General features: G+C 33.5%; 1 protein-coding gene across 7 annotated transcripts; it reads left to right on the top strand.

Annotated features, from left to right (window-relative positions):
* Positions 1–30,373: 30,373 nt before the first annotated feature.
* On the top strand, positions 30,374–55,576 carry LOC123563779 (hemicentin-1-like). Of its 7 annotated transcripts, none has more exons than XM_053535950.1 (15): positions 30,375–31,206; positions 34,340–34,504; positions 35,393–35,472; positions 35,709–35,774; positions 36,523–36,652; positions 36,831–36,954; positions 37,219–37,389; positions 37,634–37,804; positions 40,693–40,863; positions 41,208–41,369; positions 42,101–42,231; positions 42,550–42,646; positions 47,783–47,944; positions 53,494–53,744; positions 54,295–55,576. In XM_053535950.1, the coding sequence occupies exons 5-14, from the start codon at positions 36,575–36,577 to the stop codon at positions 53,517–53,519; spliced, it is 1,293 nt and encodes a 430-aa protein (XP_053391925.1). In that variant the 5' UTR covers positions 30,375–31,206; positions 34,340–34,504; positions 35,393–35,472; positions 35,709–35,774; positions 36,523–36,574; the 3' UTR covers positions 53,520–53,744; positions 54,295–55,576. The 7 variants fall into 7 exon arrangements, with proteins under 7 accessions (XP_053391913.1, XP_053391925.1, XP_053391941.1 ...); XM_053535966.1 differs by having other exon boundaries at positions 30,376–31,206; positions 42,550–42,641; positions 47,800–47,944; XM_053535938.1 differs by lacking the exon at positions 53,494–53,744 and having other exon boundaries at positions 30,374–31,206.
* The last annotated feature ends 16,513 nt before the right edge of the window (positions 55,577–72,089 follow it).

Genomic DNA, 72,089 nt, shown 5'->3' with positions numbered 1-72,089 from the left:
ACTCGCAAAAGGTTCAATGAATTATTATGTTTTTTTTTTATCAGTTCAGTGCAAAAAATATATCGGATAAAATTTGAATTATGGGTGATGATGCAGTTTAACAAATTATTCCGTTGATTTCGAGGCAATATACTAAACAAATATTTACAATTCCTTTCCGTACAAATATACAAAATTGATATAAACTCTTGGGCTATCAAAAAGAAATGGCAAAAAAGTTTTAACGTTTTTCATGATAGGGGGAAGGGGCGGAGGGGTTGACATTATTTATGAGCAAGAAAAACCGAAGCACGTTATCAGTTTCCTATGAGTCAGATTGAAATAACTTCTGCTATTTAGATCAATCTTTACTGCTAAGAACACGTCATGTCATAAGTTTTCAGTGATGTTGTTATAAAGATATGTTTTCATGCTAACTGGTCCTCAAAACACATCCATTTCTTCGCGAACCTATCCCCAAAATTTAGCTAGATTTACAAATATTGATGATACGTTTCAAATTACAACATCCTATTATATCCCAGTGCTTCATATATGGCAATATCATTTCCAATACGATCCAATTTATTTACAGAACTTTGGGTCTGCATTTATTTTCTTTGTCAAGTTACAACCTTTGTAAGGTTTTACAGCTTTCTTATATTATATAATTTGTGATCATACTATTCGGTGGTAATCAATAATAAATTGTTTGAAAGTCTTGACATTTAGAATGATTTTACTAGAAATACAATTATTATGTCAAAGCAACAACACAATCGAACACCGATTATAGTGTACTACTTCGGTTATTAAAAAGTTGATCAAAAGAGGATACGATGCGAAAATCGTGAAGCACAGTGCATGTTTAGTGATTGACCCCTCTACAGTTAATCGCTACGCTTTCCTATTTGATGGTGCGATGACTAATACAGTTTAAGACTCCATGATGCTTTTCTCCTAAATCCTACATAAAACGGACGGAGGGAGTGGAATTTTGTTTTTCAGCTTTCTTAGTCATGCCCTTAAAAGTTAGTCTTTTGGTGCTCCGACTTCCGACAAGTTGTTGAGTACATTGGTGTAATTATACCTTATATTTACCATAATTTTTTGTTTTGCTTTATTTATGTTACTTTTGCACTAATGTTAGAGCCTTTCTCAGCGGGGATTTTATTTACATTGTATTGTTCAACTTGTTAAAGATAGGGTAAGTGCGAGGTTTGCATGCCCTAAACGCGTTTAAACCCCCAGTTTCCTTTATTTAGGTTACTGACCGTTCCAAGGCGGTGCCCCTATTTTCAACAGGTTGTTTTGTCTGTCTTGTATTGTATGTTGCGTATGTTTTCTTGTTTGTTGTAAGCGTTTTTTCTCCGCCCCACTCCCCCTTTTACCCTCTCCTTTCCCTTGCATTTACGCTACTTTTTGCAACCCATCCCCTTTACTTTTTGTAAGTTTTCGTGGCTCCTTTTTATTTTGGCAGCCGAATCCCAAGACGGTACTTGCCGAATCCCAAGACGGTACTTGATTGTTTTTTCTTACTTGTGTGAGTGCGTTTGTAAGCTTGTGAGTCTATAACGGTGCCCTACTGTTTTCTTATGTGTTGCTTGTTCGTTTTTCTGTGTTATTCAGTTGATCGTCGTTGTGTGTTTGTTTTTGGTACATGAGTGTCTGCGCTGTTGTGGTTTACTTTGTAGTGCGACTGTTTTAAAGAACATGGCGTTCCCTTGTGTGTTTGTCCTTGTTCAACTTTCCCCTTCGCATTCCTCCTTCACCCCCGACCCCATTTCGCCCCTTGCCATTTCCTTCCCCTTTATCAATATTTAGCTTTTATTAATATGTACTTGTTGGATGTTTGAAGCAACCCGTCTGAAATATTTTTCCATTACAGCTTCTTTTTGTTGTGGGCCTACTATGTAAATGCGTGGCTCTGGGGCTGTATTTTTGGTGCTCTGTGCTTCCGAGAAATCTACCCTTACCTACTACCTTTTGACGACTCTGGGCCAAATACGTTTTGAGATATGCGAGTTTCACATTAATTCCAACGGACAGATATACATACAAATAGACAATGGCAACTCTAAGTGACCCCCACCTACCAATAGAAGAAAAATAATATAAAAACAATTAAAATGGAAGCGAGATGGGCGACAAAAGACCGTACAAACCTGCATCATTTACAGTTAATGTTTGTTATTAACATTTTTATCTTCCGAATTAAATGAAGCATATATGGAATGACTTTGACCAGTTTTGAATGTGCTATATGAAAAAAGGATGCGTAATAATACTGAATAGTTTGAAACATGTACCGTAATTTTCCATACAAACTGTGCTAAGCCTTAACAATTTTTTTGAAAAAAAAAAAGGTTTAAAAGCGTATCAAGAATCCCCAATGACAGACAACAAAAAACTTAAAACAATCATCTGCAAGGATGAATCAGTTTAGTTATACTTGTTTTAAGTGTCTACATTTCATAAGAACAATTATAGGCTCTCGTCAGTGCAATTGTCTGGGTTTTTTTAACATAATGACTAATTGTGCGTTATGAACCGATCGGAACTTGTTAAGATCTGCTGAGATTTGAACCACGAACCCTTTTCAGGACAGCGTCTAGTGCTGGAAAATTGTGTAAGGCCAAGTGCTCTATCATATAACCCGCATTATAAAAGGGTGGCTTAACAACGGACGCAGTGCTCCAGTGGTAACACTCTCTGACTACGGATCCAGCAGTCGTAATTTCGCGTCCCTGCTCCTCGAATAAACGTAAATGACGCTGGGGTAAGATTCCTGTGTATGGTTGCTTTACACGTTGCACTCAAGAACTAGGGAAGCTATTACAATTGGAGCGTTTTATGTATCTTTTTTGCACAGGTCTAAGTTATCTTTAGGTATTTTCCATGAAAGAAGCATGTAGGCAAAAAAAATAAATAATTATAAAACCATGAAATAAAACCTTGATTTGATAAAAAGGTCCCGCCTTTTTACGGTTTCGTCCAAAGAAAGTGGAAATTCTCCTCATGCTATATGCAGACATCGTAAAAAAGTTTCTAACTTTAAATCAACTAAAATGTACTGAAGCTTTACATAGGGCAAACTCAGTGGTCGAGTGGTAAAACTTCTGGCTACGAAACCAACGATCGTGAGTCTGAGCTCCCGCTCTTCTGACTAAAAATTACTAACACTGGGATTAGATTCCAATGTATGGATGCTTGGTTACCGGTGGCGATTATAAATAGGCTTACTTACAAATAAACAGGAGCGCATACTTTATATAAACATAGTATTTACTTAATATGATCTGGTATTTTTTCGCTAATGTAAGAGTCTTTCTCAGCGAGGATTTTATTTACATTGTGTTGTCTAACTTATTGAAAATAGGGTAAGCGGGAGGTTGGCATGCCCTAAACGATTTTAAACCCCCGGCTTCCTTTATATATGTTACTGACCGTTCCCAGGCGATGCCCCGATTTTCAAATGGTTTTCTGTCTGTCTGTCTATCTTGTGTTTTGTGTTGCGTATGTTGGCTTGTTTGTTATTAGCGATTTTCTCCTCCTTCTCCCCACTCCCCTTTTTGTCCCCATCCTTTCCCCATGCAATTGCGCTCCGTTGTTTTTTGCATCTCCTCCTCTTTAACTATAAGTTTGTTTACGTGCCCATCCCCCACCCCTTTATTTTGATTGCCGGAATCCTAAGGCGGTACACGATTGTTTTTCCTGCATATGTCTGTGCGTTTTGTGTGCCTGTGTGTCTAAAGCGGATGCCCTACAGTGTTGTTGTATATTATTTGCCTGTGTATCTATGTTAGTTAATCGGGTGTGGTTGTGTGTATTTATCTTTGGTACATGAATGTCTGCGCTATTGTGGCTTACGTTGTAACTGTGATTAAGGAACGTAGCATTCCCTTTGTATATTAATCCTTGTTCTACTTTCCCCTTTAACCCCCCCCCCCCCCCCCCCCCCCCCTCCTTTACTACCCCTTACCCCTTCCCCCCCCCCCCTCTATCTATATTTTGCATAAACTTTAAATATACCTGTTGGATTTTTGAAGCAACCCGTCTGTAATATTTTTCAGTTACAGCTTTCTTGGGCCTACTTTGCAAATGCGTGGTTCTGAGGCTGTGTTTTAAGTACTCTGTGCTTCCGAGAAATCTACCCTAACCTATTATCTTTTGTTAGTGTACCTATAAAATGACATTTATTCGTTTGATATTGAATTTTCGTACGACATGACGCATATTTTTGTGATACCAAGCGGTCACAAGAAACGAATCTTATTCCTATCAAGTACGACCACAAATGTGTGTATCAAAATGAGTAAATTAGCAATACATAATGTATTACCTTCTTTTTAAAATCTGTACATGTTGAAATACCTTATACAAAAAAATTATTTTGGTCAGTTCCTGGACTGAAACACTAATGACATTTTAGTATAAATTGGATACATGTTGCGTGCCAATCTTTCCAGACATACCAAGATTCAAAATAGTATTGGACTTGTAGGCTAGTCATTCGTTGTAGATAAAAAATAGTCGTAATTCAAAACGGCAGACTAAGACAAAATCTATAAAAAATATCCTTTTGAAGCATAGAATGCTATCAAGAAAATAAATGACAGATTAAGTTTGATAGATACTGGATGAATGAGGATAAATCCTCACAGTCTCTAACACTGATCCAAAAATGAAGTAGAAATTATAACATCCTGAAGTAAAAAAAAATAACGAATAGAAATATCACTGTAACTGTTATTCATTATCTCGCCGACTTGTATACATTTCAATTTATCAGGTAAACGAAATTGTATAAATGACTTCTTATTTGCTTTAGCATTATTTATGCTATCATTTTAATATGTTTCCATGTACCTGACAGTTTTAGAAAGAAGAATTCGCTGATCAGCCAAACGATCATAACTTTCTATAAGATTTAGTCATAACAGGTGTTGTACTCACTGAATGGTCATAGGATAAACAGAATATTGTAATTCTATACCTATGACATAATGTGAATTAATATCCTGTTCAAAACTGGAGAGTACCTGTGGACTTCAAGTACTCATAATTTTCAATGTAACAATTTTTTGAAAATACCATTTACACTGTGTTATACTCTGAAACAAGTCATCCGAATTCAATACTGAATTTACTAGAGCTTGAAAAAGTCTAATATTTGTGCATTGATCAAGCTAGCGTTACGTTTGTATTAATTTCAAATGACTGATGCTTGCTGAGTTTTGTAATTTTTACTTCTGACAATGGCCTTTATGTTGATGAAGTACTACTCAGTGTCATTGCAAAATTTAAAGCAAAAACACACTGTTAAAATGACAGAATACAAAATTTTAACCCAGAAATCTGTTCAGCGCCAACATATTTAAGGCGTAAATACTAATCACAAATTTGATTTAAGACTTGGCAATATTTTTCACGATGATTGATGATCATTTTGCAGTCCTAGGAACGTTAGTAATTAAACTGTTTACAGATTCTCTAAAGGCCAGTAATCCAATGAATGCTAAAGGTTTCAAAAGATTTAATTAATGTATTGATATGAATGAAATGACTTGACATTTCGGAGTAAAAATCTACTTCCTGCGTGTCATCTTTGAGAAGTTTGTTTTCTTCTGCTTGAAATTTTGAAAGGGTTTGTCCGCTTCAGTAATGCTTATCAAATGTTATTGCCAAAACAAAAATTAAACATATTCAGCTCAGTCCAAAAGAAACCTACAATTCAAAAAAGTAACGAATAGTACAAAATGGAGGTCAGTCCCAAGTTGCACTCATTTTGTGACTTTATCTCTTATGGTAAATTTTGTGATTGTCACGGTTTAGTATATTTATGTACATGTACGAAGTTGGAGGTCAGTTTGTAGGAAATAATTTGGCACTTACTTTGTAATAGTCGTCTATCTATACTGAAACTAAAATTCAATAAAATCTGTAATAAGATCCTTTGGAAGCAACGAATGGAACCAGGCAGAATAATAGCAACTCTTTACACACTTTAAATACTTCAGTCATAAAGTACATCTGACAAACGCATAACCAAAAATATTACTGGGTATGATTTAACGGGTTATGTGCAGGTGCATATGACGCTCAGGAAAACCGGCTATCTAAAATGTAATACCCTCATCATGTATAGTATTTGCAATTAATATACGTATGAATGTTTCTGCTCTATCTCGTCTAGAATAACTGATGTCACGTGATTTGATAAGGTTTCTGTTTTGTGTAATAGTTATAATGGTTTAAGTTTCCCGCACTAGACCACCTCTGGTATTTCTTGACACATTCTTCTAATGTTTGTCTTCATTGGAACATTTGAAATATTATTATTGCCATACTTCTGTAACACCATTTAGTAACAAGTATTTGATTTATTTACATGTACAAACTTGTTCTCCTAGAGTAATTGACGACTTCTCAGTCTATATATTTCGAAAGTTTGAGGCGTGCTATTTTCAATCAACTCATTGCGGAAATCATGTTTTTACCTTTGGATTAAATGATTAAACTTCTCCTTCTGTTGTCTTGTCGATGCTGTTTCTAAAAAAACATTTTACCTTTTATACGATGATCCTTTGTTTAATTTTTGTCAAATACATGTATGTTTTAAACTCGTAATTCAGTCGTAAATATTTAAGTGCAGCAGATTGTACTAAATAGTAAGATACTCGAAGTTACATCGTATTTAGGAACAGAGGCTAAATCAGCACTATGGTTCTACGAATTTGCTTACATAATTTTGCTTACATAATGTGCGTCATAAGTGGCACTTTTATAGTAAAATACAAAAGATAAAACTCATATTGTTGAAACAATACAAAGCAAACATGCAACACGTGTACTCTGTTAAAAGATTAAATTACAGTAAGGGAAATAATGAAATTATAGATCATTCGTCTATTTTACAATAACATCCATTTTAGTTGATCTTCTAACAGATATTTAATCCGTTAAGTGCTTTGAAAGTTACCAAATGCAATATTCTTTGGGTTTCGCGTCTCCTTATTTGAAACTAAATATCAGAATTTGCATGTTATTATAATAAAATTGGTGATAGTACAATATTTAAGTACAGCAAGGCCGTGAACACGCCTGAAGTACATAACTAATTAAGTTAATACACACACTGGATATGTACGCTGGTTAAATTGCCTGTAAATATACATAATGTTGTATTCCGCTATAAGTGAGGAAACATGAAGACGAGAAGATTTTAGGATACCGTATTTAAAACGTAAATAAGTATTAAGAAAGCGAGAAAAATGAACAAGAAAAGAAATCAATTTAATGTGCTAAATTTGATTTTATCAAAAAACAGTTTACAAATGTCTTCCCTTGTAGTAAAATTCTAGAATTAGATTATCAAAATAATGCATCTTTCCAAATAGTGATTGAGGATATGTACATGTTTCATTGTTGTGTTTGTAAAAGCTTTTGCTTTGAAAATGCAAGGTAAAGTCATTACTTTAGAATTTCAATCATAGAGGAAAACACGGCAAATTAGTAACAGCTTAGAAATTGAATACGACGTTCTTAAAATTATTACTAAAAGTTATGTTGCAAACCTATATGTTTTGATAATTTTGTTTATGTTTATGATATTTTTTTAATTATTTTATTTCGTACAGTGATCGTAAAGAGCAACAACTCTTTTTTCAGTTTGGCAACTTACAATTGTAGCAGGTACTTTGGAGATACATCCATAATGCATCAGTCTTGAACTTCTAATTGTATTTCGATTATTTTGACCAAATATGTTTATTACTATACATACTAAACAGATATGTCAGGTAGGTACTCATACAACTATGTGCTGTAGCAAATGATCAACTCGTTTGTTGTTGTGAGTTCGAGTCTTAAAAAAGATGGTTTGCTGTTTTTGTTTTCTCAGATCAAGTTTTACTGATTTTTCTGTCTAATTTACTCTTCGTTTAGTTCTACTATCTTTTTTAGTTACAGAGATGTCTTTATTTAATATATTTTGAGTATTTACATACTAAGCGTAATTTTATGAAATTATATAAATTATACGATTGTAAATTTCAAATTTCTTGTCTGACCTGCAGAAATGGCTTGTAAAATGTCCGACTCATTCCTTCAGAAAGAAATTAATGTAAATATAATTTGATAACACTCTATCAAGATGAGATATGTATACAAAAAACATTCGGAACGAATTGTCGCCGCTAAGTTTCGAGCCTGTACATTAAAATATTTTTGGACGTCATCTGACCTATTTCGTTTAAAAAAAAATTGAATTCCCTAGGTTTCCATGTATAGTTGTTTGTGAATATATTATCTGTTATCCATTATCTTAACGAAATGTCACTTTCCCTTGCATGCAAAATCGGCACACATTACCGTAAACTACAATATATCGCATATATGAAATACGTCCTCGAATTTTTGATGGGATAAAGAACATGGTAAACTTGATCTCGGAGTATATTCAATCACGATCCCATGTTGCGCGCCAAATGTCACCGGGTGAGCAAAATATGCAGTCAGTCCGGTGCTCGAACCCGGAACCCCGCACTTACAGGGCAAGTGCTCTACCAACTGAGCTAACCGGCTGCCTGACACATATTTTTCCCTTAAGTGAACAAGTCCGTACCTTGCCATATGTAACTAGAATCCTTGTATCTGAAAACTTATTACGTGGTTCTCGCTAGATCCAGTCGGAGAATTCCTCAAATATATTTACACGGCCTGTTGTCTCTAATATAATTTTAATAAAGATGGATAAATAGGAAACTTAACAATTACAAACGATTACAGTAAAATATCAAACAGATAACCCTATTTCTATTATCATGATTATGTCTTTGATTTTTACTTAACATTTTTCTTCCAGAAACACTTTATACCCAATTCCCAAATCCTGATCAATGTGTCGATACCCTAAATTCGGATCTTCTTAGCATTATTTTGGAATTTTTGTAATACAATGTCCTCAAAAGCGTAAACATGCCAAACTTAAATGTTTATTTTAACTATACACTCATTAAGCCTTTTACAGATATTTTCCAATATATTCTCTGCCTCGCTATATACTCAAATCAAGTTTATGTGGCAGCCGAATCACCAGTCTGAGAATAAAATTCGAGTGCATTGTGCAATATGTGTTCAGGGCATACGTACCTAAATGATTTTTACATTTGATCTAATGAGACAAAGTCTTGTTTATTTAGATAACATGTCACTGTTGATACAATTAAGATTATTTTTAGATAGGAAAACAATTTGCTTTTTATGTATGGTTTTAAATTTTAATCGCTCGAAAGTAAAGACTTCTGATCACTAGAAGAAAATAATTTGTTTTCACAACTGATTGAGCTTTACGTCTGGCGTGACGTCAGTAATAACGCATTTTGTTATAAAATAAATGTTAAACAATGCACGTCTTGAAACTATACTAATGAAGTTATATAATAGTACATGAAATTACCATTCGTATACAGTCGACATCGTACTTGCGACCACCTCTATTAAGCGATTTTTGTATTAAACGACCGGTCAAAATCCCTCCCGAACGTTTTCAGTAAATAAATTCATTCCATTACACGACTTTTTTATTAAACGACTAGCGACCACATTAATGAAGTCCCGACAGGTAAAATATTCGACAAAAGTATCTACTAAGCGACCGGGTACCAAATTCTACCGGGCATTTCTGCATCTGTGTAATTAGCGAGTACGTTTTGCACGTGACTGAATGCAATTAACCTTTGTATCAGTCGAACTGACAAACAATCTAGCCATAATTTATACTGTTTGTGGACTTGGAAAAGTGTTCACGATGTTAAAATAAATTTTTAAACCATACATGTATGTTCATAATAAATACAGTTACATTAACAGTTAAAAATATCTTTTCTTTTCATCTAACTGAAATCCATTAAGAGACCATTCCATTAAGAGACCATTTGCAGTCCTTGCACTAGAGTTATTAATATAATGCAATGTATTGTTTGTTTTTTTTGTAGTAAACATAGAGTCGTATGAGTTACATAAACTTCAAAATTGCCACGTATTTCATTTAGGCCAACATCTTAACCAAAATCGATTGTTTAAGTATAATGCATTGTATATTGTATATCATTCCAGCCAAGTAGAGAAGTAAAAGGGAACTTATTTCCCGGGATTTTGAAGGCCCATAACTTCTACTATAGATAATGCACAGACCTGATAAACGGGATTCATCAGTCAGACATGTTACGGTGCCATTGTTTTCAAAGTTTTATTAATAAATATGTAAATAAACGGCAGTCAATCTGCAGACTTTAAACATTTTCTAACCAACAAATACTCGAAATATTGCCAAATGAACGCTAATAGTTTTATTAATGGCAGTCTTCTGTCATTTTTATGTAATATGCTATAAATTAATACACCTTCTTGATAGTATTCAAGCACAAAAGAATTAAGTTGAAGTTATTGTGTTAACAGGGCAAAGGTACTTAACAGTTTAATGAATGACAAATCGAAAAACGGAAGACCTTTGACATGCTTGTTAGAGTAAAGTGTGTTTCCATTCCTGTATGGAATTAAATATTCTTACAGCTTCCAGACCTGGGGTCAATTACTTTAAAATGTAATTAATTAAATTACAATTACATTTAGAAATGTCCAATTAAATTACAATTACCATTACATGAAATTTAGCGATGTAATTAATTAAATTACAATTACATTGGAAATTGTAATTAATTACATTCAATTACAATACCAAATGTGGTGCTTCTTACACGAACACTGTAGCAAAGTTCTTTACTTTGTACTACACAAACATGATAATCCACATGTAAACTGATTTCAGTTATTTCAAAATCGAATTTAAGCTCAAGGTAAAATCTGTGTTTGCGGGAGAACATTACTCTGTCTTCAATATTATTGCAAAAGGAGCTACAAGTCAGCCCTAATTAATAGTTAATACATCGTTTAGCAGAATTCGGTTAGAGAAGATGCATGTAAAGTCAGGTATTTCTCTGAGGTCTGAATTTCTCTGAAGTTTATTAGGATCATGGTTCTGCAATATATTTCAAATTTAACTAGTCTAGTTCAGTATTTAATCATTTACATTTTAAACATATATTTTAAGTTTTTATCCTTGACACTACAAGTTATCCAAAGGACCACATAGAAAATAAGTTGTAAAACATTCATGAGTCATCCTAGAATAACTATGTCACTAAAACTGTAGAATACTCATAATGTCTACAATAATAATTAAATTTTTTATCTTGTTAGAACTGTGAAATGCTATGTTGTTTATATCATTTAATACAACAAATTTTATCACAGATAAAAATGATTAAACTAAATGCTAAGCATTTCAATTTTTGCTCCGATAAAAATCTAAATAATAATTATGCAAATAACAATTTCAAATCCTAATTTGATCATTTTCTCCAAAAACATAGTGACAAACATCATCAAAGATTACCAGTTGGTTCTAATGAAACAAATATCAGAACAAAGGAGCTATGTAATTGGAAAGTAATTGAAATGTAATTGTCAATTACACCCTAGAACTGTTCTGTAATTAATTAAATTACAATTACATGTAATTGATAAATGACCCAATTACTAATTACATTCAATATCTTGGGAAATGTAATTTAATTGCAATTAATTACAATTACATTTTTAATTACCCCAGGTCTGACAGCTTCAAAGCAAATAATTGATCGAAAAGTACATACAACATGGGCATTTGATTGTCACAGGCAGGAAAGTAAAATAATTCTTAATCAAATCCTGTCTCCCAAGTGAGGAAACGAAAATACGAATCGTTTTGCGAATAAGCAGTGCTTCAAATAATCATATTTGTGGCTATCCTGAGAAAATAAATTAGATTTTGTTGGACTAAGAGCATTCTGATGTGACACATCCATTTCTTTTAACAAAATTTATGTAATTACCTATCTTTTAGAAGCTTTGTTATTTGTTCCATGAAATATGGAAATTCCCATATCTATTATTTACCAAAATAAGAACTACCACCTTATCAAATTGTCTTAAAATATAAGATAGTTCATTTATAAGACATAGTTGAAATCACTGGATATATAAAAAGCTAAGATGATTGCGTCATTGATTATTGTAATCTTTATTGATTTGACTGAATGCAACATGAAAATACATAAAAAGCATCAAGTTATATACTGCATGCAAACATGAATGGTAGCCTACCTACCGACTACATTAGTCTTTTCTATAATTCTGCTACTTCGCATTTACGACATCAGGAAGAAGAACAATTATACAAGTTTGAATGGCATCTGGAGTAATATTCTGTAAAAAAAAATCATACGGTATGACTAAGTGAATGAGCTTCCTTCTAGTACATATGCAAGGTAAACTGAAAGGTAGTCTAAACCATTTTAAGAATGTTCGTCAAACCTTTAATCAGTTTAATCACTTTACATGTTTTTGTTGTTTCACTTCTGTACAATACCAAGCAGTGGGAGAAATAAGTGATCTTTCGGTTATGTCGCATGACGGAAGCATTTAGAGGATTTTGAAAGCAATTCAAACGTATTTGTTCAATTAATTTGTCTTCCGCTTCATCATGCAAACATACACAATTATCACAAATTTGATTAAGCGTTTTGTAATAATGGTCAATCTTTACTTCCATCAAGTAATTGTAGAAATGTCTCAAGTTGTTGAAATTGTTGAAAAGATGAATATGCACATAAATCTTGAATTCTCTAAAAACAGTTTGTTATTCTACATGATCGTTTCATATTATAAACCTTTTCCATAATGCCAGTATCATTTTCAGACAACTTTAGTTTGCACTGATTTAAATTCAACTAAACTGATAACTTGTAGTGCCGCAAAAGATATGGCATAAGCTTTCACAGCTTAATAAACACTTCTGACAAAACGTCATCTTTGTACACAAATTAAGACTTTTAGATATTGCTTTAAAATTTGTTGTATTTGATATAAAACGCTTAAGTTGTAGCATATAGTTCTTCGGTGACAGTTTGGCTTCGTTTTTGACTTGGGTTCTTGACATTTGCGCTGTCGGTCTGGTCTTACAGTTGACGAATCGTCTTATATCGTGTGATAGTGATTTCAAAATATGACGGTTCACAAAAGGTTATCACCAAAACAATATCTTGCCCAGACACAATCACCCGCACGGACTCACCCACACATGGTGGAACGGAACTGTCTCTCCCCCATCCACCACACCCCCACGGACCATTAAAGTGGGCGTCAGAAGTTTCGTTAGTTTAATGTCTAACGAAGTCGATGTAACTGTCACGAGTTACTATATAAATGTGCATTTATACAATATTTGTGAAAATGTACCATATCGACACTCAGTAGAAAACTAATTTAATTTATTTGTCAAATGTAAAATACAATTACAATTACAATTACTTTACATTGTTATATAACACACACTGTAACCAGACATATGACTGATATTCTTTGCGGATTATTTCAGTAATCTTTTTTTTAGAAGTTGACTGTTTCACGTGGAAGTTCCGAAAATGTTAGCCTAGTGTATATATTTGATATATTTAAGAAACCAGGCAGTATAAATTAAAAATGGAATTAAAACAGATAACAATCACGTTCGTGTTACACTTTTAGAGAAAAGAAAATTGATAATGGTCGTTTCTTGATTGCTTCATTTCAGCGCAAATATTATAACGGAAGAAATTCGAGACCATTTCGTGATTGTGAAACATGACGTATGTGTTCGATTGATTCCAAAGCAATATACAAAAATCATATTTACAATTTTGTCAAAGTAGGCAAATATAATTTGAGTTTTGACTACAAAAGCAGTTCATTTTCCCAACGAATCAATTAACTGTCTTCCTGAAAATAACTTCTTCAGATTTGTAGGTCAACAAATAAATTTAAAAAGAAATTGGTTCCTGAGGTGTTGTTTTACAGATAGGATAAGTACGGTAAATGTTACTTAAAATCATGGTATTTGGTATTTCTGGATTATATCGCTACAGTTTTCAAAATACCAGCTCAAATTTTCAAGGACGGATGGAACGTTTACACTGACAAAATTTGTCGAACACCGACTCTTCTGATTTAGTTATTTTATTTCTTAGAATATCTGTGTGTTTCATGTAAACTGGGTTTGTATTCGTTGTCTTTTGACAAGTTCTAACCTGATTCAGATTCTACCTGCGATGAACAGTTCAGCATATTTTATTATGATATCATCAGCACTGAAATTTAAACAATACGCGCAAAATCGAGCATAAGTTATGGACTTTAGCTTAGAAGTACAGAGTTTGTAAGACTGGAAGTAAATAAGTACTGTTACTTTTTCAACAACAAAAAATCGATTATTTAGAATAATGTTTTCAAATGATAATATCAAAACATTTATCTATATAGCAAATGCTAAAACTAGCTACAAATATAGGATTTGCTACATTCTAGAAGTACACATTATACATTGTGTCATAAAAATCATAGTAATACCTGTGTACCCTAATTATCAATAGGGCAACATTTTTGCATTTTGAAGTGTCAAATATTGAACAGAAAAAGAAATTGTTAATTAATTGAATTGTTTCTTTTTTCTATTTTGTCGAAAACTTCGTTAACCTTACTAAAAACTGATGATTAATTAAGATAAATGTCATAATATTAATTGGTCAGTAATGACATTCATTCTTATATATAGACTACTAAGGTAAATATGATTATACTGAACATGTCAGTTCCAAGTTTGGAACAAGCATTGTTACAGTAGATAAAGGCTAGCAAATGAAATAACTTAAAATGAAACATTTACGATTTAGGTCCAGTTTGAAGATTACATAATTTATAAAACGGATTAGTATCAAACTATAAAATTGTGTTTCATGTTAGACCTTAGAAATGGAAAAAGTCAGCTGTGTAAAATATCAATCAAATCCGTTTAGTACTTACATGTATGAAATTGAGATACATATAGTCTGCTACGTTTTGAACTATAACTGTCGACTTTTGAATATTGCTTACAGAAATATATACGCCTGTCACATGTATCAAGACATTGTACAATGTGGAGAATTACATATAAAGAGCTTCTGGCTAAATGATTACACTGATGCAAAATGTAAGTATTTTGATGAAACTCTACCTTTTAACAAGTTACAAAATTACCACAAATGTTTCATAAATTACATATCATTAAAAGATACAATATCTTTTTGTTCCTTGCATCCCTGTAAATGGGCCATTGTGTATGCAGCATAAAACAAGTAGATATCAATAGTTCCTTATTAGAGTGTCAAATTACACGAATCAGCGATTTTATGCATAAATTTATCATACTTTTCCAATTTCTTTATAAATAACGCAAACCATGCAATATAAATCATCCCCAAGATGCTACTGCTTAACTTTAATAGCACACACATAATATCTATTAAATTTCGTTAGTGCCAAACGTTTGTCAAGTTTCTCGCCACAGACAGACATAATATGAATTGCTGACGTAAATTTTTATCACATGCGGAACTCGTATACGTATCTTGTTTTAGAGACCAGGAGCCAATGCATCGTGGGCGATTAAAATTGCTTATCATACATTAAAAGCAGAACGTTTCCTCCGGAAAACAATTAATCTTGTATAAACATTTTAAATGTTATTTAAACAAACAATTCTTTGAATGAATTAGACTATTAAAAACATTGCTCAAATAACTTGATACTAAAAGCTTTTGAATTGTGTGTTGAACGGTATCAAATGATATTTACTTTCACAAGGCGGTGCTGTTGAGCAACCTGCAACAAAATGTTATCATAAAAACGTATTTAATTTAGTCTTTTTAGTTGTGCAACGACTTAAAGGCACCCAAACTGGTAATAACTGAGAATAACTAATTGATTGTAACCCGTGTTCCTGACCAGTATCCTAACTGTGGTGTCGCAATGTAGATACAGTCAGCATTAAAACTCCTCTTTCGTTAACCCACAAACCGTCTATAATGCCAGTATAATTATGAATACAGTGGAAAACAGCAACAATTAAGATGCCATATGCCCCTTTATAAATTACAAATTAGTAAAATCTTCAAAGGTCTGCTTCCTTTAAATTATATTTAGAAAGTGATTGAACCTAGTATACAGTTCGGGGAAGTTTTTCGTCATATTCTTAACTAATTGAATCTGTTGTAATGTTGTTTTTTGTCCCAAAGCATGGTGATGTCGCTTAAAAATAAGATGTGTTTTCTCTGTTATTTGTAAGATAAGATAAGATAAGATATGTTTATTATAGTCTCACTCTGCATGAATACAAATATAATACAGTTACATTTACAAATAAAATATTTATGCAAACCTTTCTTAAAAGAAATATGAGAGACTAGGAGAACAAACATTACAGAATTAAACTTTAAATAAATGTTTCATATTAATATTCTATCACTAAAACTTTTAAAATGATTTTATACAATTCACAGTAAAATCTCCATCTACTAAAACAACAATATATTGATATTACACATTATATACACACACATGCCTTTAGCCCTTGGAAACAGACAGACTGTATCTGCATTCAGTGTATCAGGGACAAATTACTAAATGCCTAAAACATATATATTCTTTAAAATCATCTAGGATCTTATCACAAATTACAGGTTATCATCATCCAGTATGTATACCATGTTTAAATTCTTAATATAATATAGAGATACTATTAGACAAATGGAATTTGTGACAAATTCTTTACACATATTACATTGTTAAGTACCCTTGTGTTATTTACACTGAATTGTTTTAATGCTTGGACTCCAGATTCATGTTTATATTCATTATATACATGAGTAAACCCTTTTATTATATATATATAATAATCAAACTCTTAAAGTGATTCAGCGAGGTGTTGTTAGTATATAGTCCTAATAAAAGAACACTTTAAATGATATACTGTAGAGATAATGTTGTCTTTTACATTAGTGCACAGACGTTTTCATAAGTTTTGAAAAAAAAACTAAATGAAAATTTTGGCAAGTTTAATCTAATTATTTGCTTACGATGAAATTAATTTCACTTTCAGAACAACACCAATAAAAACAAAAGCTCGCATAAGGTTCCATAAATGATCATGTCTTGTTTCTCCCAATTAGGTGCAAATGATATATTGGATAAAAAAGAGAATTCTTGGTGATGGTCACCAGTTGCAACATAACGCATTATTCCGATGATTGCGAAGCAATATAATTAACAAATATTTGCAGTTTCCTTAACGTGTAAATAAACAAAATTGATATAGAATTTTGGACTACTCTTTGTCTTGTTCTCGGTGCTTCCGAGGGATTTATTTACTGCCTAGAAGACACCGGATTTCTGTGTTGAAATATTGATAATACGTTTTAGTTACAACATCCTATTATATCCCAGTGCTTTACATTTTGCAATATCATTTCCAATGAGATGCGATTCAGTTACAAGACTTTGATCTGTATTTATTTTCATTCTCAAGTTTAACCTTTATAAGATTTTACAGCTTTCTTAAATTACATAATTTGTGATCATACCTTTCGATGGTAATCCATACTAAATAGTTTGATAGTCAGAATGAATCTTCTTTCCCTGGAAAATACAATTAGGATAAAGCATCTACCCATCTATTTTTGTAGAATCCTCTATATGAAATAATTATCTGTGTCAGTTCCTAAAAGGAAAAGCTAATGGCAGATTATTTAGACTACCCCGTATGTCTTTTTTTATCACAGTCTTATAAATACAATGGTAGTTTAATTTCAATTGGATACATTTTGCGCTTATACTAATTTATTTTAGGCTAACTGTGAAGCAAATTCTACAGCTTAATATATTAATCACTTTCAACATCTCATTCCTGACTAAATCCATTGCCACGAGGGTATGAGAAGAGAAGCCGGCCAGTTTCCCTTTTAATGCTGAGCGCCCAAGTAAGGGAGCTATTAGTACCATTTTTCACGTCTTTGGTATGACGCGGCCGGGGATTGAAACCACGACCTCCCTGCACTCGAAGCGGGGTCTCTTTCCAGGCAGTTTTGACATAAAAGGATTCAAGCTAAATAGTATTAAAATTGTAGACTAGTATTTCGTTGTAGTCGTAATTCAAAACGGCAGAATAAAATAAAATCTATAAAAAAGATCTTTTCGAAGCGTAGAATGCAACCATGAAAATTAATGACAGATTCAGCTTGACTAGTAAGATTAAGGTAAGTCCTCACAGCCTCTAACATCGACTCGACAAGGAATAAACTGATCCAAAAATGAAGTAGAAGTTATAACATACTGAAGTAAAACAAGAGCTGTCTCCATATCCATAGGATGACACATGCCCCCGACGGCACTTTGAATGAATAGTTATGGCCGATGTTAGAGTTTAGGACCTTTGACCTACGGACCTGGGTCTTGCACGCGACACGTCGTCTTACTGTGCCACACATTCATGCGTAGTTATTTTAAAATCCATGCATGAATGACAAAGATATGGACCGGACATGCCCATCATTGCACTATCATGAAATATGACCTTTAACGTCTAAGTGTGACCTTGACTTTTGAGCTACGGACCTGGGTCTTGCGCGCGACACGTCGTCTAACTGTGGTACACATTCATGCCAAGTTATTTGAAAATCCATCCATGGATGACAAAGATATGGACCGGACACGCATGCACTATCATGAAAAATGACCTTTAACGTCTAAGTGTGACCTTGACCTTTAAGCTACGGACCTGGGTCTTGCGCGCGACACGTCGTCTTACAAAAAACATCACTGCATCTATAACTAATTATCATCTCACCGACTTGTATACATTTGAATTGGAAATTTCATCAGGTAGGTAAAATAAGTGTTAATAACTACTTATTCATGTTACCATTATTTATGCTATTATTTGCCTATGTTTCCATGCACCTGACATTTTTAGAAAGAACAATTCTCTGATCGGCCAAATGACATTAACTTTCTATAAGATAAAGTCATAACATGTTTAATAGAATATCATAATTGTATACCCATTACATAATGAGAATTAACATCCTGGTCAAGACTGGAGAGTACTAGTACTCATATTTTACAATTAAACAAAATTTGAATTAACAAAACCCTGAGATTTTGGATTACAAAAAGAATGTGTTTTCGTCTGAAAAAAAGTTGCATGAAATGTTATTAAATCGTTTCCAATCATTGTGTTTACCGTGTAACCAATGTTTTAGTCTTTTCTCATCTTCTTATATAACATCGATCTAAAAGGGTTATTATAACATTAGTTCTATTTGGGATGCTGTATTCGGCTCGAGTGAATTTTGCCAGATCGAATCTCACGAGGTGCGCAAGCGCCGAGTGTGATCCGTCCTTGCAAAGACCACGAGAGCCGAATACAAAAATACCAGATCTAGCTACTGTTGTAATGACCCTTTTATGATAATTATACCTCCATCTTTTCTCCTACGGCGTGATATTCCAGTGAGGCAGCACTATAAAGTTGGGCATTGTGCTCACTGCTACAAGTAGACACCGTCGTTTATATGACTGAAAAATTGTTGAAAAAGACGTTAAACCCGAACACACACACCATCTTTTCTTTTGTTTATTTGTAATTGAACGAATTCTTAAATGTTTGATGATGTTCAAATGAAATGAGTGATCCTTTCTCTGTGCGCATTTTATATAACTGTTTCAGCTCATGCATATTAATGAAAGTAGTCCGGCAACATACAATACGGAAGGTACTATACGGGTATTTTTGACAGAATTTATATAGGTATAAAATAATAAAGTGTATATTTTTGTAGTAAAATGTACATTATGGAAGCGCTGAACGTGACAATTGTCATGGTTTCTACAAGGCGATATAATGCAGACCTTTACAGGATACGAATTTTAGACAAGTAGAATTTACATGTAGTTTTGTTCTCTGAAAAAAGTCATCCGAATCCATTACTGAATTTACTAGATTCCTAACAAGCAGTCCAATATTTATGCAGCTAGCTATCCAACTAGCATTACTTTTGTATTGTTTTTAATGACTTATGTTTGCTCAGTGGTGTTATTTTTATTCCTTGCTGTCGTCTCTATGTTGGTAAAACACTACTAGAGTCATTGCAGGTTTCCAAGGCAGACGAAAACCTTTGTTCAAATGACAGAATACAAATACCCCTTATATACTTTCTAACCCAATAATGTATACAGCGCCAACGCATTAAAGGGGACAATACTTAAAAAAGTATGATTTAAGACTTGGCAACATTTTTTGCCGATGAATGATGATAATTTTGTAGTCATAGGAACCTCAGTAACTAAACTGTCTACAGAATCTCAAAAGGCCGTTGCTCCAATGAATGCTACAAATTTCAAAAGATTTAATCAATGTTTTTTTTTTATAAATGGAAAGACCTGAAACTTCAAGGTAAAAAAAAAAAATCTGCTTTTTTATGTTATTTTTCGAGAGATGTAATTCCCTCTTCTCATGTTATCACAAAAAAGCAATTTTGAAAAGTTTTGTTCGCTTCATTAATGCTTATTAAACTTTATCGCCAAAACAAAATTCAGATCATTTTAAAACAAATCTGCAATTCCAAATAGTAACAGATAGTATGTAATAGTGGCCAGACCCACTTTGCGTTTTTTTGTGACTTTATCTCTTATGATAACCATTCGCGATTGCACACTGTTAGTGTGTTTATGTACAATTGTTACAATTGGTGTGTCTTATTTTAATAATGTGTTAATTAAAAAAGCGTGTCCATTTTTGTTTAGAAACTTGACAACAATGACACCACGAACAAAGTGTTGAGTATAAAAAGTTAATAGTTATAAATTTTATGTACAATATCTAATCTCCAGTTGCCTGTATGTAGCATCGAAATATAAAAAAAATGTCATGATCTAAAATTAAAGAGTTTTAGACAGACTGTGACGTTAAGTTAGGGGTAAATTAATAGGAAACAACTTACTTGCGTTTAAATAGTCGACTGTCTATACTGAACGATATTCAATTCTTGTTACAGACTTTAAGTCAGAAAAACCTCCTGTCTTAAATGGCATACCCTCAACAGTATAATTGCGGTTAGCAAGCCGCTTATTAGGAGATTTGCAATTAATTTACGTATGAATGTTGCCAGAAATGTTTCTGCTTTATATCCTTATGGTTTAAGTTTCCCGTACTAGAAGCGCTTACAATGGGTTTGGTATTTCTTGACACTTTCTTCGGATGTTAGTCTTCCTTAGAACATTTAAAATACATTCATTGCCATACTTTTTAACACCATTTTGTTATTAACAATTCTAAGTGTATACTTGTACAAACGTGTTCTCCGTGAGTAATTGACTACTTCTGCCACGTTTCTACGGCGTGATATTCCAGTGAGGCAGCACTATAAAGTTGGGCATTGTGCTATGCTACAAGTAGACACCGTCGTTTATATGACTGAAAAATTGTTGAAAAAGACGTTAAACCTGAACACAAACACACACACACGCACACACGCACACGCACACACACACACACCATACTTCTCAATATATTTTGAATATTGGTCAATTAACTCTTCGCGGAAATCATGTTCCCACCTTTGGATCGGATAACTAAACTTTTCTATATGTTGTCTTGTCGATTACGAAACAATCGTACCTTTAACACCGTGACTGTTGAGCAATTTCAGTCAAATATCTTTAAAATCTGCATTAACTTCGTTAATATTTAAATGCAACAGACTGGACTAAATATTTACTTTAATAGATACTTAGAACTACAACATATCTCCTACGATAAATTTAGGACAGGAACCTAAATTAGCCCTAAGATTCAACGAATTTGCTTACATCATTTGCGTCGTAAGTGGAACTATTATAGTAAGATATACACTATAAAAGTCATATTGTTGAAAATACAAAGCAAACATGCATCTCTGTCAGCATATTTTACATAAAATTAAATTACAGTAAGGGAAATAATGAAATTCTAGATCTTTCAGACATGCCTGTTTTACAACAACATCCATTTTAACAGATCTTCTAACAGATATTTAATCTGTTAAGTGCTTTGAATGTTACCAAATGCAATATTCTTTGTGTTTCGCGACTCCTTATTTGAAATTAAATATCAGAATATGCACAGATGTAATATTCGGATAATAAGAGGAATTCTATAACGTAAATTAAGGAAAGCATATCATCATAATGTTGATGATAGTACACTTAAGAAAAGCTAGGCCGTAAACACGCCCGGGGTTCATAAAAGTAATCAAAATGATACAAACATTCGATTTTTACATTGGTTAGAGTGCCTATAAATTTACATATATTCATTATATTCCGGTATAAGAGAGGAAGAAATGCAGACAACATGATTTTTAGGAATTCGTATTTAAAGCGAAAAAAAGTAAAGAAAGTGGAAAAGAATAAATAAAAGAAAACAATTTAATGGGGAAATTTATTTTTGTAAACAAATAGTTTAGTTTACAAATGTCTTCCCTTTTAAATTAATAAAATTCTAGAATTAGATTATCGAAAGAATGCATTTTTCCACATAGTGATTTAAGGATAAGTACATGCCTTTTTGTTGTGTTTGTTTGAACTTTTGCTTTGAAAATGCAAGACAAAAAAGGCAAATTAGTAACAACTTAGAAACTGATTATGAAGTCCCTAAAATTACTAAAACTTATTCCATAAACGTATATGTTTTGATGATTTTGTTTATGTAATATGATACTTTTTGATTATCAGTATTCGTGATGTGTTCGTAAAGAGCAACAACTCTTGTCTCGGTTGGGTATGTACAGTTGTAGCAGGTACTTTGGAAATACATCCATAATGCATCAGTCTTGAACTTCTATTTGTATTTCAATTATTTTGACTACAAAATGTGTATATTACTAATCAAATGTGTCAGGTAGGTACTCGACAACTATGTTCTGTATATGAGCAAATGATCAGCTCGTTTGTTGTTGTGAGTTCGAGTCTAAAAAGAGGTAGTCTTTTTTCTCAGATTAAGTTTAACTATTTTTTTTCTGTCCATTTTCCTCTTCGTTTATTTCTACTATCATTCTTAATTACAATGATGTCTTTGTTTAACATATTTTGATTATTTACTTACTAAGCGTATTTCTATCAAATTGTATATACTTTCATTTAAGTTTCGGTCTCATTGCTTGATATTATTTAACATGTTTCAAAAACACTCAAACAAATTAATATATATATACAAAATAAACACTCAAAATAAATTGTCGACGCTAGGTTTCGAACCGGAACATTCGGATATTTTTGGACGTCATCTGATCTATTTCGTTGAAGAATGTTTCATTTCCTAAGATTTGTTTTGCCTATTCATAAAAGTTGTAAATATATTATTTGCTACCCATTATCTTAACGAAAATCTCAACTTCCGCTTTCATCCAAAGGATTGAGTTTAAGGTCATATATGACTTATATTGTTTGCCGATGAAAGCAAGGATTGAGTTTAAGGTCCTTTCTTTCATGTGTAGGTTTTCGATCAACAGTACAGAAACTTCTATCATTTAATGTATTGCACTTGTTGTATGGAACAACATAACAACATTCATAACTCTCTGACGATTTCAAACCTTGTCTAGAAACATACTCTGTAAGCACTTCTGTTAAATGCATAGGTGCTTTGCCAATGTGTGTGGATGAACTGCCGTTAGCATTACGCAAAAGTGAACCACTTGATACATTCAAACACAATCTTTTAAAGAAACTGTATATTAGAGCTTTGTGGCATTGTTTTAATTTTTTGATAATTGTTTTACATGCGACAACAGCAGGTGTTAGTTTTTAAATTTTTGTGAGATTTTACATTTCATCGTTAATAATTTTAAGGCTTGTAACATTATATGTAAAACGCCATTGAATTGTCATTGTAAAGAAATAGTCGTTTAATCAAATTGATCAGTTTTCAGTTTACATGCTTTTGTTGTATGTACATTATTGTAACTTGACGGGTAAAACCTTCGAGATTCTCCGTAGGAAGTAAAATAGTATTTGTTACTTGAATGTAATTTCTAAATTACAATGAGTCTCATCAGCATTTTAATTATAGTTACTAACTGATATTTATTTGCAAATTAGAAGAAAATTTTCACCATGGGGATAATGTTTGTCTATCTATCTTACCGATAAGTTGCCAGTCCAGCATAATGTCACCTGTCTGGCTGTGAATTTTACATTTTTTTCGGAGAAGTAAATACACACAGTTAATAGTGATACCCTAAATGACATCTACTTTTAAATTAACAAAAAACAACTTAAAAGCATTGTTCTAATCCCTTAGACTCCAGTGTTCGCGTAGTTTATAATATTATGCCGAAATGTCCCGGTGTGTGTTTGTATATTCCAGTGTAGTCAATAAGTCGGGTGTACATTTTCAGAAACTGCATAGCCAGTATACATGTAAACTTTGAATAAAGTAACTACTTCTGATTGTTATTATATCACACCTTAGATGTTATTGAAAATAACATTTTCACAATTTCTACAGCTTTATACTTTACCGATTTAAATAGCTTGTTGATTTGATCCAAGACTTTAAAATCATAACTAGTTTTATTTTCGCACTTCACATTCAGATATTGCAGTACCTGCCTGTGTCCCGTAAATAGTACAGATAAATGATAAAAAGGAAGATAGAAGGAGGAAACAGGATAAATAGAAAATGTAGCAAATGAAATAATATGGATAATTTCCTTATAATACGCTTCGATTCCCGATGCAGTCATCTTTTTCTTCTTGATTTGGAAGTTTTAAAATATTTTAAAAACAAAAATTCATATTCTAATGTTCATAATATGACAAAAACATTAATTTGAAAGAAGATTATTCTGGAGGCATGCTGCTTTAAACATTCAGTAAGGCCGTTAGTTACTAGTATTCTACTGTGGAATATCCCTGTCACATAAGATGTTTTCTTTTTCAAAGACATTTTATTTGTTTCATTTTGTGTCTGACATACATGACAATTTTTATTGACTTAAATTATAAATACAGGATATTCAATTTGGCGTAACAATTTGTCACATTTTCTCTACTTCCCGTGTTAATTGTAGTATGTTTTTTCAAAAGTTTAAACAGGAAAATAAAAATAATATGTGAGTGACCGAATTTAATTCAGATATATTTTGAATACATACATCAAGCAGGAAGATGACATTGTAGAGAAAATGAAACACATGAGATAGAGAGAAGATCTTGTAATGCCCATTTTTACCGGGATTAAAATAGCATATATTGTTTACATTTCATCACTGTTTACTGCGATACACGCACTCGATATGTTTCATATACGTCCGTCATTAAAAAACAAATATAAAAACTAAAAAAGTATTTTAAAAAAGAAGCCCTGTAGTGCAATACATTTACAGACAATAACTTTATATTTATTTTCATGATTAAATAAAACTCATATTTTAACATGAATAGTTTTATATAGTGAAGGAGCAGCTCTGTAAGTAGTTCAATATATTTATTACCAACGTCAACAGAATGTCCTGATGTTACGATTACTTCATCCGAACCTGTCGAGATCACGTAATCTCTTATAAACACCTGCTGGCCTTTAGTTTATAATATTCAACTTACACCCATCTACTGTTATCATTTTTCTGGATATAGTACATAACTAGAGTGCGTACATGTACGTACGTATAAAACATGTATAAACCTCATTTGCATGTCGGCATCAAGAATAAAATTTAATCAATCGTAGAACGACATCCGTTTCAATAAGATCTGAATGGTATCCCTGACGTTGCAAACGACCATGTCATAGGATTAAAGGCTTATGTTCACATGTTATTGTTTTGACAAACACAGGCATATTAAAAACAATTCAGTTAGTTTGTAGGTGGTGAAGTACCCATAAATCCAGAAAATCAATTCGAGGACAGGTATATCGGATCTTTCATTTTCAAAGTTGCAACGTCGTCTAATGATATTCAAAGCATTTTTATAACAAATGTTTTTGCATTTTATTCATTTGTTTTATTTTATTTTTTATTTATTTATTTATTTTTTTGCTAAAATCAGGAAGCTTCTTAGGTATATAATTATCTATGTTCGTTAAATTAGTACTTGTTATTGCTTATATACCACAAAGTACTAAGCACTTCTCGTTGATTGTTAGATTTGAGAAAAAATATATGAAAAATAATAAACATTTTGAATTATTTTCACTTGAATTTTACTATACATCAAACTCTTATATTGAACATATGATTTTAACAAAAGACTGTGATCTGATACATTTACTACTTCCACAAATATAATACATATGTATAGAGATAGAGCTTAAACATTTCAAAGACAAATGCACATTAAATAAATTCTACAAACTGACTTCTAAAGTCCTTCAAATAACCAATAATTGTAAGTAAACAGCATCCCAAACACAGCCAGAGAGCCAAGCATCGGGAAAAAAAAGCCCGCAACGAAAGGAAACTGTAATGTAAAAATATAGCAGACGGCTGTTTTTAATAATTTTATGCAAACTATAAAAATGAGTAAGGAACAGATGAAAGGATCGGAATGCTGGAAAAAAAATAGAAACAGACAAGGATGAATATTCAACAGGGAAACCACGCTCCAAAACCACGGTCTCCCAACACTGCGAACCACAGCAGCGGAAACACGCATGTTCACAAGACACACACACGCACCCACACACGCACGTACCCCCCCCCCCCCCGTTCCCACACACATTCACGCACATACAAACAAGCAGGGAGAAAACAGTGGGACACCGCCCAAGGATTGCCGGCGGCCAAAAATATGGTGGGCACGATTACTCACTCATACTAAAAGGAGACAGTGCAAATGAAAAAGGTTGAGGAGGGGGAGCCGAAGCGGGGTAGAGCGGAGGAAAGGAAAGAAATGTAAACGACAAACAAGACAGCATACGCAACATAAAATACGAGACTGAAAACAAGTTGGGCATAGGGAAACCGCTTCTGAAAGATCAGTAACCTATGAAAAGTAAACTGGGGGTTTAAACACGTTTAGGGCATGCCAACCTCGAACATGCCGTATTTTCAACAAGTTCGACAAGACAATGTAAATGAAATAACTCACCGCTGAGAAAGGCTCTTACTTTAGTGACAAAATTCAAAATCATAAATATTAAGACATATAAGTCAGGTCAATCTAAGGTATAATTATATCACTGTACTCAACAACTTGTCCGATATCAGAGCATCAAAAGCTTTAATTTTAAGAGCACGACTAAGCAAGCTGCGAGACAAACTTCCACATCCTCCGTCCGTGTTTTGTAGGATTTTAGTTTGATGGTATTTAAGGACGCATGTTGCAGTTATGGATAATACATTTCTCATTTTTTTTTCAAACTTTGTATATGTGTCATGCATGTAAGAAACAGAATTATAACAAAATCGAAGGTCACCATGCTTGTTCAAGAGTTATCTGCACTTGGATATGCAAAGTTTTAAGGGCAGATAACTCTTAAAATCCACGGCGACATATGATTGTTTTCTGTGTCCAAATACAAAGTTTGAACGATTCTGTTATTGAGAAATGTTTGCCCAATCTCTCATACAATAAACTGCAACATAGGTTTTTGGCCGCATACTGCTGAATAGGAATAAGTACCTGTTTGCTGCAAAATCATGTGAAGTTGCAGCTTTTTAAAACTCGATGTTTCATCTCGAAATCTAGATCCAATACTTTTTTTTCTTTTACTTTTCAGTTGAACATTTGAACTTCAAATATATTGTAAACAACAGTATTGTAAATAAATAGTTTTTAAAGTAAAGATGTTACAAAAGATAAAACTACAAAACAGTTTAGAAAATGGACAAAAATCCCACTTATATGAGATTTCAGTTGATTATTTGCATGGACATTGTAGTTAAATAACACTGTCAAACAAAAGTATCCATCTTCTTTGTTCTATATTCTGATGTTTATCACAGGTTTTGACAAGCATGACCCAGAAGGTTAAGATAGCTGTTTGTTTTTCATGTTCAATAGAACATGGCCATTTTAGGCGAAATATTAACAAACAGTGGCATTGGAATAAGTATAATAGTACATTTTCATTCAAATAGTGTGGTATTTGATAATCTTAATCAGCCATGCATTGTAACTGTGTAAAACCATTGCGATGTTCAGTTCAATATAACAACTGTAATGACTACATTTGTTAGTTTGTTTTGTGTATAACGCTGTTTTTCAACAGCATTTTAGTTACTTAATGGCGGACAGTTAACCAAACCAGTGCTTCTGAATTCTTTACCAGTACAAACCTGTTCTCCGCAAGTAACTGCTAACTTCCCCACATGAATCGGAGTTGGAGGACGAAATATTTCAGACACAATTATCCAATCATCACAGAGAATGTACGCTTCGCCCGTAGGTCGAACGTATGACCCCGAGATCCGTAGATCTGCGCTCTCCCTATTGAGATAAACTGACGGGCTTCTATAATGACCACAGCTTGTTACAAACTTTAATTCTGCATTTCGTTTTCTTTGATGCGTGTTTAAGAAACCATTAATTGCGATATTTGCTAATAGTTTAGCAGTTGTTAAGTTTAGTTTATGTTCTACATATCAATCCGAACACTCTTGAAATATCTTTTAATAATTAGAAAGTGTAACCGTTACGATATTTTAAAGGGAGACTGCCTGATCGTAGGACAACAAAGAACAAAAAGAAATATTCAAGATATCAGGAAGTTATTACTATATTCTTCAAGAGGGCTTTGAAACTAAGTTAATGGAAGATTATATGTTACGGAAAAAGACAAGAAAGTTGTCACTCAAAATTCTAACATGACTCGGTTTGATTCCCAGTTGAACAAAGAAGAAAATCAAGCCCTGTATATTCTGCGATAAACAACGGTTGACGAGCGGACCGACAAGAGAGCATATTGACGTCAATTATGACGGCAGTTGCCACATGACGTCCGATACTTTACTCCTCGGGTAAATAAAGTCCAGCATAATATTTATTAAGATATTTCAATGAGCATGTCAGAATGAAAACAATCAAGGCCTTCTTGTGATTTATCATCTAAGTTATCACGTTTCGTCGTTCAGATGCTTCAGTAATTAACCACTTGGGCTAACGCCCTCGTGGTTTAATTCCTACGCATCTGATCTCTGAACCGTGTAAAATCAGACGTTGAACCACTCGAAGGACTTAATTTTTAAGCATATTAATAATTACTTTAGAAAAAACAATCCATGTTCTAATGTTCATGATATGACTTTATTTCAATTTTAAAGAAATATCATGTTTAGCCAAAATCTGGAGTCCAGTCCCGTATCAACAGTAAACAAGGTCCCGTGTCTCTTTTTAACGTACACGACTTGTTTACTTTGCGAAATACTAACAAACATTTTAAGGAAGTTTTTGTATTAGCTTGTTTCGATGTTTTATCATTTATTTTGTAAAGATGCATCTAAAGCAACTGATGGATTTTATAATAGATCTGTCAAATAGCACACTTGGTGTCGATAATATGATAAACCAAACAATGAAATAACACAATTTGAAGTATGAGGCATGGCGTGACCAGTTTGGTAAACAACCGTGCAGGAATTTTTGAAAGATTGAAATACAAAAGTTAGGCACAACAAATGTAAGTTAATGTATGTTTGAAACCGTTCACATCAAGCATGCTGAGTTTGTCTGAGGTCTGTCTCGACTTTCCGAAACAATGATTGCTTATATTACTACTTAATCGAATTATGCTGGTTTTATTCTATGTTAAAACAGAGCTTCATTATGTTTGTCGTTCTGTCTTATGAGTATGTTTGAATGGCACCAACACTCTGACGTGTTCCATCGGTTTGAAATAGACTAGAGACTAATATCAACAGCGTGTATCAAAAGTCGAATATTCCTTTAAAATGTTGTCTTTGCTGATGTCTCATTAACTTTAACTGAATTATGCATTGATAGATTCAAATATGTATGTGTTCTGGCCCTAATGTTCACAAACCAATTGCAGTCTCAGGTGAGTTTGATAATGAAACTTTGTCAATTTTATCTAAACTGCATGACTGTTTAAAGTCAAATTCTAGATAAATGATTATTTTCAAGTAACTGTTCAGAATTGATGGTCAGTCTCAGTTGGAATTTAATTTTGAAGTTCTGGTATAAACTGAAATTAAAGTTTCAATTTAAAGCTTAGTTGAGACGCAAGGTGTTTTGCCTGGTTATGATTTTCTGCCCTCTTGAAATTTTGAATTCTGAATTGAGATTATAATAGTCTGATTACGTAATGTGAATCAACAGCTTTTATATATATTATTTAGATTTAAGAAAACGGACATGGGGCCCAACAATTGTTTTCTACAGCTACAAGTTTCAAATATATATATAAACTCATACGTTGAATGTGCTAGTTGCGAATGACATTTTGAGGTAAAACCTAAATTTTAATACGTATATCTGACGGTAAGATATTTATTTGTTTGGGAGGATCGTTTTTTTTTTCCACTACTGTTTTTCATTGCAATGTATGCTCTTAATAAAGTATGAAATGTTGTAATTTTAAAATCTTTAATATGAAATTGATCAAAGAAATATTTATATATTTAGCTAGCGAAAGTTATTGTTGAGCGAGGAGTGGGATGATGTATAGTTTTTAATTGCCGTCGTGATTATCATTTTAACACTTCATGTTTTAAAGGGACACTTTGGAAATTAAACGTATCTGAATACTGTCTTCTAGATATTTTAAATAATAACTGCTGGCATGGTAAGCTCGGCAGGTATTTACTTCTCGTCATTTCTTGTTTAGATTAATATTTTCTGTCTTCTTATCTCGTTTACTCGGAAGGTACAGAACTAATATCCAGTATTTTTTGAATTTCATTCCAACATAAATGATAACAGTAATATTTACCAAACTTAGGAGAACTTTAAAGACAAACAGGACGTTCACTAAGTTAAAAGGATATTAAATACATAATTCAACTGTTACTGAACCCTCATAACGAGTACAATTAATAAACGTTGTATATATTTTGCACCCATTCGATGTCAAGTTATTTCAATTAAACACGCAACTTCCTTTACAAACTTACGAGACTACATTCAGACTACAATTCTTTTGCACTATATTATGATTATATCCTGTAATTGAACAACATTTAATGGTTTTCAGATTGAAATTCACAAAGGAAGAATTTAGAGAAAATAGTACATGTTATATATCAAATTCAGAAGGGAAAATGTTATTCATAAGTAAGTTGTATTTATGCTTCTCCTCGATTATCTTTGCATCATAATTATAATATTGATAAATGTTAACGATATTTCGAAATTGGTTTGTTTCAACCTTTATGTCACGGATATAACGAATTCATAGATTAAGATGTAAATCATGGATGTTCGGCTTTCAAATACCTGAGGATTTCATAGACAGCGTCTTGTTACAAATGTATAGAAAATTTAATATTAAACATACTGTCGAAACCTGAATCATTCATGCAACTGGTGTTTGTGTCAAAGCGATGATTTTACAACAATGTAAATGCACGGATGAATATTGTAAAGGCTGCAGAATTAAGAAAATTAATGTGAACTGTAAATTATTCAGTATAATTGAAATTATTTTCATAATGTTTTGCTTTCCTCATAACTACTTTTATTTTCTTTTATTTTTTTGCAGATCACATCATACTAGTATTTTCATTTATTCATACCGAAGAATATTCCTCCGGCCAATAATCGATAGCGGTCAGATTTTCTATATAGAAATAAGAAGGGCATGTACACATTTTACTTAATAACAAAATTACTAAAAATAAGAAACCTTAGGTGCAAACATATTACCAAAGTTCAACATTTGATTCATCACAAGGTTTTTTTAATTAAATTTTATCTTAATTTTTTATTCGTTCTTCGCATGAAGTTTGATGCCATCATTTCGTCATTTTTTTCCTTCTTTGTTTCCATATAAAATGTGCAAAAATCTCATACATGCGTTTCTTCAAAGCATTTTTTTGTATAAAACCATTGATATGAAAGCTTAGGTGCAAGAACTTTCCTACTCTCATTGAATTTATCTTTTGAATGATATTTATTTCATTTTTGTGAAATAAAAATTTGATTCGTTCTCAGACGGTTTATTTCCACTAATTTCGAAGAAAAATTAACTTCAGCGCGAAGTTGTTGTTGTAGCGTCATAAGCAGACGATATTATAGTATGCCGCGTGAACATGTGGTATTGTGATCAAAAGGTTAAAGTAATGATTTAATCATTTAATGTAATTTTACTTCGCGAGTAATTCATTTTGTGTTAATATCACAAAAACAATATAAGATAAATATTGCATTTTAATATTTCGGTTCTAAAAAGAAAGAGATGCGCATTTCTTCTTATGTTGTTGTTCTCACTTTATTTCATATACATTTAAATATCAAGTGTCAATTATGCCAATTATGTCAATTAAACATTAACAGAGATCGCTTTCCTATCGACCCTTGGATCACAAATGCAAACTGTCGTAAAAAAGTAAAATACAGAATTTTTTGTACATATTTTACTTAATAAATTTGAGTAAATAAATTTCAAGGTCCGCCTTGATCAAATTAAAGCTGGAAAATATGTCCGGAGCATTTTTTTTGTGTACAAGAATGTTTTTGCAATGCGAATAATATCTGCATTTAAAACAGAATTGAATTTTACTTCAGTAACTTAATGATATATTTTTGTTTCGTGAACATTTTACCTGGTTTCATGATCTTTTCAGTTATCATAAATGTCGTCGTGATTAACTTACTTTCATAATTTATTGTACATGTTCAATTCAAGATAATTTTACATGAAACAAATTTCTATATAGAAGTAATATATGTTGTATGCATCACGCATAAATACTTTTTATTGGACCTGTAATAAAACTTGCCAATTACCTCTAAATAAGGAACGTTAAAACAACACAGACGATTATAATACTGATAAGGCTATAATTGCGTTTTGAATTTAATACGGGTATTTGTTTTGTAATAACAAGGTAAAATTATCATGCGATTTTAATCTTTTGCTTGCATATTTTTTATATTGCAAACAGTTTTCATATATTGGTGGAATATGTGTAGTTATATTAAAATGAATAATGTCTGTCTGGATACGGCAAAATACCTGTACCACACTGATTGCCACTATCTTTTTCTTTTTTTTTTAAATTTTACAAACATGTCATAATTTTCGTATCATTAAACTTCCTATTTTGTCTATATGTTAAGAATTACTGAATTGATATACGTGTGATGTTCAACCATTTCAGATTAAAATAATTCAAAACCTACACCTGTGTAATTATAAATTGTAAACAGCTGTTTAAAAAAAAACAACAACAACAAAATAACTTACGTATGTATTTTTGTGACACAAGAATGGACGTGGTAGTGGCAGCAGGTATAATACATATCAATCAGACAATTTTAAAATATATTCGTCAAGTTTATTAGTATTTTGTGACTTCCCTGTTTGATATTTGTCTTTGTTTTCCTTTTTTTTGTACAAGAATGTGTTATGGCCGTAAAAGTTATAAAATGGGATAAAACATGGTTCGATCTTCTTTTTGTTGTTGTGTGTGTGTGAGGGGGGGGGGGGGGGGGGGGGGGGGGGGGGGGGGGGGGGGGGGGGGGGGGGGGGGGGGGGGGGGGGGGGGGGGGGGGGGGGGGGGGGGTGGAGGGGCGGTGGTACCTAGGTCTTTTACACATATTATACTTAAAGACAGCGTTATTTAAAACAATGTAAAATCAGATCATATTTCTAAATATATATGTCAGATTTTATTTTTCAACGACAGCATATTTTATATATGGGAGACGCCGTAAAAATATCAATGCTAGTGCTATATAAATATATAAAAGGATGTGTCTATGGTACGAACCTCCTTTTTTCTAGAGATAAGGGTCATTTACATTCAGATTTGGTTGAAAATGAAAAAAAATAAATAAATAAAGACTTCATCGATATTTGCCTTTAACTTGAATCTAAATGGTTTACAGATAGCAATGTTCAGCCGATTTGTTACATTGTTTTTCGAAAACATGTTAAAATATATATTCTTCTTATATAAGAATATATATGAAAATAATTTTATATGAAAATATGGTTTTTATTGCTGATAGATATGGTCTATTGATATAAAAATAAATTTAATTATTATAAAATAACATGTTAAAAATGCTATGGTTCAGAAAATTACATATTAAACATTCATTTGATAAAAATGACTTCTTTTATTTCTAATGAAAAATCCCTTTTCCATAATTTGTAACTCCAGTGATAATTGAAGCTTGTTTAATTATCTTATGAAAAACCTTCCCTTTTATTACACTTGATATTGAAATAAACATCCAGGTGACAATACCCGGAGGCAGTAGATGTCGACATCGCAATACCGGTCACCTGTTACCAATATATGTTACCAATACCAAATAGCTGTTGTCTCCCCTGATATCGATTTTCTGCAATATCGGTCATGAGGTCAATTCTTCCTCATGATGGGACTATTAGGACGAGCCGGTACGTTTCTATTTGGTTTTTCCTTTTGCTTGACCGTTATTTAAATAGTAGAATTGTATTATTTTTTGCACGTGCTTAAATCGAATATAAGATATTATAATATGTATCTTTGTATACTAGCATATTAAACTGCAGGGAAATTTAGAATATTGTACTTCACGAATTTTAGTAATTATAATGGGAATTCATTTAGATCAATATTAAACTTAAGATTCTTCTTCATGTAAACTATAGTATAACACAGCTGAAATGCAATATATGTATAGAGGAATAAAAACTGCAAACGTGTTGACCCTAAAATCAGTAGGCAGATCGTAATTATGTTAACAGATTAGAAAGATGATATATAATAACGATGACTGATGTGGATGAATGAAAATAACAATAATGATGATAATGATGCTGATGCTGATAATAATGATGGAAGGTATATTGAGGGATGATTATGATGCCTGATGATATGAATGACAGTCGGATAAATAATGATGATGATGATGATGATTGATTATGTTGAGATATTTTGATAACGATGATGATTGAAGATGAGGCTGCTGATGATAGATGACCAAGCTGATAATGAATGATGACGTATTATGATGATTTCGACCATGGTGATACTGATGAGTTATTTTGAATTATGATGATAATGACTGATAATAAATGCTTACGATGAATTATGATGATGGATAAGTGAAGGACGATGATTTAATATGTTGAATTATGATAATGATTAAAGGTGATAAATGAATAATTATAAATGAATTAATGATAATGATTATAATGATAATTATAATTGTGTTCTGTTTCTTGTTTATATACTGTTCCGATACATCTGTATTGTATTCTATTCTATGATACAAATTAATGCCGTCCCAGTTACTATTTCAGAGTCACTTGAATGTTACAGCTGTTCTCATGTTGTCAACTCGACAGATTGTAGATCTACAGTAACATGTTCAAATGACCAGGTAAATTGCAAAAAAAAAATGTTTGAAAAAGTGTCAGAATATCGTATTTTATCTATCTGAAGTAGACACCAAAAACGAAACTATCCTGTAAGGCACGAATTGATTTTACTTTGGATTTTTTAAATAATTGTGGTTCATGGGAATCTAATAGTTCATGGCAGTTACATATAAAAAGTATATGCCAAAGTGATTCTGTAATCGTTGATTGTTTAACGTAAAGTTTTCATTCTGTTTAGGTGTGTTATAAAAAGCGAGAATTCACAAGCCAAATCTACTTTGATTTCGGATGTGTGGATAAACAGGTTTGTGTGACAGTTGAAATAAGGTTTACTTATTCCTACATGTAACATGGTATGTAGGTAAATCTTTCCTTTGGTTTGTCCAAAAGCTGCAATCGATTTTACATTAGCAAGGTAGTATTTCAAGGGCAGCCATTTGTTCCATAAGTGAGAAATTATGACCATGTACACGTATGGTACAATTCACTTTATAATATACGCATGCTACACACACCATTATTTAAGAAATAATTCATAGTTAAAGAGTGTTTTAACACTATTTATGCACGATGGGCGATTATACGTTAGACGTAATAATTTTTCGAGTGCGCAGCCCGAGTGAAATTATTTGTACGACGTATTACCGCCTGAGTGTATGAATAGTGTTAAAACACGGTTTTGCTATAAATTATTTCAATTCTAATATGCCTTAAATCTAAGACAGTAGATGAAATATAGTAGCGCTCTTTCTTGGTCGCAACAAAAACATTGACGTCATCGCACGTTATTGTGACGTCATTTTAGCGTAAGCGTGTTTTATCGGAAATAAGCATATTAGAATGTCATTTCAGCATAGTTGAATCGTTTTGAGTGAAGAATAAGGTTTTCATAGATTTATGCAAACTTTTAAATCATATATCAAAATTGAAATTTATGCTTGTTTTTGGTTACATGTAGTATTGCACTTAGTTTTAACGCGTGATCAGGATATATTTGCTTTTAATATATAAATGGGATAACATTGTATAAACATTAATTCATCATTTTGTAGAGTTGTGGTAGATACGCCAAAATCCCAAATAGCACGGTAGCCGTGAAAATGGATGGAGGTCAAACACAGTATTGTTACGAGTGCTGCTCATCGGACAAATGTAACAGAAACCTATGTGAACATTCAAGCCGTAAGTATAATTTTACAAAATTATATTTCTTACTGAAGACACATGTTATTACATGAGGTATAGGATATCAAAAAAAGAGCAAAACACGTGCACGATAAATAAGTATGTTTGTTGCAGTATCATTTTCGGAAAAAAAAGCTTAAAACATTTAAGTAGCAAACTATCTTTTCTGTTTCAGCGGCATCTTGCACCGATGATGAAACTTTTGATTGTGCTCGATGGAACTCTGTATTCAGTATCTGCGAGAATATCAACAAAGCAAAGCTTTTTTTGTCCAAAATATTGTAACCTTTGCCATATAGGTATGTTTATCATGAAATACCGACTTCTGGTTTGACAGTACCTTCCCATTAGGATAGTTGATTGTCTGTACACATACGAAGTACATAGGAAATATCAAGTTAATGAAAATAAACATATATATAATGCGCAAAATAGTATTCATTGGGGATTGATATTTTTATCACGCATTATATTTACATAAAATTTCATCCACGTGTAATTATTTATAAAAACTGGAAGATGTTCAAGAAACTATCAAACATTAAAAAAACTTGTCAATTCAGTTGATGGAAACTGGTCTCCCTGGTCATCATGGTCGCTGTGTGATGTCACGTGTGGAAATGGAACAGAGTCTCGTGTTCGATATTGTACTGATCCCCCACCACAATACGGTGGTCTTGATTGTCCAGGGGAAGGAACTGATTTGAAAACATGCAAACGGCAGTTATGCCCTGGTAAGTTTGCAACACTTAGATAAATGAGCAGCCAGCGTATATGTTGTTGTTATTTAGATAGAGAATAGACCTGACATAATATGATGTGTTGTTATGTGATTGATAGGATATGACTAAGATAGACCATGTGTGTTGTATTGCATACTTAAAGCATTAACCTAGTCAGGTTAATAAAAACAAACGATAGGAATAACAATAACTTTCAGTTGCATTTGTGAGTATGTTCATATATATATGATTGCAGTGCATGGTGGCTGGAGTGATTGGGGACCCTGGGGAACTTGTCCGGAGACTTGCGGTATAGGAATGATGAGTCGGACTAGATCGTGTACCAACCCCGTCCCAGAGCGTTTCGGAGACCACTGTTTCGGAAACAGTCTAGAGAACGCGTTGTGCCGATCAGAACCTTGTGCAAGTAATGGTTTATTTTAACTTTAAAATGAATATCATAAAGAGTCTATCGACATGAACGTAAGATACTTTTAAATTCAATTTGATTTAAAGCAGTTTTGCAACATGTATCCTTTATGTTTTGAAGGAGAGTAATAATTACATTGATTAAACTAAATTTATGGTTAAATTAATTCACATATTCGTCAATGGTTCCTTACTTGTCTGGCAAGTTCTCTGCGCAATAAGCTATTAATATTTATTTTCTTCATTATTGATTCCTAATAGTTTATTTCATAACAGTTTTATTGTAGTGCTATGGATTAACATGTGTTCTAATTTCCTAATAGAGTATTATTTTGATATATGCAACAAAACTACCAAAAATTATGAGATAGTAAGAAAAGTTTAAGTATGCTTTATACATCATATTATATAAAACAACCGACTTGTCAGTTCGACGTCCCTTTAAACATAATAAATTCATACAACCTTTTTATATTTTCGCACCAGCTACAATAAAAAATGGAATAGATTTATTAATATCTGAAAAGTTTTTCAAGACGCGTGTTTTCAAACCCGAACGTTCATTATTATATGTATTGTACATTTGTGCACGAGTTCTTCAGCGGAAATATTGCGTGACTTTAGGAGCGCAATATTCTTCCGCTGAAGAACGAGTGCGTATTTCCCAATGCAAAGATAATAACCTTTTTATCACATACGCATCTACACGTATAAATATTATGTAAATATCATACATATGTTCAACAGCCTGAATAGGATTGACAATACTGAACTAATTAGAAAAAAATAGTGCAACAACACACACTGAATTACGTCACGCAACCGATATGAAATTCAGACGTCAGTGTATGGAAAAATATTGACGTTTCTGTTACTGGTGTAACTTAACGGGGAATAGAAAAGAGTATGTAATAAGGCTTGTTATGAATGATAATAATGCTTTTGTTAAAATATCAATACAGCCTTATTGTAGAGATGGTACATATAAGGCTTCGTATTCAACGACAACAACAACAGATCAAGTGCAAAACTGAAGTGCATATCGCTTATCTCACACTAGCAATATTTTAACATAGCACCGTGCAGTAAATGTGGGAACTTTTGACAGCGATATCGGCTTCGTTGTTTTTGGTGGATTAGCTAAAGATTGCTGATTATCATTTTTGTTAACTTATACAATCATTTTGTATATACTAAAGAACGTGTGCATTACATAAACAGAAGTTTCTTTAACGGCAGATTCCGCGATTCCGCACGCCTCGGGCAATATGCAAATAAAGTACATTTATAAACACAAAGTGCGTGTCATCAAAGGAGAAATAACTTCCTTAGGCACATTTATTTTTGTATAGTTTTGGTGTGATCATATGATAGAATATACATAGAGAATATTAGGTTACTGCCGGATAAATTTAAATTTATTAGGCGAGTTGAAGAAAATATTTTAGGCGAGGCTCTGCCGAGCCTTATAATTTTTCGTAGACGAGCCTAATAAATTTAAATTTTTCAGACAGTAATCTAACATTCTATTTATCCTACCTGCTCAGAAAATTGGGGTTAAAAGTCGTTGGAAAGAGCAAAAGCGTGCAGACTTGACGTATATATGACGTTTGCTAGTGCATTCATTTTTGTAGGTAATTGAAAAATTGCAATAACTTCTTTGGTTTCTGGATAAAACTTTTGATATTACCACTTATTTTCTTAGTTAGAAAATTTCCAATACAATGATAACGGTTTCAATGAAAAATTCGGGAAAAAATTGTTTTCAAAATGTCTGGCTGAAGTGCTGTAAAAGTGAAAAATAGCAACAACTTTTTGTTTCTGGATAAAAACCTATTTTTTGACCACTCATTTTCTAAGTTCAAACATTTCCAATACAATGGTGACGGTTTCAATGCAAACATTTTGATAAAATATGTGATTTCAAAAGTTCCCGCAAAAGTGATATCTTGACACTGACTAAATAAAGCAAAGTTTATTAGGCAGGCGGATTTTGTGCTATATCTTGTATGAGGGTACTAGGATAAAGTTTTATATCGCCCTATTATTCTTGGCAAAAGAATTTTGTAAAATGTTGAGGGATTCAGTGTCGTAAAATTCATATAGTCTATTCATATTTTCTTCTCACGAATAATGTTTTCTTTCCGGAGATCATACCATACATGTAAATTATCGATAGTAGTAAATGAAAAAAATAAAATGTCTTTAAATTCAATTTAGTTCGTTTGAAAATGAAAGGTAATTCTCAACTTTTTTGTTTGAATGATTATTTAAAGATCTTGAAGTAAACATACATTTTTGGGACACACACCCGAATCTGTGCATACTTAGTTCAGATAACTAAATAGTCGTAGAAGAGTTATCTGTCACTGCCTTCACTTTTCCAAGTAGGACCAATTTTTTCTTATGAAATATTGCCTTTCAGAATGAAAAAAATATAACAAGTGTGAAAGTTAAACCAATGTATAATTGAGGTACTACGGTATTCAGTTTCAACAGAAAGTAATATCTACATATTTATGCCCGCACGTCCTTTGCTTCCTTACTTCTTACTTTAACATGTACCAGTTATATCTTGTTCACATGTAGTATTCATAAGCTGAACAGAAATATGTTACCGTTAACCATTGCTAACATTTAGTATATCGGTTAGTCTGTCATAGTATATGAATTGTATTACTTATCTAATATCTCAGTAATTTCTGCTTATTTTCACAGGTAGACCTATTCACTGCATAACCTTAGACCAATAATTATTTCTACATTTTGTAACGTTTCATCTATTAATAAGAAAACATAGTGTCATTGCCTATTCAAAGACAAACATTTTGTTTTAGGACATTTAACATTTAAACATTTGTCTAAAACATAGTCTAAATTTTGTAGTACAAGGTGACTGGGGTGGCTGGGCACAATGGGGTGAATGCTCAGTAACATGTGGTATAGGTATGCAGGCTCGAGCAAGATCGTGTAATAACCCTACACAAGAGGGTTACGGCAACATCTGTTCTGGACGGGATTTAGATGTCAAGTTGTGTTACCCAGGCCTTTGTGGAAGTAATGTATATTATTATACCTCATCTGATCTTCCTGTATTTTTCTATACAGTGTACTGTTTAAATGTATACATGTATATAAAACATTATGATTGAAAATATTTTAAAGCAAAATAATATGGGTTCTATGCCAGAATATATAATTTATAATCAATATTGTACAATTTTTACGGAAATTTGTGTGTTTTTATTTATGTACACAACTATACACTTCTATGTTAGGGGACTGTGGTTCTTGTGACACTGATGTTTAAGTTTGATCTTTTATATAGAATATAAAAAACAATAGTTATACAAGTGTTTATTGGAAATGTCAAGGTGACTATTCTGTTCAATCCAAAACAGACACTTGGTCAGAATGGCAGTCCTGGAGTACATGTAGTGTTGATTGTGAAGGTGGCGTTCGTACCCGATCTCGGTGGTGTTTTAATCCAACAACCTTCAAATCAGAAGGCGATTGCTCTGGAAGTTCTACCGAAACTGAGTCATGTGGAAATACAGGGTGCAGTAAGTAGCAATAGTTATATTGAGACCTGTATGACGTATACGTTTTAAAAGTAATATTGATGGCTAAATTAGAAAAAGTAAGAAATGATAATACTAAGGATATTCACAGTTTCATTACAAATATAAATGAGGGAGGGGTGTTATATTTACGAACATATTAAGATCCCCAGTCATATATACAGCTGACTTACACATGTATACATGAAACGTTTACACGAAGAGTAATTTAATCATACGGTATTTCAGTAAATATCTAAAGGGACAAAAGAATTCTTCGTAATAATGAACTCAAACTTTATAAATGTGATCAATTTCTCACAGAATATGGTCAAGATATTTAGTAAGCTAAATTAAATCACTTTCATCAAGACATGTTTGCCTTTGCAATACGAATAATTAACATTTTAAGATCCTCATTTTGATCGATAAATATATCAAATGTGGCTTTAGCAGACGTGTACAGGAAGATGCAATGTCCTAGTTTGATCAGTTACTCTTGTATTGTATAGTAAAAAACGGGAACTGTTTCTGCATATGCGTGTGATCGAACATATTAAGTTGCTGCTTAAGTAAAGCGTATTACTCCTTATTAACTAAGATAAAGAGCTAGATATACAAATTTGGCGGCACCCAAAAGTAAACAGAAAACTGCAACTTTGTGTTCTCCGACATTGCAGGTGATTGATTTATCAGAACATATGATAACTTACTTAAGTGAATGTATCTTACAGTTACGGATTGCTATGATGTACTTAAGAAGCAGAATGCAACAAAGAGTGGAGTTTACAATATAACTTTGTGGCGGTCGAAACAAAACACACAAGTATACTGTGACATGGAAACTGACAATGGCGGATGGACTGTAAGTAGATACATATTTGTTTTCGTCGCGATATCGTAAACATATCAAAGGAGTTGAGATTGGTTAAAACTGGTACAAAAACATGAGAATGAGATTTTTTTTTCAAGAAACAAGTAACACTAAAAACATATAATACCGCTCACTCTATTTATAAAATCTTTCTAAAAACTGATAATGAAACATATTGAAATGAACGCTGAAACCTCAAAAATGATGCTTAAGCAGTCTTATGTTTCAAAATACTTCTTATAACAGGATTAGTTAACTATTTGTCAGCAAAACAATACATTTAAAGAAATATATGTTGCAATTATTCAGGTGTTTCAATACCGTTGCAATGGTGCAGTTGACTTCTACAGAAATTTTACTGAATATGAGAGAGGATTCGGTGATTTTCGGACAGAATTTTGGTTAGGTAAAGTGGTTTGCTCTGTTTATGTAAACATCTGTGCGATCTTTTTCTTTTAAAAAATCAGTACCAGGTTATGTCAAAATATCATGCTATAATTCTTCTTTAGTCAATTGTTTGGTGTTGGTACGACAATAATTTCGCTTCGACCCTTCAGGGGATTCTGGAATTGAAATGGAAACTCATGAATCATTTTATTGATCTAGTCTGTAGCGTCCGTGTAATGATCTCTCTCTACTTTTTTGCTAATGGTTTTGTTTGACACTTTTTGGGGGATGCAATGGCTAAAAATAGAACCATCGTTTTACAATGTATTTTCTTGAACCATTTTATTGATCTCCTCTGCACTTTTTAGTGGCATTCTTGTTTAGAATTCTTTGACAAATGGGATCGCTTGCCTACTTTCAGGGGTCGCCAGAACTAAAAATAGAACACAAGACTTTAAAAAAACTTTTTCTCATGAACCGCTTCATGCATCTGCACTACACTTGGTTTGTAGCATAATTGTATGGACTTCCATCAACTTTAGGCAAACGGTTTTTCTTGTCCTACTAAGGTACTGCTAAAGATAATTGTACGACAAAGGTATTTCTCTTGAACCACATGCTAGATATCCATTAAACTTGGTATGTTGCACTCTTATATGGACTTATCTCAAACTTGTTTAAATTGTTCCGCTTGATCTGTTTTTTAGCTCACCTCAGCACAAAATGCACAGGGTGAGCTATTATGATTGCTCACCGTCCGGCGCGGCGTCCGTCGTCCGTCCACACTTTCCTTTAAACAACATCATACCCTAAACCACAAGGCCATTTTTGATAAAACCTCACACGAATATTCCCTGGATGGTCTTCTTTAAAAATTAAAAATTGAAATTCCATACAGAACTTTGGGTCACATGGTTTACATAGACATGTTTATGGAAAATTTTGGAAAGCTTCTCGTTCAAAACAACTGGACCTTTGATATTTGGTATGTAGCATTACGATGTAGCTCATTGCAGAGTTGGAGCGGTCTTCTGCGCATGCCCGGAAGTGGTTATCAATTGGAGCGCACAGCAAAAATACGCAAATTATTGCATGTTCGCACGCAGTTAGTGTATAAAATCTATAATATACTGACTTAAGGTTAGGGTTAGTATCACCATGGTTACAAAATTTATACATTTAAAGTACTTTTAGTTCAAATTGCTTGAATCCGGTATATACCGGAGTCTGTAATTTATACCGGCGCTCCAAGTCTGCATTGAGTAACAGTCGTAGCTTTGTCTACAAGTCCTCTACCAAGATTGATCAAATTATTCCCCTAGGGTCAAATATGGCCACACCCTGGGGGTCTCATGGTATATATAGACATAGGGACAACTTTGAAAATCTTCTTGTTTATTTGATGTGCATGCAACTTGGTTAGAAAGTTTGTCTGCATGAAATCTTCGACGAATTTTTATCTGGGTCATGTGAGGTAAAACACTAGGTCACCAGGTCAAATCAAAGTGTAAGATTGTTACCACCCTAAAGGACGCATTTTCTTCTATCTTCTTAAAACTTGGTCAGAATGTTTGTTATCATGCAGTCTTGGACTTCAAATCTTGGTCACGTTGGGTCAGAAACTAGGTCACTAGGTGAAATGAAATAGAAAAGCTTGTATACATTCTAGAGGCCATTTTTACCTCAATCTTCTCGAAACTTTGACATAATGTTTGTTTTCATAAAATGTTTGAAAAGTTCGAACTTGGGTTTTGTGGATAAAATAGTAGGTCACTAGCTCAAATCAAAGAACATGTTTTTTTACATTCAGTAGGCCATGTTTTTGTCCAGTCTTAATTGGTCAAAATATTTGTCTCCATGAAATCACCAGTAAAACATGTTTACACTGTTGCGGTGTGTTACTCAGGTGAGCGACCTAATGCGATCTTGGCCCTCTTGTAGAGGATAACAGAACTAAAACTAGAACAACCATTTAGATAACTTCCCTTTATGAACCGCACTATGTGTTTTCACCAGACTTGGTCTGAAGCATCCTTGTATGTACCACTGTCTGGTTTGTATACAAGGTTTGCTGGATCCTTTTAGCAAGAGGTAAACCTTTAAACGAATCCTTGTCACACACCGCTTGATGTCACTTTTCACAGTATTTCAAGGTGAACATATTCCAGGTAAAATGATCATAATTATATGAGCAAAATTTAATAAGGAAACTTACGGCCAACTTGTTTAATATTTTCAAATTACGTTGATGGGACAATATGAATGGATTATTCTTTACACAGTGTTTTTGATTTAATTTATTGGTGGGTGCTAGGGTATTTATATATATATACAGTCAAACCCGGCTGCAGAACCTCCCTTGGGGACTGAAAAATGCCGGTATTTGTGAAAACATATATTTTCTCAAGCAGGTGACGTGTGACCATAGTAAGCAGGTTATATTTTTTGGAGGCTGCCTACAGTACGGGTCCGACTGCATAAGGGAGTTCATCGGTTCTAAGACAAAGGTGAATGTACCAAGTAATATAGCAAAAACAAAACAAAATTATGTGGGATAAGGCCGTGACTTTATTGTAAATTTTCAAATGAAAATTATGGCATATTGTAAATATATAGCATGGTATATATGAAAATTATGAGAAAATATGAAAGACAAAGTTTCAGCTAAAATGCCTGGAAGCAACATAGCAGCGCGAAGGTGCAGAAAACTATGAAAATAAGCGCAGAACATACCAGACCTAATAGGAAATTGTAGGTTCTAGTACTTCGCACTAATGAGAAACGAGACAAAGATGCTCTCACCGATCTCTATGATACGAGATGATATATCAACAAAAATATTCTTCCTAGATTTAGTAAATGCGAAATGAAACATAACACCAAGATCAAAATAAAATCTGATGTAAGTCAAGAAAGTCTTCAGCAAACAAACGCACAAAAAATATTAAAATATTGAAAAAATTGTTTCAATGTAATATATGAACAAACGGACCGGTGCGAGGGAATGGTTATAGCAAACTATGCTACAATAATAATATAATCCATCCAATCGATTGACTGAGCTAACCAGCAGACTGGAAACGTAAGAAAACAGGGGGGATTTACATGTCTGTTTCAACATAACCCATGTGTTAGAGGTTTGTAGCAAAGTGATCCACAAATTATAAAAATATGTACAGACCTACACGTACATATAACAAATGCAACTTTCGACTGATCACTAATAATCGTATGGCCGATAAGTTGAACAACCCTGTTTATATAAGACACAGTCAATCCATGGACCAGGTGAATGGCCGACCACATGGTACAAGGCCCCCTCTAACGGTTAAAGAGCGCCCGCCCAATAACACCAATAATAAGAGATGACCAACCGAGCGCGAGGTTGCAGATACGAGAAGGTCAACCTAGACAAGTGAGCTTTTATTTTGATACTGCCATAGTATACAAGAATAAAATATTTTGTGGATCACTAAATATTGCTCACAACACGGGCAAAATTAAAATGACATTAGAATTGACTTGAGCCAAACATTTTAATAAAGAAGACTTTCTTAACTGTACCCCGAATAAAGATTAGAATTTGTAAGCGCCATTTAAGTCACGACAATAAAATAATTCTAAAATGATGAAATCAGATCAATGCAAATAATGTATGTTTACTAATAAAATCAACTTGAAGTTTATATACGCATACACGCCTTATTTCTTTCCTTTACTATATAACTAATACCAAAAGAACAACTTAAACTGGTTTCAAAGATGGTGGTTAACTACAGTTCAGATAAGAATCAATATCCCAATAACACAATGCATGAATAGAACGCCTTCGAAATATATATAGACAGAAATATCATAATGCATGTACTTAAGCAATCAATATGCCGAAAGAAACATAAAATATACCTGACTATTTATGAACATATGCAGTAAGACAGAATACAGAATGGACAATTCATATGTAATATGACAAATACTTGTCATGTTATCTTAATCTTTACGCATTATTATTATTATAATTATTATTTTTTTGTTTTAATTTCATCTAAAAACTACCCAGAAAGACAGGTTAATTGTATGCTGCGAGCCGGCTGCCCCAACCCTAACTCTTTTCTATTTTTTCTATGATATTTTTATATAAGAGGGGGAAGGTAAGGAGAATCCGAGGCTCTGACCAGCGAAAAGGCTCTCTCCACCCCCTGCTTTCCGAGTATTTACTATCATCAAAGTTTCTAGTAGATAAAATAAATGTGCCAAACAGAACAAAAACAACACGAAAAACTGGGTAATGTTCATGAGCTGTCATCGAATTATAACTCGATGTACAAAACGATGTCCTACAAAAATATTTCAATTATGTTTGTTTTCTTATATTTTTTTTTACAGAATAAATGACATTAAGACCATCTCCTCATATTTCTGCAAATACAATGCCAGAATTTGGCGAACATGCATGCTATCGCTTTGTGTAGTAAACCCGCACTAATTCATGATATCTTCTTGCTTAAATTCAAACCAAATTTAACAAAAAACAACAAACAAAGTACCAAAAAGAAAAAGATAGTGACATTCGAAATGTTTATAAATGAATACATGCAGTTAAAATTCAAGCTGGTTTCATTCAACCGTATTGTTCCATGATGATTAAATGTACCAACAGAAGCATACTAGCAAAATTGAGTTTATACACACACTGTAAAGAGTTTGTTCTCCAATATACCACAGATTACAGAAGCGGCGTGACATGTTTGGTTCAGCAGTACATTTTGTGGCAGGGTTCAGCAGTATGATTCACCATTGTGACCCTGAAACAGATTAAACTTGACGGCAGAAATATGTTAAAAAACAACAAAGTTACTGTAATGGGAAGGGTGGGAGGGAATTTTTGTAAACGATCTGTCCTCTACAGATTTCCGATAAAGAATGTACTTGTCACTGCACTAAATTTGCCCATGAAAATCCCGTGGGATTAAAACTTGTCAGACTAGTATTTGAACTGATACGACTATAAATACAAATACAGGTGCGGATTAGCAGTGAGGCGTTATGTTAGACAAGACGATACCCACCAAAATTAAAACAATTTATTTCATAAGAGAACATAAATTTACATGTTATATTTCCTTTCATTTCATTTCTGCTTCTGATTTCGTAGGTCTAATTATTGTTCAGGAAATGGCAGCTCAAGGTAAAAATGAACTGAGGTTGGACCTTTCAGCAGCTGATGGCTCAAATGTTTTCGAAACCTTTCAGAACTTTGTCCTCGGACCAGGTCCCAACTATACTCTAAACTTTGACCGGGGAATTGGAACAGCCAGTAAGTCCTTTATGTAATATTCGAAACTTATAGCTTTGTAAAAGCTTTTGATAAAGTTTATCTTAGGGTCTAAAAGATAAAGCAAGCTTATGAAGTCTATTTAACACTACGAAACAGGATTCGTTGAATGCATTTCGACTGCAGCGTACTTTAATAATAGAACTACAGAGTAAAGTTGTGAAATATCATTTAATCGATTACGAATATTTTGCCATTTTGGGTGAAGTGCGCATAAATCATCAGTATGTCGTGCCGTGAGGTTATCTATTGCTTGTTGTTTTCTTGCCCGCATGTTATTATAATACAGGTATGGAAAATTCATAACCTAAGAGACCGTTAGATAACGTGTCAGATACAGCTGCTCCCGAGAAGCACTTATTATGCAACTTTGATTAAAGAACAATGTTTTCGTACTTTCCTTCACTTCTCCAACAATCAAAATCTATCAAGCTCTAGAAATTAAAGAATTTAAGACCCTTTTATAGGTACAGTATTCCTTAGCAATTAGGGAAATTTAGTAGAGGCCGGTTGAAATCTGATTCCGTAATCATTACTTTTTAATGTGTAGCATATAGCCTTCTTATTTTTTGTAAGAGATGATCTCCCATCAAATGTCCAAAAAGGTTGATCTAAAGTCGTCAAGTGTCCCGCTTTCCATCCGCTTGTCCGTCTTATTGCCTGTACGCTTCATGTTTTTGAAAGATATCAAAGAAATTTAAATGAAATTTTAATCTTATCAAAACGATGTACAAATCTGGTGTCCTCTTTATACATGTATGTAGTTAACGATTCGAGGTTTAAAAGCATTTTATTTTTCAGTTCATAAACTTGTCAATATGTGCTATATAGCGGATGCTTGATATTTTTGCGTTACAATTCTCTACGAAATACGTGCAATGTTGTTTTTCCCTGTACAGCGTTCCTATTAAGAAAATAAAGTTTAATAAGTAGACATTGTTAAACTGTTTTATGCAAGCAGCAGCTAGATATCATGTATGCGTATGTTGATTATCATCTGTTCAATTTCAATGTTCTGTTTGCTACTTACAATATTTCATCAATTTTAGATCACTCGTTGTGCATATATCCACAGGCGCTTGAAGCTCTATCAATAAATATATGCATTACCTTATCCCACCCACCTAATATACTATGAAATAGTACAGGTTGGCAAGTAAATCTTGTCTCTTTTTTTTCAATTTTTATCGACTGATAAATCGAAACACATGTCAACTACCAAGAAAACACCCTTTCAAATAGTAAAATAATCATTCCTCTTACGGGACGCTGAGCACATCTAGTAAGTAACATACCCAAGTCGTTCATTTCATTCGTTATCTTACACCATCGAAATCGCCGTACTGGTATTCCGCCATACCTTCTCCAGCTTCCGGTTTTAAAATTCGAGGTGAATCACTTCTGAGAAAAACCTAAATCTACCGATAACAATTCGTATCGAACAACAATGTTGATTAAAGAATTATAAAACTACGTTTGTAAACCATCCGAGCTGAATAGAGTCAATAAAACTTTTATTTACTTTGGAAATCCCTAACGGTTTCAAGGAACTGTGACGTAATGTTCGTGACGTCATAACTGCCTTGGGATGAAGAGGTTCTGCTGTGTGCTTATTTTATCGAGATGAGTGATGACGGAAACCTAGCATTTTAGTAGAACTATGTATCATTTTCAGTTTTACCGTATTCATTGCTGTTATATTAAAATATATTTAAAATATTAATGCTTGATCGCTAAACTTTCAATACAAGTCATACTTCGTTGGTTTATTTGTAAATCTTATCAACACATATATACGTGTAACGATAACGTTTCTCCAAAAACCCACCATCCATATATTTTTTATTTTCCTCTACCCACCCCACTACCCATGATTATGAATTTTCCACTAACCCCCACCAGCTTTAATTATCAAATATACAAAAATCAAAACATGGAGAGGTATATTGTTATAACCAATGACGGAAGCTTTTACCGTTTTCCCTTTCTATATCTCAAAAACATCAAAGAGTCACTGAAATGCTTCATTCCGCTTCGAAAATTTGCCGCTAGAATAGAAAAATGTGTACACCCCACCCACCAGATTTTTATAAGCACGTTTCCTAAAACATGTACGTTTACCGCTTCCGACTTTTAAGTTGTTTTTTTTTTATTTGTTTGTTTGTTTTGGGTTTAACGCCGTTTTTCAACAGTATTTCATATATGTAACGGCGGGCAGTTAACCTAACCTAACCTGGATTCTGTACCAGTACAAACCTGTTCTCTGCAAGTAACTGCCAACTTCCAACAGTATTTCAGTTATGTAACGGTGGGCAGTTAACCTAACCCGTAGCGTTCCTGGATTCTGTACCAGTAAAAACCTGTTGCCAACTTCCCAACTTGAATCAGAGGTGGAGGACGAATAATTTCAGACACAATGTCTTCCATTAAATCGTCACGAAGAACATACGCCCAACCCGGGGATCGAACTCACGACCCCGCGATCCGTAGATCAAGGCCCTCCCTTTTGAGCTAAGCCGGCGGGCTCCGACTATTAGGAACTGTAATAAAAATATCATAAATTCAGACGTTTCAGGGCCTGTCACGGACGTACAGACACGACATAAATTCAAGCTCTTAAGCATGCATTTTCATTTGGTTATAGAGCATTTTGTTTATAATTATATGAAAGTTTCAACACTGTAACCATTCTGGTTACGCGAAAATATAACGCAAATACGTAATTTTCTATAAGCATGCGGTCATTACCGGAGGAGCATCATGGAATGCCAGTACAGTTTTCCCGCCAAAATACAAAGAGGAAACGTCTGCTTCCGGTTCTAACAAGAAATTCATCGGCCCGATATTTACCCATATTGAAGCAGAATTTTTATTCGTAGAGGCTGATTATTTTATTATTCTCGTTTCCATCTTAACGTTCACATCTGTAGGTGTGTTCAACAAAACATCTGCCGAACAGTGTACGAAACTGCATATATAGAACTAGCCAAAGAGCTATAAAAATAAATGTATTTTTACTTCTTTGATGTAGCACATATGGCCTCGGAAAAAACATGTCGAGTCATTAAAACATACATTGTATCATACCCTGACGCCGACAAGACTTGTCATTCCTTTGGACATGATTCAATGGAAATTTAGTCATCCGTTTTTAGAATAACGATTTTCACGCAGTACATGTTTTAGTAAACTTGTGTTAAAGGCACTGACCTCCAGATCGAAACGACAAAAAATTTCTTAAGGTTTTAAAACTTAGTTACTGGCAGATTATGTTATAGAAACACGTAAGAATCAGTTGTTTTTGCGATTTTTCCATTCAAAAATCGGGATACTGGAAGTTAACAGTCTTAGTCATAAAAGTTTTACATTTATTTAACGACCGTTCGAGCATATTCCTCCATGGTGTATTGGTCAAGACCGCAGGAAAATATTTATTGCTATGGCGGCCCGGGTTTGATTCCCAACTCGAGCATGTTTTCTCTCACTCTCTCTCTCTCTCTCTCTCTCTTGATTTGGCATTTTAAGACAGATTAGAAACAAAAACTTGTGTTCTAATGTTCAAAATATGACCAAACTTCAAGCGAAAATCTCGAGGTCAGTGCCTTTAAATGGCTAAACGCGAACGTAACAACTTGAGATCTTTTTGGCCACCTACTATTTAACATATAACGGAAATAATTAAGGCAGGTTATGTTTAGGGAAAGAAATGAATTATTTCGCAAGTCACATTTTTTGTTACTTCAAAGTAAAATAAGTTTAAGAAATTCTTTTTACGATGCTGGCTTTGTCATTAATACTTTAAACTGGCACAATGCACTTATTTATGATTGAAACTAATAGAAGGTAAATTCACCTTGCAAATCAAATGAACACGTGGCTTTTGTTTTTTATCATGCTCAACATAAATCGTTCAAGTATTTTACAGCAATTGATGTTCGCGATTTTTGCAGTTTAACTTTGCATTGATATTTAACAATTCGACACCGCGTGTGCAACAGTATAATAGTTCAAATCCATGCTAGGCCGCGTATTAGCAATTAAAACTTCTGCGTAATACTGCGACATTAGCGACTTCCCATAATTATAGTTTAGTTTAATCATGTTTTATTTTATCTTGCCTCCTACAAGTTTCTTGCATTTCTATTGGTCAATTAGACGTCACGTGGAGACAGGATATATTCCATATCCTGCTAGTACATTTCAGATATGAATTTTGATTTTAAAAAATGGCTGCCGCTTTGTTAATTTACAAAATGTTAGATTATAGCATGTAAGTAAAGGGTAGTCGGCAAGATAAAATCGTTACACAGCTTGTTGGTGACAGGACACGGGATATACGCTGTCTCGAAAATCCATATCAGGCTGCAGCTTCGCTCTCGCCTGATATGGATTTCCTCGACAGCGTATATCCCGTATCCTGTCACAAACAAGCAGTGTAACTAATAGTATTCTTTTTTTATATCCCATAATTATAAATGAGAATGTATGTCGGGAATATCATGATGTGGGTTTTCTTAGCGACTTACATGTTTTCTTGTAAAAAAAAAAAAGGTTTCCGAATCGGCTAGTGCTTCGCAAATATATTGAAATACCCGAGTCAGATATGTCCTTAATATGGATGATCACGGACGATAATTTACGTCGGCATCGGATAATGAAATCGGTACCATTCATTTATTAACTGCTGTTTAAAGTATTTTTGCGTGCATGAAAAAATTCGACTAATCTAGGGAAAAGTGATCTTCATGCAAAGAATTTTTACTCAATTCTCGCATCTTTTCGTTTCGGCCTGCCTCGATTTTATATACACGCCACGTGACAGTCAGAATACACGAGTGTGAATGAAAGGCGGGAAAAAGAAGTATCAGTCGGTCTCCACGGATTTTATTGACTTCTACACAAGTGCGAGATATTATCGATGACACGATTCTATTACATCAGGAAATGTTGATTGACATACTTTCGGCGATTAAGGACGCTCTACGCATCATCCAGACTCCGAATTCAATGAGAAAAATGAAATATTTAAGGAACATAAATAAAAAAGATAATATTTTTAGATCGGTGATGTCAAAATTGCTTTCCATGTATCGCGGTCAGTAAAGTAGCGTCTTGTAGTTAAAAAAAAACGGAAAATGTACGTAATCAATTAAGGGAGGTGCTCAAACACACTCCCCATGTTTTTTTAAATATTTTTACAATCAACCCACCACCTATAAAGACGATTTTTGTGAGGACCACCGCCCATAATTATGATTTTCTGATGGACCAATAAAAATTCGGTTGCCGTCGGATATAGTGGGGGACAATATATCTGTAACATCTTTACCGCGGCTGCGTACTATGAAAAAGTTTCCAGTTACGCGCCTGTCGCTGTTAGATATTTTTCACCATGACATTTACATAATTATGCTCTCCTAGATCTTTTTTTTTCTAATTTCTTGTTAATTTATCTAAGAAGTAATTCAGTGCTGTGCATTCCAGCGGTCTGAGTAACGATTATTTCCAGAGCATCAACTTTTATTTCACAGGATACACAAAATTGAATAATAAGTAAACACTTGACGGGCCTCACTGGTTTCATTTCATTACTGACGTAGATAACAAATGACGTCTAATACATAGTACAGTACTTGGAAATAGTTGCAGCCATGTTTATAATGTCAGTTGCGGTACATTATGATAGATGGACTTTGGAAATAATTATGTTATTGGAGATTTCCTGAAAAACATATTCGTGTTAACTTCGGCAATCGGACATTCAGCTTCTGAAATGTGACAGGTACTGTACATTTTACACTTTTATAAATTCCTGTATGTTTCAAACACGGGGTAGGAAAAATGTTCTTTCTGTTCCACAACGACAAGTAAGGCAGTATAAACGCTATGTCCAATTTTTACGAGTTGAACAATTGCTAGTCCTTGTTCGTAGACATTTTGGGATGAAAGATTCTTAATTTGTTGCTAAGCGATACATTCTCTCCGACTGACCGGAAGTTCGATACGGAATGGCCGAATACCAGAACATTGTATGTACTTTATATGCAAAATGTGTATACTATACATGAAATGAGTCCTAGACATATAAGTACGTAAAGCAGTTACTTTTTTCTCTTTGGAATGGTGTATCATGGACAAAAATCCAATGTCATTAGCCTTCAAAATCGCCGTTTAAAAATCGAATCGAGGCGCGAAGTTGCTAACCTGGATCTCTTTTAGAGATCTACGATCTCTTCAAGAGATCTAACCTGCACATATATTTCGTTCATAGAGCTTCAAACACCTGTGATATATCTTAAAACATATTTACATGCTTTACTGATTTTAAAAAGGTTTATCACATCACAACGGCTGTGCCTTTTCGACATTCGACACGGACCATGATCGACTTTCTAGAATGAACTGCGCTGCCTATTACCATGGTGCGTGGTGGTACAATGCCTGATATCAAGCCAATCTGAATGGGAAGTATTTAATACCTGGAACACGAGATCCGAAGGGTATGGCCTACAATCAATTTAAAGGCGGTGAATCACTAAGAACTTCCAAAATGATGTTTCGACGAGTCTGACGTCATTATTAAAGTTTGACTTCATTAAGGTGATTGAAGTAATTGTAAATAGTGATTTTTGTACTAACTTAAGTAATCTTATTACCCTTGTGGAATTGGTGTTTCTTGTATCGTTATAAACATACTATAGCTCGGTATAAACTCGGTTTATTATGATAAATGTATAAAGGTGGAGCAGAATTTGCTTATCCTTTGGAAAGTGGATGCACTGTTCTTCTATAAATAGATATGATTAAATGTGTGAGACTGATTTCCTCCAGTTCATCCACTAACAGCGTTATTGAAATGTGTTTGTATAATTGAAATATGCCACTGTTATTTAAATATATACTAACAACCGAAATCTTATAAAATAAAAGAAATATTTAGCTTTATTCTAGATGTGCATTCAGCGCTTTTACTTTTTATAAAATATATTGGAAAAGAGCTGCTTACAAACTGAAAATACAGCAGCAGATAAGTAAAAACTACACATTTAAAATAAGAATATAACGTTCAGAAATAAGATTTCCCTCGACTTTTGTACTAGCCTAAGTCCTTTTCCGTCTTCGAGATTGTATTTTAAAGCTATTGTCGTCCTTTTTTATGATATTATCACTTGTTGATTTAACTTGTCTTGATAACACAAAGTAAACAGTAAACTTACTGATAGTATCAGAAATAGTGAAATGTGTTCATAAGTATATCTAGAGGCAAACATGTATGAAAGGAAATGTAATCAATGTTCAGAATGTGACATAATAACCAAAAGTTTTGCACAGTGGACTAATTTGATCTGGTAACAAGCTGGAAATTATCATACTTAAAAAATGTACTTTTTGCGTATAACGCATTAACTGACAGTTGTTTGTATAAATACCATCATTATACTTTTTATAATTTTGTGAAGTTAAATTATATCTATATCTTGGATTGATTTTCAATGTTTGAATTCATCATTCCTTCTGATTCTATATCTTTTTTATTTTGTTCTAGCAATATGTTAATGCCAATGTTTATGTTTTATTATTTTTATAGTAAATAATGATGTTAGTTAAATGCAATTAGAATGTGTTTGTTTTTGTACAGTAAATAGTGACGTTAGTTAAAGACAATCAGAATATGTTTGTTTTTGGACCGACATTTGAAAATTCAATGTAACAAACAGTCAGTTAAAACGAATATTTTAACAGATTATTGTGCAATGCTCATTGTGTATTATTTGATGCCTTATAAAAATCGGCGTTCCATAGTGTATGCTATTTACCGGTCTAAAGATTAACAGAAAAATTTGCTGGGCTAATGTCATAATTTAAGGAAAACAAATGGTATATATACAAACTAAGTAAGAAAATATCTCTGCAGGTAGAAGTCTGTTGGATACTTGGAGACGTACGGTTTCTTAAAACATTGTCTATTGTAATATTTCAAATAATACCATTTTACCTCTTGCAATTGTTTTAAAATTTTCGTCTCATGTGTAATATAAAAAAAATTATTTCTTTGTTACATGTTAATATGTGTCAGATACTCTTAAAGGTGGATAATCAGATTTTGGCCATGTAACGGATGTGTTCGAAACTTTAGCATCTGATCATTTACACTCATTTATGTTCACTTAACACTTAATACAAATTAGATTTTCACTGGAGGTATTTTTAGAATTTCATTTTCCTATCCTGGTTGCCCAACCAAGATAGAGTTATTTTATCATAAGTATAAATTTGGTAAACATACTTTGCCTAAGGAAATGTATAAATATTAGACATATTGTAATATATTTGTAAAATATTTGCATTAAAAATTATGTATTTAGATGGAATTCATTAGAAACGCAAGTTTGGAAAATTATTATTACCTCCCTTTGCCTATCTTGGTTGCGCAACCAAGATAGATTGGAAATAAATGAATTCAGAAGCTACACACAGCTTTTAAACTTGCATTTTGGTTCAGATTGTTCAATAGTTGATATGTCTATCAAATGCAAATGTAAAACTAGACATTGTATCGAAATAAAAAGAAATACCTAGCTTTTTATATACTTTCATATTAAAGGGGAGTAATTACAAAATTTTATAAAAATAATAAAATATACATTTCAAATAGGAATCTAACTTTATGTAATCGGTCTTTTTGTTCCTTAAATAATTCTCTACCAGAATATACAAAAAGTAAAAAATGTCATTAAATGTTGTTTAAATGTGATTGACCACCTTTAAAGGGTTTTATGGATTATACCTCCGTCAGTAATCCTGTCAGATAGTCACACAAAGCGGGATCCTGCGAAAACTTTAAAAGTACAAAACATATTTTCATGACGCAAGGTAGGTTGACAGATGGCAATATGGAAAACATCCACGCGTTTTATTTTGTTGCTATTGCAAAACGTGTGGTCGTTATGGTAACACATAGTTAGAAAAAAAGTGACAGAACGCAGAAAATGTGGAAGATGCAATGACTCCAGACGTTCAAGTCATTATATCACAAGATATATGGTAATAAGAATAAAATGCACGGATTTTTGTTTTGTTGCTTTTTCTATAAAATTAAATGAGGTAGCGATTTCAACAAAAAGTTCAAAGTATGTCAAAAACTAGATCCTACGATCACGTAAAAAATACAAGAGATTATATAATGAAGCTTGTTCATGAACAGACTCAATCAAACCGGGTCTGCAATTTTCACTGTTTGCCTTGTTCCCGGTGCTTCCGAGGGATCTACTTTTCAGATTTTATTTTTGATATCTTAATAGGCGACAATATTCCGTCCCTTCGTCCATTTTTTTCGTCCGTCCGTCAGTTACAAAAATTGTTGACTTACAGTTTTTTTCGTTAAACCTGACTTACAGATGATAGATGTTGTAAAGAATACACGTTTCATCAATTAAGTTTAAATATAACAAATAGTATTTTTGATTATTGTATGGAACTGTCCTAAGAAATTAGAACAAATTAATCCGATTTGGCATACACCAATCACATGAGAGACAATAAAAAATTTCACATTGTCTTTAGTCAAAAAACGCCCCAGTGCACTACTGTCACGTAAACGGCAAGCAAAAATTCAAATTTCAAGTTGTAAATATCTTTTATGTACGACTTGTTCAAGATACTATAGCAAAGTCGTCTTGTGTTGCAGATCTACCGTTACTGGTATTATATATAAATTAGCAAACAATATAGGTTATGGTAAAAAAAAACAAGGATAAATATCAAAAAGAGAATGTCAAGTTCCGAAAACGCAGCCACCTAAAAACGAAACTCACAGCACGAAGATGTGCACACAACAATAACACACACTCGCATACAAAGCAAACACACGAGGAAACTATGAACAAATAAAGGACACATTGGGACATTGCCTTGGAACGGTCAGTGCCAAAACTTCACCGTAGAGCTAAAACCGGTTAATGGTGCACGGGAATGTATAAATGAAATAATCCCCCGGCAAGGTGATTCTGTAACACGCGCAATGGAAACAAAAGTTTAAAAAAGAAATAATAAAATGTTCCTGTATAATTTTATTAAAAACAAACCTTAAGAACCAAAAGTATGTATTCAAGGCCTTTGCAAAAGACAGAGCAACAAGAGAAACACCTTTAAGGGCCCGACGAAACAGGCCTATAGACAGAAATCAAAACGGTTCTGTCATGGTGGGATTTAAAAACTGCCTATCACAGAGTTCTCCTACTCTTCCGTCAGACATAATCAAAGAGGGATGCTTAGTGTCCAACTACAATAGCATTTGTACAAAACAATTTCAACTATGATAACGTAAAACAAAACAAATAATTTCTACATATAGTGCAACATATGTGAAATGTTTGGAAAGGGCCTAACCTCAAACATTTTGGTCAAACATGCCATTTTCTACAAAAAAAAAAAAAAAAAAAAAAAAAATTAGTATGGGACTTACCCAATAGTAAAGCTTAATACATGGTCATTGGTTGTCTTTTAGTAAAAATCTAGAACCGTTTCTGTTTTCTATTAGATCTCCATAAATTAAAACTGCCATTTACTTAACCGGAGCACATGCGTACTGTTGTTTGTATAATATGTCTTCAACTCTCTCTATACGCTTTTTCAAAAGTAAAACCAAAAGTGTACTATTTACAGTACAAATATAAGTTAAAAACATACATGTAAACTTAATTCCGTAGATTATTTTTCATATACTAGATTTCATTGCACCTGCCATTAACATGAGTCTTAAAACGAGGGTTATTTGTTTTGTTTTTGAGGTACGAGCGGGTACCTGAATAGAACCACCGGCCTTCCGCAAGCCAGATGGACGGCTTCCTCACATGAAAGAATTCCACACAACAAGCGAGTTTTAGAACTCAAAGCGATGAGGGGCAAGTGATTTGAGATCAGCGACATTAAAACCACATGGCTTTAGACGCTCCTTTAAATGATGTTCATGTCTATAACTTGTATAATGTATACCTAATTTTCAAACATAATTCTCTTGAAAGATTTTAGTTTGAAAATTCTTGCTTTTCCCAATGTACTTTAAAATCTTAAAATTATGTCAGTTATCTTTTTTTATCATTTAAATCTTAGATAATCTGACCCTGGTATACTACGTTAAGGTTTGCTGTTTTTCAAATGTTTAGATGCAATTTAATGAACCTTTGGCAGATTTTTTCTGTAAGCACAACAGACACGGGCAACTATTTTTAAATCTGGTTTCAAGTCGAAATTCCATTTTTACAACCATTTATATAATAGCTATTTTAAAACGTATGTACATATCTGAAATTACAGCTGCATCTGCTGGTGACTATAAGTGCCATGCTAATTTGTGACCATTAGGATAGTTTAGAGAAGAGTACATTATAATTATATCAGCTTTTGGGTTACAAATCTTTAAAACTGTTAAAAGCCATGTAAATAGAAGTTCATAGAACACGAAATGACCATTGATGTGTTTAGTAATTGCATAAGAAACATAAATAATTTGGTCAATGTACACAAACGTTCTGGGTCAAAGTGACCTTGACCTTTGACCTACTGACCTAAAAAATCAATAAGGTCAGCTGCTGATCATGATCAACTCCCCCTATTAAGTTTGGTGATCCTAAGCCCTTACTGACCTCAAAATCAATAGGGTCATCTGCTGGTCCTCCCTATCAAGTTTCGTGACTGTAGGCTCAAGCATTCCCAAGTAATCGTCCGGATACAGTTTAACTGTTCCAAGTCACATTGACCTTGACCTTTGACCTACTGACTACAAAATCAATAGGGGTCATCTGCTGGTCATGACAAACCTCCCTACTAGCTTTCATGGTTCTAGACCCAAGCGTTCTTGAGCTATCATCCAGAAACAGTTTAAATGTACCGGGTCGCTATGGCATTGACCTTTGACCTAATGACCTCAAAATCAATAAAGATCATCTGCTGGTCATGATTAACCTTCCTATTAAGTTTCATGATCCTAGGCACAAGCGTTCTTAAGTTATCATCCGAAAACCCTTTAACTGTTCTGGTTCACTGTTACCTTAACCTTAGATCTTCTGCCTCAAAATCAATAAGGGGTCATAAAAAACCTTTTTATTAACTTTCATGATCTTAGACCCAAGCGTTCTTGAGTTATTATCCAGAAATCGTTTAACTGTAACGGGTCACTGTGGCCTTGACCTTTGACCTACTGATCTCAAAGTCAATAGGGCTCATCTACTAGGCATGATCAACATCCTTATCAAGTGTTGTGATTCTAAGACTAAGCATTTCCAAATTATCGTCCGGAAACTGTTTAATTGTTCTGGATCAAAGTGTCCTTGTGTCGTTGACCTTTGACTGGCTGACCTAAAAGTCAATAGGGGTCATTTGCCGGTCATTTCCAAACTCTTTATAAACTTTCATGATCCTTGGCTGAAGCGTTCTTGAGTTGTCATCCGGAAACCGATTAACTGTTTCGGGTTACTGTGACCTTGACCTTTGATCTACTGGCTTCGAAATTAATAGGGGTCATCCACTGGTCATAACAAACCTCTTATTTACTTTCTTGGTCCTAGGTCAAAGCGTTCTTGAGTTATCATCCGGAAACCGTTTAACTGTTACGGGGCACTGTAGCCTAGACCTTTGAACTACGGACCTAAAAATCAATAGGGCTCATCTGCTAGTCATGATCAACATCCCTATTAAGTGTTGTGATCCTAAGCTAAATCTTCTCAAGTTATAGTCCGGAAACTTTTTTAATTGTTCTGGGTCAATATGTCCTTGACCTTTGACTGACTAACCTCAAAATCAATAGGGGTCATTCTGCACCAAACCTATTAACTTTCATGATCCTAGGCTCAAGCGGTCTTGATTTATCATCCGGAAACCAATTGGTCTACATACCGACAGACCGACATCTTTGAAACAATATACACCTTCTTCTTCGTAGGGGGGCATAATGAAAGCTGTTTCACATTATTTGTCATTTACAGATTCTTCAAGATTTCATGTGTTTTGAATCCACACGTCAATGAACCATATCAAAATTAACAAAAGTAGTGCGTACCCGAACCTTTTGGCAAACATTTTCATAAGTCTTATCTCGAATCATAATTTTTGTGTTGTTTTCTGGTGCTTAAGGTTTCGAAGAAGGCCTAGAGAAACAAAAATCATACAACACCAAATCAGAGAAAGAAAGAGTTGTTTGACATGAAAATTGAACAGCATGTAAAACATGTATATTACTTTACGAAACAAGTGTCAGTATACTGATATAAATTATTCAATTTTTATATCAAACAACTCTTTCTTTCTATGATTTGGTGTTGTTTGATTTTTGTTTCTCAAGGCCTTCTTCGAAACCTTAAGTATTAAAATCGTTTCGATTTATAACTGAGTTCCACTGAAGTACTGCATACTGTATTACCTCTTCTTATTAGACTCAGTAAAACCAAGCCTACTATTACTTTCCTAAGTTGAATTCTATTTAATTATAAATGTTGTTAACTACCTCCTCGTAGTTGGATTCAGTGTGGTTTTTAATGGTCACGGAGTTTATGAAAATTGTTTCTATAATAGTTCAAATTCCCGAATAGTAGAGCACACTGTTTGCGGACAGCTCTTGACCTCAAATGATTGTTTTATTTCATTTATACTTCTTGCTAAGAAATGGATGCTAATTAGCTCATCAATAATATGATAATATGATGAGATAAAAACTTTTTTAGTACAACCAAATTTAAATGTCACACACTGTGGCTGTTTTCTTTTTCACGGTTTTATGGGCTTGTCTCAACATTTTGCTTGAGCTTAGGTTAGCAACTACATCTTTCTTTTAACATGGTGTTTTAAATTTGCTTACATATTAGTAAAAATATTGATATGTTTTAGTTAATATAAGTCTCATATAACTCTTTCATAGAGTAGCAGTGTGCATTTTATTGATATTTTATTATGTATATTATGTATTATATGTTGTACACTGATGAATCTGAAATAAAGAAGAAATAAATAGTTCCGCTTAAGCTGTTCCAGGGGCCGTTAGGGCTGTTGCAAACGTCCGAACAATCGGCAATGCCACGGGCGTTTTGTTTGAAATATGATAAGATCATTTACCTATTTAGAGTTAGTGAATCCGTAATGACGTTAAATTACTAATCTGCGTATGTGCGTTTTTCTTTTTAGTGTGTTTCGGAAAATCAATGTTTAGTTATGACTGAAGGTTGCCTAAATAGTATACGATGAAATTACAGATTGTCGTTACGGTCCACTATCTTGATTTGTATATATCTAGTTCCTCAAACAGTCAAACGGTCGCAATATATAATCTTTTTTTTTCATAAAGTTGCAATTGTCGTAACAAACGATAACAAAAGTACGAAACCTTGATAATATCACTGTAACAGTGGTTTCAATTACTATTGCAGCTACAAAAATTAAAACAGAGAAAACAGTCATCTTAAAAATCGAATTGCGGTTTGATATATTTTCCATTTTACGTACTTAAGATGACGAATTATCGTTTAACCGAAGTCCTCCAAATGTATGACCGTATAATGCATATGATTTCTGGCGTATTTGCAGGAGACTGATCTGTATCCCTCAAACTGACCAAGTAATAGTAATCTGTGTGAATCGATAATTATTTTTATTGTTCACTTTATTTGCTCTTTTTAGGCATATATGTCCATTAACTGTAAATGATTTCGACATAAACGCAAATCAATTAACGGAGACAGCTGTTTAAGCATTTTAAGATACGTTTATTGTTACTATTCTATAATGTATTTTGTGTTCCCATGCACAAATATTTACCCAACGGCGATCTCCTGATCAGTAAATTATATGTGAAATACGTTGTGCCGATCCATCCGCCAGGTGCACCGCAGGATCTATAATATATTAATGACAATGAAATTCATTGAATTTATCATAACGTTGTAAATGCATAAATTTTCTAATATAGTCTATACTTTTCCAATAGTAAATTATTGTCAGAAGTGTCAATGAATTTTAAAGTTTTTTTTGTATGATTAAACACTAGCGCATTATTAAACATTCTCACACATTTGAGAACGACCAGCTAAAGCGACCTCGACCAAAAGATATAAGCGAATATATCATACGCATTTTTGCATCAAGTTATTATACAAAAAAAACTATAAAAACTATTTGCAATTTGATATTGACAAACGAGCAAACCTTGCACTGAAAATTATCTTTGAAATCAAAGTACTGTCAAATAATTTTCCTATGATTCCATCGTGAATAAATCATTTGCAAGTTTCATATATTGTAGTGCACTGTAAAGCGTATTAGCGAGTTATGGTTATTGTCTTTACTTTGAACCTTCTTTTGATAATGTTGATTTTTTATTAAATAAATATAATATGAAAAGGAGATCCCTCGAAGGCACCGGGAACAAGTCAAACAGTGAAAATTGCAGACTCGGTTTGATTGAGTCTGTTAATGAGCAGTAATGGAAAATGCAACACCGCCCATGCCCTCTAGCACTGGCTTAAGCAGTATTTAATCTTCAAATCTACTTGTGTTGAAATCAATGATCCCGAAGGACCAGAAAATATAACAACACTGAGACGAAGTCGGGGCAACATTTTACGGCCGCCGCACACCACTTGACAACCGCTGTTGTGAAGTAAATATAATATGAAAAGTTGATTCCTCGGAAGCACCGGGAACAAGTCAAACAGTGAGAATTTCAGACTCGGTTTCATTGAGTCTGTTCATGAGCAGTAATGGAAAATCCAACACCGCCCACGACCCCTAGCACTAACTTAAGCAGTATTCAATCTTCAAATCTACATGAAATGAAATCAATGATCCCGATGTACAAGAAAATATATCAACACTGAGATGAAGTCGGGGCGACTTTCTACGGCCGCCACACAACACTTAAAACCCGCTGTTGTGAAGTAAATATAATCTGAAAAGTAGACAACTGAATAAAATGATATCAACAGAAACAAATGGAATCTATTGGTATTTTAACAAATTTGCTCCAAAACATTTTCTTCATCCGGCGGTCACAGAAAACTCCCAGCCAATACAAGGTACACAAATCTTATAGCCACTTTATAATGAAATACTTGTACTTATTGCCCTTGAAGTTCAAGAATAGATTATAGTAATTACTTTTTCTTCTACATGCATAATTGACTTTTCTTTTATAATAGTTCTTTATTTGAAATTAATCGCAGAGAAGTTTGTTTTCATTATATGAATACCTTGCTAAAGATAGTCACGCGTTCTTTTAAATCAACCATAACTCACACCATGAGTCATAACTTGTATTTACAGGTTTGTTTTACCTTTTCTTCTTATTGTGATGATTGATCTAGTATCGCATCCATTAATGCATTAATGTAAAAACGGATATTTTTGCAAGGCTGTATTTTTGCCATATTAAGAATTGAAATTGATATCCGTTGTAGGATGTTATATGGAATGTAATATTTTTTCCAGTAAAGAACCTATGCAGGAGCTCCAGGCGCCAAAATGATTTCCCGGAGGTGCATGTGGGGTCTTTCGCCACCAAGAGGCTGGAAAGCCACCATATAACTAAAATTTGTGTTGAATTGACTTCAAATCAAACAAACTCCAATGTTTTATCGGGAAAGACAACAGTATTCCAATTTTTATTCGATCTAAGAGGTCTCTTAAATTATTTAAGGACGTAAAATAATTTTTTAAGACGTTATGACCTTTTCAATATTGTATCAAAATGGCAGCCACTTTGTTTCAAACCCACAATAACATCAAACAAACTGATGACAATTTAATTTAGACAGTCGTTTAAACGGTGCCAGCCATTACTATATTATCTTGTATGCTCAGTATGAAAGTATACCCTGTACGCTCAGTATAATTAGTCACACCAACCATGATAGAAATTTCCCGACATTTCTTTCTTCACGACATTGCCTTTCTCTTTAACACAACTGATATGCTACTTATAAAATCTGTAAAAGGAGACACAATTCTTGAATACTTGTTGTTTCAAGTTGCTATTTAGAATTGGCAATTTTGTACTCCAACAGTCAACGACAACAGTGTAAATGTACACGAATATTAAACAGGTTGTGCCTCCGTTTATATCAGAAACAGATCCCGCTTTCAAGCACTTTTGCTCAGATTTACATCTATCCTTAGTATATTAAAAATGTTTCTAGTTTACCTTCACGTAATCATTTTAATAATAACATTAAAAAAAGGTTTTTATTTTCCTACAGTTCCCTTTACCTTCAGAATTTGATAAAAACAGCTTTTTTGTATGTATATATATAATGACATAATTTATTCAATTCTTGGCAGCGTTGTATGTAGCGTAGGAGAATACACATTGTAGTTATTTCTACCGTCCTTATACATCTAACATATTTCTATCGTTTGTTCATGTCATTCGTCATGTGACGTATAAAACAAGTTTGACATGGCGGACGAAATTACCTCTTAAAAGGTGCCATTGACCTCGAGACTGGACTTGCTTTCCAATAAATCACTGTAAAATCTTACTTTTCTGGTCATCAATCTACATAATTATGATTATTTTCTGTGGTCAATTGATGAGCTCAAGATTACAGTGACTTTTGAACTGTAAATACTCTGACTATTTCAGAATCCGGTATATTAAAGGCCAAGCTCACAGTGACTGAAGTGCTAAAACATCAGAACAATATAACATCAATTGCAGTTGCCGGGCGTCATGGCGGGGAGGGAAATGATACATTAAAAACATCTTTTAATCTTGAAATCGTATTCAAATATGTCCACGTTGTGTTGTTTCCTATTTAAATAAATGCCTTTGTTTCAACCTCACGTATTGAATGCATACTCTACTATATTTCATTCTAAAATGATAGCTTCATATTAGTATATAAGGTACATGTATATGATTTTTGTAATATGTAAACTTGTCATTTTCATTATGTTAATGTATTGGTATGTAACAAGAAATAAATTAATATATGTTTACGTTACAATGTAATAAACATTATTTGAATTTGAACTGACTCACCAGCTGTTTACACATTTTGTAAACTTTGTGACTTGTATCCAAACTGTATTAAGTCTTACCATCAAAGTTGTCTAAAGGCAAGCAATTAGCAATATTAACTACAGAGTTCATCGTCATCACCATAGCATATAAATCGCTTTATAATGAAATCGGGTTTGGCAAATAAACAAACAAACATTTTGGTTCTTTCATTATAGTTTATTTACTTTTCATAACTGAATAAAAGAATCGCATATTTAGATAGTGAAACAGTATTTGAATGTTCGTTGCAATTCCTTAAAGCAAGATGTTTTCTATCGAAAAGGTATTCAACGTGTACATACATAAAATTTCATTCTTTTTTAAAAACAATTATTCTAGAATGGACAAGGCTGCTATAAACAATGTTTGCAGAATTTTAGTAAGATATGTAACCGAAATATAGAGTGTTAACAGAACGGTTACACAAAGTGGGCAAATTTTACTGACTTTGTTTTGACATCATGCAAAAGAAACGTATTTTTTTATTTTGATACATGAAGCGATGCTATTCATATATTGGTATATCATTTGGATATTCAATCCAGGGTCAAGTGTAAAATGTGGTGTTGTTTAAAATATTCCTTCTTACTTTTCAGCAGTGCATTTCGTACCTAACTGAAAATGCCTCACATCGTGATAAATATGTAATACGGTGTCAATTATTTTTCGGTTATTTCAATAATTGCAGTTATATAAGGGAAGTTCAATAATATATAGTCCCAAAACTTTATTGTTTTTTTTCCCTTTTTTTGTTGCAAAAAATCATAAATACCCTGTCACGTTATATAACAAGGAAAATTATCTTAAGTTTGTTGTTTAAATCATCGTTGTTAATTGAACATCTAGCCGTGATTATGATTATTGGCTTTATAATTAAGTAGGTTTATTACTTTTATTTCTTCAAAGAAACGAGCTAACATTTCATCTCCAGTAAATAATAGAGCCATATGGTTTTATCATTTCATTCATTTCAAAATTACAGTTTAAACAACGGCTGTAATTCTTAATAAACAGGAAGAAAGTAATACTGTATGGGCCGTCTAGCAATTCGTCTGCATATAAGTGTATATTTTATATGTAAATCAGAGAGAATAGGGAGAGCGAGAGATAGAAAGACTTAGGTTACTGTAAAAGTGAAATATAATACCCTGTCAGTTATATTTGGTTAAAGGTGCCAAATAAAGACAAACAAAAAACATAAATCTTACAAAAAAGACTACACATTTTGAAATATACTGCTAAACATTACGGTAGCCATGCAATATTCCCTTGAAGTCAAAAAATGTGCATAGAAACGAATGATTTTTTTTTGTACTTTGTTAGACTGACATGGGTGGTCATTTTGTCCTACTTTCGTGTTAATGACTTTTCCGTAATCGGTTGGAAATTCTTCGGGATCACGTGATTTTAAAACTAATTCAAACGAATATCCGTTTAAAGACGCCCTTACAAAATAACTGTATTCGTTTGTATTTCCATAATGGTAATTATACATGATCTGCATGAAAAATATGAGATATACAAGATTTTAGTTTCAAATTGACAGTTGCATATATTAGGCCAAGACAATGTGTTAAATGTCTAAACTTTTATTGAATTAATGTAGCAATATGTATATTTATCAGTGTATTTAGGTAAATTTCAAACAGGTTTTGTTTCTTCAGTGTAAGAAAGTTTTACATCTATATTCTTTAAACTATGCTGAAAAGAGACTGACTGAATAAGTTTGCAGATGAAGTTGTGAAAACACATTTATTCGGGAAGGACCTTAATCGTCCACCCGAAAAGTATATTACCTGTATTAGTTTTTACAAGTTACAAAAATGTTTAATTCCCTATGCTATGTCTGTAAACATGACGTTATCATTGGGGTATATATTAATATATTTTGCATCTATTTATAAATCATAGCCTCGTTTCGGAGCATTCTCCCGAAAATAAACGAAGACAGGTTCGTAAGCAGTCGGAAAACATACTTTCGGTTTGAAATAGGTAAAAGGTGTCACTCCGGTATTGAAATACTTCCGGGTCGTCGTATCCTGGGAAGTAGTTTTTTTTTTTTGTTCTTTTTTTTTTGAAATTTTGAAGTTCCCAATTAGAAACTATCCCTACTTTGACACTGTGTACATTTGTGTCATTTTTTGATGTCTTTAACAGTTGTTATATCTGTGTTTTTCAGGACTACTTTTCTATGCGGAAGCATTAAAAAACTACACCAGACTGGCAAACATGATAGATGTCAGTGGGAAATTTAAACATATACGAAATACATTGATATGTAGCAAAAAAGTTCTTTGTTTATAATAGTGCTTTTTGTGTGATATATTAATTGGATAGTATTACTCTCCAGAAATACTGTTAGTAGTATAGGGGTCTCTTTGGGGTCACGACTGCGCATGCGTGAGAATGACGTCATGCGCGGCGGCCATTTTGAATTTTATTTTTAGAATGACATCATCTTCCTATTTTAAGGATGACTTCACTCTGCTATTTATATCTCCCAGAAGTATATAGAGCTGACTTATATACCTATCTAGGGCGTGTTCACGCACATTGAGGGTCAGGTGCTCAGCCCTAGACGGGGAGATATCATGAAAACAAAATATTTCAAGAAAATCAAATAAATATTAATTATATTTGAACATATAGATTTATCTATAACCTAAATGAATAAATACATTGTATGGTAAACAAAGAACTAATTAATGATAATTTAAAGCATTATATTTAAACCATTAGGCTTTATTTAAAATAGCTACGTTAGAAATAACGTTAACTGAAAATAAAGTATTATATTTTTGTCGACGATGTTTCCTCCTTGGCGTCTACTGACAAAATGACTCCAATCATAAGCGTATTTTCCCTAAATGCGCATGCTCGGACCTATTTTTACAATGACTTCATAAGCTATATTTAGATAAGGTCATGAGTGCATCAAACGTGATCATGGTCAGAATGTCTAGCGTGTGTTGATTTAAGGCCGGATAGACGGACAATAAAAAGTAAACATGTCAAAGTTAATCCCTTTAAAGTCGCCACAATGTCTGGCGTTTATTTATTTAAGAGCGGATGCGTGAACAATAGCCTATTCAACTGTCAAAGTTAATCCCTTTAAAGTCGTCGTAGTGTCTGGCGTGTATTTATTTAAGAGCGGACGCAGTATAATGGATATTGATTTTATCAATAGAAGTATTGACATAAAGATTTAATCCTCTAACAAAGAGAATTGTACTTTTTTCAACTTGTCCATTCTGTGACGGTTCATGTTTGACTAGTTTAAACCAGTATTACTATTTTTAACTGACCAATCGGAATTAAGATAAATGACGTTCTTACTAAAAATACAAGCCTCGTTTTGAAATGCTTTTTGGCGAGTATATAAGAACGCGCTCGAGTCAGTTTAATCATTCTAACTTTAGAATTCATACCGGCAACATGGAAAATATAGCAGCGACGTTTGAGATGATAGTGAATACTTTCACCGACGCAGATGAGCTTATGAATTTTGCGGCGACGTGGGGGATACAGGATTCCCCGGGGGTGCGGTTCCGTTTGTTTCAATTGAGGAACCCGCAATATGGTAATGACTTTGTCGAGGAAGAGCTGAATAACATACTTCAACATTTTGGAGAGCCAACTGACCAGAACACAAACGATATGGAGTTGGCCCTGGAATACGTAAGAGAGCAGGAAGAAGTTGAAGAGTGTATTAAAGCGTTACTATTTGATGACGAGATGGAAGAAACGGCGGCTGCTTGTATTCAAGATGGGGATTGGCGCCCTACATCACCAGGGTTACAGATAGGTGGCGGAGAAGAACCCCAGCCGGGTCCGTCTCATAGACCCGACCCCAAGGGACTCCAGTATACCATACGAAAGAAAAATGAGAGAACATATGCGAAAAGTGCTGCAGTCGATCGTACGTATCAAGTCAAAGTGGACGAACAATATAAAGGACAAAATTTAATAGATGTGAGACAAGGTCTTCACCAGATGTTTGACCACGTGTTGGAGGAAGCCCGGGGCGATTTGGCGGGGAACGATTTAGGGCGTGTTGTTATTCATCATCAAGGACTGCACGACCCAATTGTCATTCCCCTCCAGCCCTGGGACGAACTGAATGCCGATAAAGTGATGGGAACTATTGAGAAAGTGCTGAATAGCAACAAAGACTTGTCCATCGACGAAAGTTTTGACATTTCAGTAGGATCCATTGATTTACCTAAAGGAGGAGCTAGACGAAGAATCACTAAACTCAAAGGAAAAAACAATTCGTTACAGTTGAAAAAATCTATAGTCACCATAGAAAATGACGACCAGATGTGTATGGCCAGAGCGATTGGAGTCAGCTGGGCCAAATTAAAAAGATGTACGCAAGAAGAATGGAAAGAAATAACCAAAAACAGACAAAAGAAGAGTAATCTACAGCTCATACTAGAAAATCAGAAAGTACCAGAAAGTTATTATATGAACTTAAGAAAAAAGAAAAGAGACGAACAACGACAGTTGGCGGCTGCAATAAGTCAATTAGCTCAAATACCATTGGATAGACCAGCGAGTTTAGAAGATATCACGGCGTTTGAAGAAGTCCTGGGAGTACGTGTGATAGTAGTTAGCGCCATGTTGGGTAACAAATTCATTACAAGTCCCAGTTCCGACGAGCGTCCATGCATCTACATATACTTAGTGGACGACAATCACTTCCATGCCATTACAAGTGTAACGGGCTTTTTCAGCGCCATGTATTTTTGCGAAAAATGTCTTAAACATTACAACAACAAAGAAAGACATCAGTGCGAAACACACTGTCTCATCTGTAAAAGAGACCAATGTCCCAAAACTGAAAATGAAGTGACTTGCGGAGATTGTAATATGGACTGTAGATCAGAAGAGTGCTATCAAAAACATAAACAAATACCAGTACATAAGAAAGGAAAAAATAAAGGAAAACCCAGCGGAACCTCACAGTGCGACAAATGGTGGAAGTGCCCCTTATGCTATAAAGTGTTAAGATTAGATCAACGCAAGAAAGAAGAACACCAGTGCGGAGAGTATATGTGTAGTTCGTGTAATGAATATGTATTGGAGGGGCATTTGTGTTATTTAAGAGCCACCCCAGCAAAAGAAGATCACATACCAAAGTTTATATTTTTTGATTTTGAATGTAGCCAGGATGAAACATCAATGTGTGAAAATGGATATGTACCAAATAGGAAAATTGATTGTAAAGACTGCCAATCGCAACAGGTATGTAAATCTTGCTCCAAATGTCAAAATTGTAAAACGTCATGGTGCGGTAAGAACACGCATCGTCCCAATTTTGTAGTAGCCCATACGGTGTGTCCAGAATGCATTAATAAAGACTTAACGTCCGAGTCTATATGTAAAAAATGCGGTTCCCGTTGCGACGAATGTGACAACTCTGAGTTGCCTGCTAACGAAGATGAAGGGCCATGCCCTGGAACTTGTGGGTTTAGAGAAGTCACGTTTGAAGGAATGGATACCGTGAACAAATTTGGCGAATGGTTGTTTTCTGATCAACATAAATACTTTAAAGTTGTTGCCCACAATATGAAAGGCTACGACGGTTATTTCCTTTTAGAATACCTTATAGACCAATCCCTTAGACCCGACAAAATCATTTATAGCGGATCCAAAATTATGTATATGACGTTGGAGCAAGATTTGCATATTAAAGTGATTGACAGTCTCAATTTTTTACCCATGAAATTATCTGCATTACCGAAAGCCTTTGGATTAGATGAATTGAAAAAGGGGTGGTTCCCTCATTATTTTAATACAAAAGAAAACCAAAATTATATAGGACCCTACCCAGAGGCTAAATTTTACGGACATGATTTTATGAGTGAGAAAGAGAGATCTGATTTGTTAGCATGGTTGAGTGAGAAAAAGAATGATGTGTTTGATTTTAGAAAAGAAATGTTAGAATATTGTAGAAGTGATGTTGATATTTTGAGACAAGCGTGTTTAAAATTTAGAGAATTATTGATGAATGCTACGGGTGAAAGAGAGTTTGAAATAAATGAGAAAGGGCAGGAAGAAGAAAAGTTAGTACGGTCC

The sequence above is a fragment of the Mercenaria mercenaria genome, chromosome 2 (genome assembly GCF_021730395.1).
Source record: "Mercenaria mercenaria strain notata chromosome 2, MADL_Memer_1, whole genome shotgun sequence".
Taxonomy (NCBI): Eukaryota; Metazoa; Mollusca; class Bivalvia; order Venerida; family Veneridae; genus Mercenaria; species Mercenaria mercenaria.
This window is presented reverse-complemented; position numbering and strand designations above follow the sequence as displayed.

Bases quoted from the DNA above. Each gene is read 5' to 3' on its own strand.
- LOC123563779 (XM_053535938.1), top strand. From the start codon at position 36,575: ATGGAGGTCAAACACAGTATTGTTACGAGTGCTGCTCATCGGACAAAT. The intron at 37,390-37,633 runs GTAAGTTTGCAA...ATATGATTGCAG, and splicing joins CAAACGGCAGTTATGCCCTG to TGCATGGTGGCTGGAGTGAT. The intron at 37,805-40,692 runs GTAATGGTTTAT...TAAATTTTGTAG, and splicing joins CCGATCAGAACCTTGTGCAA to TACAAGGTGACTGGGGTGGC.